The following is a 50947-nucleotide window of genomic DNA, read 5'->3' as shown; positions in this document are numbered from 1 at the left end:
CAATGGGTCATTTTCATACTTTACTTTTAAATTACAAGTAAAAGAAAAGAGTATTCATAAAGAGAGAGCATAAAGATCGGTCAATACACTTCGGCGCCATAACAAATAAAAAGAATGGCGCCTAGAAAACAAAAATTACGGGAATAATTATGCTAGTGCATAATTTTTCCATTTTATTCATTATTCTTTTTTTTAGTGAGACTATTATCGTCCAGAAAGAGACGTTCGCTCGAGATTCCAAGGAAGGCAAACGGCATATTAATTTAATCATTAAACATTATTTTTGATGAGCAAAAGTTCAATAACATTTTCTTTATAGTCAATTCACAGCTCAATTCAATAAGTAAAGTTCCTACAATATCATAAAAGCTTATCGTCACATTTAAAACATTGCTATTTTTAATCCTTTGGTATAATTGTTTATTTTTATCATATTTCCTTATATTTGAAAGACTTTCAATTTTACTCGTAATATTAAGTCATTTTGTAAATATATTTTTATTGTATAATTAACGTTAGTATGTTCTTAAGTCACAAAGAAAAACCTGTCCTGTCCTATCCTGACTATATTTCGTTGGACTACCTCGTTGGTCTATTGGCTAGATAAGTAAGGCCGCAGACCCGGAGGTCTGCTTTAGGTTCAAATCCCAGGTCGGGCCAATAAAAAGTTATTGGGTGTTTCTGTCGAAAATTCTCAATAGCAGCCCCGAGTCTGGAAGTTGGTAATGTGTGTGTCGTGTCGGATTGCCGTCCCATCAGATTATGAGAGTGAGGGAAGAGAGAGTGCACCTGTGATTGCGCACACACTTGTGCACTATAATATCTCCTGCGTAGTTGGCTAATCTCTCTTGAGATTGGCCACCGTGGCGAAATCAGTCTGGAGGACATTATTTATTACACCTTATTGATGTAGTGACAAGCTGTACAAGGCTCTAGATGGTGAGGATACAGATCCTTGGATCAAAACCGAGTCGGGCCTATAAAATAAATTAATGAAATTTACTTTCCAGAAAAACCGTTGGTCCTGCGCCTGAACTCTTTCCGGTCGTATCAGATTGCCGTCCCATTGGATTATGAGAGTTAAGGAATAGAAAGTGGACCTGTATTTGCACACACACTTGCTTACTATAATATCTGCTGCGCAGTTGGCTATTCTATCTTCAGATTCGAGGTCGGTCTGGAGGACCTTATATTTCGTTGGGCAGCATACACTCGAGATTATATTTAATGAAAATCTATAAATTTTTAAATCCATATTTGCTTATTTTAATAAAAGACATATAACGCCTATTTTTAATGTTTGCAATATTTTTAATACTGAATTTTAAAATGTCATAATTTCGAAATGATAAAAATATAAGTTGTAATCGTATATTTCTTTTAATCTTAATATTTCGTTTGGTGCATGTTTATTGTATATAATAAAAAATTGATATTATGTAAAATAAGAAAAAAAAAATATTTTTTTGAAATAGATTATTAGGGTAACAACGAATAAATTTTAGGAACACATTTATTTTATTAAAGGTATAAAAGAATAAAGTGCACCTGTGTTTGCACATACACTTGTGTGCTATAATATCTGTTGCGCAGTATTTTATTTGCTTATTTTAATAAAAGATATATAACGCCTATTTTTAATGTTTGCAATATTTTCAATACTGAATTATAAAATGTCATAATTTCGAAATGATAAAAATATAAGTTGTAATCATATATTTCTTTTAATCTTAATATTTCGTTTGGTGCATGTACATATATTGTATATAATAAAAAATACATATTATGTAAAATAAAAATAAAAATATAATAATTTTTTGAAATAGATTAATAAGGTAACAACGAATAAATTTTAGGAACACATTTATTTTATTAAAGATATAAAAGAATAAAGAAATAACATAAAAAATCATAATGGGATACTTGCATTAAACTTAATTATATTTAAAAATATAATTGCAGTATTAATTTAACATAAAATAATTGAATTAAAAGATTAAGCCCTTTTTGTCATCTATATTTAAGTGCCTCATGTTTTTATTTACTAAAATGAATTTTATATAATATTATATTTGCTAATCTTTACACTTCATTATCGCTAAACGCTGCAATGTTCTCTGCAACATTGCCGTTCAAATTTGTTATTATTGTAGAACCTCCAGCGTTAGTTTTAACACCGTTGACGTTTTTGACCTGGGAGTACGTAACGGATGATGTTCCGATGAAGTGTTCGTTCTTTTCTGGTTTGTAGACCTTTAAAACTTCAGGGTCTAGTGGTAAAATCGGTATAATAGGTTGCCATATTGGTTCCTGAAAATATTTCCTTGTTATGTAATATGTACATACATACAATGTAGCTTGTCATAAATATTGTTAATTTATTTTTAGTTATCAGGATTCAGAGCCGAACTAAAGTCTAAAGTATATCTTTATTCAATATGGAAGTAACTCAATGTCAAAAAATGTACCATCGGCTTAGAATGAAACACCTGTGAAAAACCGGCGGAAAAAACTCAGTGGGATTTTTCGTTTTATATTTAACTATTGTATTTACAATGCAATTATTCATATTTATATTTGAAACGGCCTGGAGGCGATGCTTCGTTCCTAAGATGTGCTATCAACTAAGATAGATCATACAAGAAGGCCTAGTGGTATATTACGTGGATCTTAAACAAAGATCCTCACGCACCATTCTTACGTGCATAATTGTATGTTTGCAAGTGTGTAATATTAGCTGTTTGAACTTTTAATTACCTTTGAAATTAATGTTTGTGGTTGCTGTAATAAAGGTTAACAATTGTTAAAAACGTGCTCATAAAAACATACTCATTTGATAACTTAACATGTGTATATAATATGAGATTACATTCAGATGATAAGAATTCACTTAAATTTGACTTCCTATGTTATAAACACAGAATTGAACAAAATATATGAATAAGGAATGACAAATAATTTATATGATGCTTTTAATTGTTTCTAATTGAAGATCAAGCTATTTATTTTTATTTGGCTAATTGACATAATATGAATAAAACAGCCCTATGTTTCCCAAATAGGCTTTTGATTAAAATTTATTGCTCATTTCTTTCTATTTAAAATTATGTAAAAAAAAGAATGTTCGGCAAATATATATTGTACACGATAAGTATAAATGTTAAGCTAGCTCTAACAAGAGAAAAATTGCAATTTTTTGTTATCCTACATAGTTAACGAAATTTAAGTTCTAATAAAATTCGTATTACACATACACGCTTTATTTTATTAAACTTAATAAGTATATATTAGAAGAGGCACAAATCGTGGAGTATTTTTACTTAATAGAAAATGTTATGAAGTTAGATAATATTATGTTATGAATGAGTTATGATATGATTATAAATCGTACACATATATCGTATACATATGCTGAACGTTCCTTAATTAGGTAATAAAACAGCGTTTTTTTGTAAATTTGTGATCACGAGTATACTTTGTTGTGTAATTTAAAAAAATAGTCTTGAAACTAATTATTTGTGCATATTGTTAGCCACAGATAGTATTATAAAAATAAATTACCTACCTAAATATATTAATGGTCAACGGTGTATTCTCTTATAATTAATTTTAATTAATATGATGTTAAAATAACTATAACGCCGCTATTATTACTTATTATCCTTTAGGAATCGCTTACCGAACTGAAAAAAAAAAAAACATAATAAAATCGTTAAAAACAAATAAATTGTAATTCATTTTTATGCCATAAATGTAAAATGTTCTATAAAGCGAAAGGTTAAATATTTAAAAGTAATATATTTACTTACACTTCGTTTACCTTTGAAGGATTGTCTCCAACTGCAAAAAAATTTTTAATAAAAAAAAAATTACGTAAAGCCAATGTATGACTAACACCAATATTGTTTGCGTATGACACGTATACGACATAAATTTTAATATTACCATATAAAAAAAATATTGCAAACCAGTGTAATATTATTATCATACCACTGTGTGATATTAAACCTCCTTAGTTTGTATTATTTTATAAATAATTTATTAATGTCATGTATCACTTATGTACTTTTAATTATGTAGAATAAAACCATATATTCGAGGTTTTGTCTTATAACAACCACAAAAACGCTGTTTCAGACAGATTATGTACCTAACTTTTCAAATTCCTTATTGATATTTTTCATACAACTTAAAATATAAAAGTAGAAGAATAATATTATATAATAATATCGTATCAAGAATCTTACATGAATATTTTTTAACCACTCCACCTTCATTGGTTATTATGGTTGCATCATTATTGCGGATCACTTTTCCATCTTTATCCAGGGAAGTGGAGATGAACGAGCTAACTGATACCCCATTGTAATTGGGCCCCTTGTTCTTAGCAATGTCTTCGGGAGTTAGTACAACAATTGGGGGAATTGTCGGGAAGGTAGGGAAAGTGAAGGTGGGAAATGTTGGAAATGTTGGAAATTTCGGAAAATTATTGTTAAAGAACTGTAAAATAATATAATTTAATGTTAATCATTTGAACATAAAAAAGAAAATAATTACAATATCTTTGTTCGGGGTAAGCTTTTAAAGAAAGCTCTAAAATGTAATAATTAATGTTTCTTTGTTTAATTATTAGAATGGGCCATATCATAAAAATAATGTTTGCACAAAACTCACCTTCATATTGGGTTTTCTGAAATAATCAAATGTGATTAATAGTTTCTTGTGAATGCAGAAAATATTATTTTTAATAATGTCTTACATTAATTCGTCTGCCACAGTAATACAACGAAAACATTTATAAAATATATAATATCCTCGACTTCGCCTCTACTGAAGAACCGAACCGAGTACTCATTTTCGCACAAAGAAATGAAATAGCGATTCAACGTGGAAATGCTTTAGCATTATTGCCACTATACCACGTGATCACAATTTATATGGAAACTATTTTTAATTTTGGTTCATATATATTTATTGATTTAAGTATATAATGAAAATATTTTTGACTTAAAATGTTTTTATTTATTACATAATAAAGCTATTATATTTATAACACGTTAGCACTTACCCCGGAAAATTGTCATCATTCTGCCATACAAAACCAGCTGTAAAAATAAAAAGGTACTTAAATTTTATGGTAGAAATCAATTATTGAATCGTAACACTGCCGTTATACCGAAACGAATTAAATATAAATTTTCTGATGCAATAAATAAAATTTTTTCAGATCGTTTTGAATTGTAAATTATTATTTAGTTACAAAATAAATTAATTTATATTAATTATAATAAAATCACGTAGCAATATTTACATGTAACACTTATTAAATTTAAAAGTCATATTAAATAAAAAAAAATAAGGCACATTATTCCTGAAAAAGATAAGGCACCTTATTCTTCAATTTTCATACATTAAATAAATATAAATTTTAATCTATAATATATATGAAAACAAAGTTTCTCGATGGTGGAATCTCGGCAAAATCTACCCTCCAAACCGGAATAACAGATCTATTTTAAAATACCGATTCAAAAATGCTAGTTAAAGCCTAGGTTAATTATGTATTTTTACGATTTTGAATAGAAGGTAAATAAGCAATATCATTTCTTGATATTGCTTATTTACCAAACATTTGTATTGAAATCTTCAAGTTTTGTAGGATAAGTGGATCAATTAATTTACAGGCAAAAGGAAAATAGCATTTTAACCCTATGATTAATGGCGCATTTATAGTAGAGATAACTCTTCTAATTCCGTTATAGCTATGATGACCACATACAATCAAATGACCTACTTACCCGATTGCATTTTTATTACAAAAAAAAAGAAAAGCGATAATAATTCTATGATGGATATGCCACTATACATTAGCAAATGTACACGCTCATTTCATACCGTACCGTATATTGCTTAACCTGCCATAGTATTAATTAAGTAGTAATTCAATCGAATAACGAAATTAAAATAATAAAATGTTTTATGTCTATATATATGTAATTATTTATATAATTTGATAATTTTATATTACATTTGGCTCCAAAAAATATTCCGACAATATGCTGTTGAATTAAGGTTAAATTAATTTTGTCAAACAACGATTAATTTCGATCCGCTTACTATATAATTTTCTAAAAAGTAAATAAGCCACACTCACCGTTAGTTGAAGCAGCTATAAAAGTCGTAATTAATATTATCGTGAATGCCATTATCTTAGACCGATATAATTTCGTTACACCAACAGTTGGAAGAACACTGAAAACATGTGCAATTAATATTCATTTAAATATGACTTGTATGCTTAAAACAACTGTACAAATAGCGAGACGAATGAATTTTATTCTATGAAAATATGAGTTGAAAGACAAGTCTCAAATTATTAGTGTTCCAAACGTGCTTTTCTTAACAATGAAAATATGTTATGACCAATCCGAATACGTCGACGAACAGTGTAAGTCTATTGTTGCAACTGTTTCGTGATTTTCAAACAGTCATATCACTTACACGTTAATATATCATTCTAGAATGTTCAGGTGAAATGAAAGTTACTCGATGTTTACTAAAATGTAATAATTACTGTTCATTTTAATGTTTTTATTCCATCCGGTTTAGATAGCTTATTTTATCCATAGTTAAATATAGTAAATAAAAACGATACATTTTATTTTACGTTATCGTGTTATAAAATGTCTCGTATTATATACGTTTTCGTATACAAAAATGTTCAGTTTTGAAACACTTTTACAATTATTTTTTAAATGTCAAATGTCACCGTTCAGTACGTTGTTTTTACCCTAGAAAATCAACAAGATTAATTCCTTTAAAAAAAACATACAATTCATAAGTATAAAAAAATACTTTACTAGTTATAAGTAAACTAGCTCATTTATTTATACGCGACGCTCAGACCAGTAATTATTAACATTTGGATTTTTGTTTGATATATATTTGATACGATTTATTTCGGAATTAGTCAATATGTAGTCAAGCAAAAACGCCTTAAATTGTTTAAATCCTTTTTAGTAAAATAATAATATAGATTATCTATACACTTAAGCTCCCGATCCTCCCCTCTACCCTCCATTCGGGAAACCTCCGGAATTTTACAATACAGTAAATTGCTTAGGACTAATAAATTTAACTAATTATTATACAATGGACTAATTATGTAAGCGGACGTGCAGCAACCTCACCGGATAGATGGAAGACTACCACCGCACGTGGACACTTCCATTACCTAAGGGCTTAAAGATGCGTTGCCGCCCTTTGAAGAATCAAGATGACAATGCAAAAAAAAATGACTATTTCATTAAATTATTACACTTACGACATAGGCAACTTTAAAAAAAAAATATATATTTGAAATTTGTAGAAAACTTATATTTATCAATTGGTATTTTGTTACACATCGAGTTCAATGGGTTATGATAGGACATTGCCATTTTGATATTTCCTAATTGACTAATGTGTAAATTGTAAATAACGGTGATTTTATGACTAAATATAAAACTAACGGATGAAGACGTTTATGATTGATGATGATTGTATATGGTAAAATAGATAATTAATCAGAATATAAGCAAAGCAGAAAAAACACCTTTAAATTTATCCATTTAAGCGTTCGTGTATTTCGAAAAGTATATGACTAGATTTAATGAAGTATTCAACTTTTTAAATATTTGTATTTTTTTTTCGATGCGTTCATTTTAATTCTGTTAACATTTATAAATGAATTATAAATACATGTAGTACATGTTTGAAATAAAACCTATACGATTCATTCTTATATCAATTTTTAATAATATCTCAAAAAATATTAGTGAAATTTCATACATGTTTATTTTTATTAACTATACGTAAGTGTCTTTGTTACATTTCATCGCACCTGTTCAATTATAAGAAATCCATTAATCACGTATTATTTTATTTAATTGATGTATAAGAAATACAGTCAACCTTAGACTGTAAATCTTCCATAGCTGGGCTAAGGTCTTCTGTTCTTTGGATGAGAAGGTTCTGGCTGATACTCATGTAAAGTAAAGTAACAGCCTGTAAATGTCCCACTGCTGGGCTAAGGCCTCCTCTCCCTATTTGAGGAGAAGGTTTGGAGCTTATTCCACCACGCTGCTCCAATGCGGGTTGGTGGAATACACATGTGGCAGAATTTCGATGAAATTAGACACATGCAGGTTTCCTCACGATGTTTTCCTTCACCGAAAAGCACGAGATGAATTATAAACAGAAATTAAGCACATGAAAATTCAGAGGTGCTTGCCCGGATTTGAACCCACGTTCATCGGTTAAGATTCACGCGTTCTTACCACTGGGCCATCTCGAATTTGACGCAGGCAGGTTTCATTATTGAAAGGTGAAATTAATTATAAACATTAATTAAGCACATGAAATGTGGTGCAAATCATCGGTAAGATTCACGTGTTTCTAACCACTGGGCCATGAAGCAAGTTGTGTTACGTATGTACGTAATGTGAAATATGCATGCATTTGAAATAGTAGAAAAGTTCTATTTTTTTCATATACTAATCGCTCCTTAACTTGTCTTGTCCTCTTTAATTTATTACACAGAGTTAGTAATTAAACGGCACTTTTGACCAAAATATTTTTATATTAGTAAATGTAAAAAAATTACATTGCAATTTCGCATTGCGGAAAATGTTAACATATTAGCAATACTGACTGTACCAACTACGTAGATGAAATATTTTACATATTCAATAAATTATAAAAACTAGTATAATTACAATCATATCTTGTGTTACAATTTAAATGAGGAAACACTGCATAATATCACTTCATAATCGCTCCACATTGACATCAACTTTCTGATTAATGCTAATAAAATGCATAAACAATGGACTATAGTATTTTTATAAAGAAATAGGGAAGGCGATAATATAAGAAATAAAAATACAGCTGTGCTCTCGCTATTGATGGAGTTGCAAACGAGTTTGTAGAGGATTCCGAAGATGTCGGATCCCACATACGTCCACCCAAGGATTTGGTTACCTTGTGAAGGTTTATCTTGTGTTGTGTTCTGTGTATTGAAGATCCTTTGGTCCTGGGCCAAATCTCGCCTTATATAAGTAACCCAGTTACTGCCAAGAAGAGTGCTTGTCGTAAGGCCTATAAGTGAATCTCATAAAAGTAAATAATTATCAAATAGGTATAATATCAGCTGTTAAAAACCTAGAGGATAGGAATGAAAATAATCAGAAAATGGTGTTAAACATTTGTTAAACGAAAAAACATTATAGGAACAATAAAGTTTCGGAAAGCAACGCAAAATTTTTAATCAAATTCTGCTGTTAAGAAATCCTTATTAATAGCCCAGAATTAAAACGTCACGTACTTACGTTTTACAAACCCATCTCTTGCAGAGCATTATTTTGAACCGCTTTTCCTACAACTAATCTCTCTCCGGTCGTGTCGGATTGCCATTCCGTCGATCTATAACAGTAAGTCCATAAATAATACACCTTTTTATGCAAATAAACACACGTACTTGTGCATATCCACTGCGCTAATGATTAGTTACCATTGAGAATGGCCAACGTGATCGAAATCGGTAATTATTTCTCGGAGTTTGATCAGTTTTTTTTACTATGCTACTAAATTAAGTAGGGTAGATATCATTAGAATAAGCTCCAAACCTTCTCCTCAAAAAGGGAGAGGAGGCCTTAGCCCAGCAGTGGGACATTTACAGGCTGTTACTGTAGATATCATTATGATATTTATTTAAATATATCACTTATTACTTAATTTGTTTCGAGTATATGTCAATTATTTATGTGAGATCATTTACACGCGTAATTAAAACCGCATATCTTTTTAATTAATGTATTTATAAGTCAATCAATGCAAGATATACAATTATAGATAATATAATATACATAACCATGTCTATCCCGTAAGAGAGGTATTATGTGTATTTTAATACTATCCTAGTATAGATTTATTCATTAATTTTTATTTAACATCATCATCATCACCAGTATAAAGATAAAAACTTCACGAGTAGCTTCATTTAACGAGACACCCAACTTTTTTCGATAGTGGTAGTTAATACTGAGGGTTGATAAAGAACATGTCGATAAAGTAACTACCTAAATTGTATTATATCAATTTTACTTCTCAGTAACAGCCCGGAGTCTGGAATTTAGGCAGGCCTTTCTCTCCTATGCCTTGAAAAGCGTATAAAGATATTGGTCCTGAGCCTGAACTCTTTCTGATCGTGTGTGATTTCCCTTCCCATCCATATGAGACTGAGGGAAAAGGAAGTGCGTCTGTGCTTGTGCACACAAGTGTGCACTATAATGTCTCCCGCGCAGTTGGCTAGTTTCTCTTGAGAATGGCTGTAATCGGTCATCATCGTTACCTCAATATTATTTATCACAAAAGTATCGTTTTTTTAATTCTATGGTATCATTTAATTGAATTATTAATGACAACCGGTTAAAATGAAGATTCTCACAGTTTTTATCACATTTATCAAAGGATGAGAATTATTATGAGGTTAATTAATAATGACCGATGATACATATTTATCCCAATTAGTTACATTTACCGTAACATATATAAATGTAATTTTATTTAAATCTCAATCTACATATGTAATTTAATTGAGAAACTACTGATTTTCTTGCCTAGTAGAACATTCGTTCTACTTAAAGAACCGACAATGCATCCTGAACCGGTGATAGCTTTTCATTTAACAAAACCTGTAAAATTATCATAAGTGCTTGAAAATCCTGCACCAAGAATTCTTTAAAATTTCGTATATGGAAATGAAGTTATTAATATTGTGTTTGTCCTGCATGCATTCCAATACGAAATATTGAAACTTCGTATACTTATTGTTGAAACTATACGTCATAAACGTGAAGGTTTCTGGCATAGAACCAACTAAGGAAAATAGGTGGTTCGTGAGCTATCTTAGGTAATGGTCTTCAAAATTTAAAATAAGCATTGTAGCGCGTGCTGGGTGATAAGCTAATATTAACTAAGTCAGCTAATAGTATACAATTAAAAAAAGAAAACAAATTGATATGGATTTGTTGTCATTGTATTGTGGACAATAAAGGATAAAAAATATGTAACGATAAAAAATATAATTATATAAAATAAACAAAATACGATAACATAATACGACACTAACATTAAAATAGAGAAATAAAACATATTTCGAAGAATACATGTAAAAGTCATGAATATTTTTAATTTTAGATACATAAAAATAAAATAAAAGTTAGCAATTTATAAATACTAATGGGTTTTCGAACAATAAAATTATGGCGTTAACACTGTCAAAGAATGTCACGCGACTCTATACGACTTATTTGTTGACATTCCTATTCATTTCAGGTTTTAACACCTCACAATGGAATTCTGAAATATCTAACCAAAAAAAAATGTGTAAAGTACATTTCGACTTACGTTGCTAACCCATCAATATAATTAACACTAAGGATGCAATGGACACAGTGATAAAATATGTACCATAATCGATCGTATTGATACGTGTGTTTGAACATGACTAGTGTCACACTAGTGTAGTGCGACCGTGACATGAGACGTGTGACCCCGGACTCGGTTTTTTTTATACATGAGGGTTGTCAAATTTTTCTTTTACAATTAATTAACTACGAAATATTATACTAAAACGTATTGATATTTTTACAAACATTTTTAAACAATATTCATTATTTTAGATTGAGTTAAACTTAATGGATTAGCATTTATTTGAAGTAATTGAGCTATAAATCCGTCTTCGTATTCTAAAAATGTGAATATCAGCGAATGTAATCAATTATATATTTTTCTTGAAAGGCGATAATAATGATCCGTTATGATGTGCTCAATCCTACATCCTGTTTTAGTGTTTTGGAGTGTTACACCACCAAAAATGACTACTACGTATATTTATATTAATATTTTAGTGTTGCAACGGCCTTAGTTAAAACTAACTTTTTTTTCAATCGGGAGTAAAACGTAGTAATGTGTTTGTTGTTATACATACATGGAGCAAAATCACACAGATATGTATGGACGCGAAGATTTCAAAATGCGTTTACATTTTATTTATAACGGCTTATTTCTTTTTTTCTCTATATGAACGAAAATAAACACGTAACTTATTAGTTTATTACAACAATATTTTATTTTTATATTAAGAACGAATATTTATATTTTAATATTTATATTATAATATTTATATTATAATATTTATATTTATAGAACGGCATTCCGACACGATCGGAGAAAGATCAGACGCCAGAACATTCTGTACATTCCGAGTGACGGGATTGTTTTGAGCTGACAGAGATTTTATTTCACTAAACCAACGAGGTGGATTGAGTTTAAATACGTACTATAGCAACCCTAGCTCTAGTTAAGTAATCTGTCCACTTGACATTGAGGTTTGTGACCACGTTTTTAGAAGATTTATATCGGTCGCGATGATACTTTCATTCGAAGTACTATAATTACTTAACAATGCTCTAATTATTTAATTACCTACCTTTCATTTACATTTCAATGAATTTTCTCAATAAGCCTAAGCATTATGGAAAAACAGACACTGGTGCTACTAGAATTACTGGTCTTTATAACATTACATTACAACTTAGGAAAAGTTAGCACCAAATGTTTTCATTTAAGTTATTTTGAGGAGAAGGTATGGAGCTTATTCCACCACGCTGCTATGGATACACATGTGACATAATTTTCCTCACAATTTTTTGTCCTAACCTTCCAAGCACTATATGAATTAAAAACACAAATTGTATAACAGAAAACTAAACCGATATTAGTAATCATTTTTTCTTACTTTTGATTGTTTCATGTTTTCCTACACGAGTCAAATCATGAGTTTTCCTACGCCGCCAAGTACGAGATGAATTATGAACATAAATTAAGTACATGAAAATTGAGTGCTTTTCTGGGCTTGAACTTGCACAATTCACGTGTTCTAACCAGTAGACCATATCGGCTTTTTGAGAAAATACCTTGTTCTTGTTGAATTTATGAATGAACCTATACAAGTTTATTTGTTATTCAATATTTGTTACGCAAAACGTCCTCGAACCCACGCATCAAGGAATGTAACGATTTCAAAAAACGTTAATTTTTTATTAACATATTTAATAAGAAGTTAAAAGTTCTCACTATTAAAAACCATATATCATTACGTTATCATAAATAAATTTGTGGATATTTTTTTTATAATAAGCGGTATTTTACAATTTTGGCAAAGAAAAATGAGTAAGTGGATCACGTGATATAAAGCTGTACAGTTGCTTCGCTATGCAGACAAAGATTTTCTGTAAGAAACAAAAACACTCGATGCAAGCCCATTTTATTCGGTAGCATTCGGCTTCGTGCTAGTAATCGGCTTTCTATAAGCCATTCTGGGTGGGTACCGAATCGGTCACTTATTGGTACAGAAGCTTAAGCACCTAACAGCAATATTTTGTATCGTGTTCCGATTTGCAGAGAGACTAAGCCATTGAAATTACAAGCTTAAGGTTCCTTGTATAATATAATTTGATTTTTTTCCTCTAACAATCTATTTCGCAAACGAACAAACAAATAAACAGTAATAATAATAATAAATTTATTTATTCTCTCCCACGGACATTTATGTTTACATTTTTTTTTTTTGTTATTTATTATTAAGAAAAATAGATATGTGTGTGGGAGGCAGGAGCCCAAACTGGGTTGCCCTGTACTAAGGGTCTCCTGTCACTTGGATTAGGAACTATTTATTTAATTAATTTTATATTAAATATTGTATTATTGAGACTGAGTATTTTGTCATTGTATCACATGATGAAAATCGTGACTCAAGAGTTTCTTACTTGGTAACATTCTAATGCTAAATTCAGTACGCGGATACGAGACCCAAAAATGTTTTATTAAATGACGCATTGACGAGCTATTTACAAATGTCAATACGAAATTACATTTGCATATTATTATGATATTTTCACATTATTCATTATTTCCGTATATTTTACACACATTATTTACATTTTTTATTAAATTCAATTTAATTCAATTCTTATTTTAATGGTTTTTAATTGTGCCAACAGGACTCAGAATTTTTCACCAATGTCACGTAGGATGGTGAAAACAATTGGGATTGTTGGGTGCGACCGAGAGAATAAAATCAATTAAATTTTAAAGCTAATAATAATAGTAACAATTTTCTTGTGAATCTTGAACAGCAAAAAGATAAAGAATGAATAATTTTAGTTTGAAGAATTTTAGTATTTTCATTATACTTGTTTATCATGATGTAAAACTGAAGTATATTTTACTATTATTTACATTAAATGTTTACTGTTAAAATATTTAAAAAAATAGTAATGAGTTTTGTAATATCTGATTATTCATATCCCACGCCTTCGTTAATGTTCCGTTATTAATATACATATATAAACATAAAATGTTACAATGATTCAAGTTTTACAAATCAAAAATCATTTACATATTTCATCTTATTTCATCTTGAGCAGCTTTTTCGCAAATTCGTTAATTTGAATTTTGAATATTAATACACAATTTTAATTAAATTTAAGATTTAACTGGATAGTGTTGTCGCAATTTTTTATTTTATTACGTCATTGAACATTTAAAGTCTTTAATCAGATCACTTTCATGTCTCACGTTTAAAAACATTAAGAGCTATAATAGTAATGAATGATTGATTTACGCACGTACGCACGTATAATTATAACGTTCGCGAATAAGAAATAAACTCAGTAGTACAGTAACAGCCTGTGAATGTCCCACTGCTGGGCTAAGGCCTCCTCTCCCTTTTTGAGGAGAAGGTTTGGAGTTTATTCCACCACGCTGCTCCAATGCGGGTAGGTGGAATACACATGTGAAATTGACACATACAGGTTTCCTCACGATGTTTTCCTTCGCTGTCAAGCACGAGATGAATTATAACCACAAATTAAGCACATGAAAATTCAGCGTTGCTTGCCCGGGCTTGAACCCACGATCATCGGTTAAGATTCACGAGTTCTTACCGCTGGGCCATCTCGGTTTTTTTAAATAAACTCAAAAATATAAAATTGACAACTTAAAATCATCTTTCTGTTTCATGACAGTTCCACTTATATCTTCAATTACGTTCTCTGTCATATTGTTTTATAATAGGATTATCATTCCATGTAACTTCAAACATCTTGGAACTTTAAATAAAATAATTAATGTTAATAAAAAATAATCATTAGCAAAGACAATCTTCTCATACACATCACTATATACATATGTATATATATGTTTAATTCACATACAAATTATGTGATAATTTATAATATTAGTATATTCTGGTATGTTGCTTAAACTGGTCGTATTAAATATTAAATCTAAAATCATAAATAATATTATATATGTAAAAGTCAGTTTTTCATTTGTTTGTTAGTCTTTTAAGTCTTAACTACTCAGCTGATTATCATGAAATTTTAGGCTAGAATAGGACAGATGATTACATACCAAATCGTGTGATTTAGAAATGCCGAAACCGAGGGCGGAAACTAGTTAACATAAAGCTGATGAGTAGGTTTTTTTGAGGGAGCTAATATCACAATCTACCAGTCTGATTTGAAAACATATTTTTGCGATAGACAAGTCATTTTTTGGGAAAGGTTAAAGATTATATACGACCCGCGGGGCGGAGCAGTAACGCGTAATGACGGTGAAACCGCGTGGAGCAGCTAGTCATCATGTTATATATTTATTAAGCTTAATTGCTAATGGATTTTTCATATATACATTCGTCCAAAAAAATAAATATTTAATGTAAACATAAAAACGATTATGAATAATTGACTAATCATTAGATGATTCGATATTTAAATGACAAACAACTAGTTGATTCCGCTAAAAAAATTTAACACGTAGTGTGTAAGACAAACAGAAATGTAACTATATACGTATACGTGGTCGTAATACAAAAGAGGAACAAATAGGTCCATTTGGATTTTCCAGCATTGTATCTGGGTTTCATCTTTTTCCGACTATCTAAACTTGTCCTAACAATAAAACCGTTATCTTCATAAGGATATCGTTTATGACGAAACAAATCTGAGATGTACGTAGAGGGGATACTTGTATTGGACAGGACGACGGCACGGGCGTAGCGCAGTGGGTTTTCTGAAGGCTGTGGCGCGAGCCGCATGCCAACATCTCGGGTGACCTCGTACGACCCTATTAATACAACAAACATCGTCAATCTGCCATAGTACGGGCTCAAACATGAAGTTCATCCACACGTGTCTCTGTCTATGTATGGCTGCGGGTTTCGCAAGCCCTGCGCCGGCCAATGGCTTCATATTTCCAGACCAGCGGAGGCAAGAGAAAAAATTGGAACCGATCATCACTCCACCGGTTCTTCCGATACTGGAACATTTGGAACGTGACCCCAGTACTCTGCTTCCGGGTGAAGGTGGAAAGAGTGTGTCGAGTCAACCTAGGCCACGATTTGGTTGGGGAAATGGTTTTAATGTGAAGCCAACCGGAAATGGGGGGTTGTCAGCAAGTGTCAGCAGTAGTGCGAGTGGAGCCGGTATAAGTCATTCAGCCTCACAGTCCTTTTCGTTTGGTTTTAACGAGGGATTTAGTGCATCACATTCAGCGAGCCAGGCATCGTCTTTTAATGGCTTTGGAAGGTAATATTATACATATATAAAAATAATCTAATAATACGATACGAGCCAAATGCTTAAAAAATTCGTCGGTTATTCTTTGATATTTAACATATATATAACAGCTTACGTTTTCGAATTTATACATAAAACGTCTGTAATAAAGAAATTATAATCTACAATGTTTAATTTTAAAATCGTGTCTAAACTTATTCAATAGTCATGTTCTAAAAAGATCTAATAACAATAATATTTCCAAATAATAAAAATCGGAAGTACCTAATATATACATACATACCTTAAATTTTTTCAGTAACTTCGGTGGTAGCCAGGCCAGCAGTCAAGCGGCTTCCTTTAGCGGCGCAGGCGCGTCTCTTTCCGGAGCAGCGTCTTCCGCATCAGCCCACGGCGGTGGGTTCAACAACTTGGCAGGAAGTCAGAGTGCCTCTTCAGCTTTCGGTTTTAACTCATTAAATGGATTCCAACCTGATGTAAGTAAAATGCAAAGATTGATTGATTAATTATTTTTTGATAGTCTATTACTGTTTTTTTCTTCCCTTCCACGAACTATCCGTTTTTGTCGTCTACGTGCATGAATATTACATTGCTTTAAAATGTCTTAATGAATTATTATTTTTAAAGATAATGTTATGTTTTACCATTAACTAAGTAAAATAACTAGTAACATTTTTTAATTAAATTGTCAAATGACAGGTAATAAATAAAATAATAGAATAGAAAAAAATCACGATTTTATACGTTTTAGCTTAAGCCACTTAAATGTTAACGGACTTTTTTAAAGAACGCGTAAGAAAATTGTGATTAATACACATCTTCTCTATATAATCAAGTAAGGCTACATTTTACGTAACTTAGACTTACTTACTATATGTAATCGTATACGGCCTTACTTATAAACGTTGTTTAGGGGCTGATTAATTAAACAATGCTGTGTCTTCTTCATTCGAAAGTCAAATCATTAAAGACAGAAAGAGAGAAATCAGTGTTTAGCTGAACAGCCTTTTAAGCTACGTTTATAACCTATGATGATTATTATTTTTGAGCATTTTATTATTTCGTCGAATACATATTCGAGCGAACACTGCAATTTTGTAATTTTATTTACATATATGTACATAATTGAGAGATTAATATTTGTTTAAAACGCTAATCAAGATCAGTGTGAACAAAACCTTCGTAGGCGGCATATATTTAAAATTAATTATTTACCTCTTTTTTAATATAATAAGCGAATTTAAGCCTTATTGCCTTAAGATAGTACCTAAAATTCATAAGCATTATGATTTAAAATTTAAGTTACCTAAAATGTGTCATACAGTCCGGATCTTCTTATATTGCATCACTTAAAGTTAAGATCGTACTTTTTTGTTATTCTGATTTGAATAGGATTCTTGGTCAATCTTTAAATTTTCACTGTTTGAACGACTGCAATATGTCTATTAATCGATTTTTGCCAAGGGTAGCCATTCTCATCGGATATTAGCCGTTTACACGAGATATAGTATAAAACACAAATGTATGCACAAAGACAGGTTCTCGTGAGTACTCATCAGTTCCATATCTCGATGGGACGGAATTCCAATACAACCAGAAAGAGTTCAGGCGTAAAATCAAAAGAAGTGTAAACAGTACCTACCAACTTTTAAAATCCGGGTTGCTCATGGGAATTTCCAAAAAAAAAACGATTACATTTTAATGACCTCCTTTTAAGATTTGAATCATGGATCTCAGCAGTTGCCACGTGAGTCAGTAGAACAATGGCAGTAAATACTTTATCTGACTGTAGACGCCTATAGACATCACAGCAATAACTTACCTATTGTATCTAGTGTACTGTCCCGGAAGTTTTTAAGAAAGATCAATTTAATTCGTTCAGTCATAATCCTTAATGTTAAGGTCAGACTTTCATATCCTGGCTTAAATCGAACAGGTAATTCGGTACCCTCATTAAAACTTCACCTTTCAATTTATAATCCTGTTCAGTTCAGATGACTTTTAACAATGCACTTTATTTTTATTTTTGTTTAACCGTCGAAAGGACTTCTTTTTTTACTATAATAATACTACATGTATTAATAACATATTGAAATATACATGAATTAAAATAATGATGTTATAAAAAGTTATTATATAATTATTTAAACAAAAAATGTAATGCTATACCGCCGAGCAGTGATATTCTGTAAGACCTCACTTCGTATCTCACCGTGAAATGTTGAAAACGTACTTATTGTGATAAGCCATTTGAATGCGTGTTATCCTTTAAATGTTATAATTACTAATATCGTATATTTCTATTATTTTACGATCGTGTCCTGTGGTGAGTTTCGAGTTTTGATCTGACAGAATAGCTGTTCTGTAATCTCACTATAAATTGTTCCTAGTAGTACAAACGAATTATTATCATTGTTAACAATATAAAAGCTGATGGCCCAGAGGTAAGAGCGCGTGAATCTTAACCGATGATTGTGGGTTCAAACCCGAGCGAGCACCACTGAATTTTCATGTGCATAATTTGTGATTATAATTCATCTCGTGCTTGACGGTGAAGGAAAACATCGTGAGGAAACCTACATGTGTCTAATTTCACTGAAATTCAGCCAAATGTGTATTCCTCCAACCCGAATTGGAGCAGCGTGGTTAAATAAGCTCCAAAACCTTCTCCTCAAAAAAAGGAGAGGAGGCCTTAGCCCAGCAGTGGGACATTCACAGGCCATTACTGGTACTGTTTAACAATATAATATAAATAAAGATTAGTTATTGGAAAATAGATAATAAAGGAGCTGAGTGTTTGGGTGTTGGAATTACATTCTCCTCGAGGGGAATGTTTCAAAGATATATAATTTTTTTTTAACATATACAAGCTGTTACTTTTCAAAGTCGAGCATATAACGAAATTATAAAAAAATATAACTTCAAATTTTACCTAACTATGAACTTACCTGCACTCAGTAGATATTTAGGTATTAAGATGATGATGATTTGAGTATTGTTTTTTAATTCCAGGTCTCATTTGGTGACGGTCTCCTCGACGTAAGACATAGAGGGATACCGAACTTTCCTTTCCCCGATCTCATTGGGAGAAATAAAGGATTTGGTGCTGCTGCCTTCAAAACTGGACCCCTTGCAAGAAACAGCGATGACTTTCTAACTGTTCTTGTCTCTAATTGAACAAGTTTTTATAATTACGCATTATAGACACTCCAAAGACTGGCGCTGGGCGCTGTTCACCAAATACCTCGTCATATTTCCTATAATGAAGTTCAGCAATACTCCATGCCAGTGACACAGCATTTTTTTAATTACTATGTGTCTTTTTTTTACGTAGAGATTTTCTTATTCCTATATATACCATAAAAATTGGGGAAACCTGTTCTCGCACATTGGTAGATCACATTGATAGATAGGTTTTTGAATCATTATTGCCATAATAATTTAGGGCACAGGCTTTTTATAAATAATGATCCAACATACAAATTCCGATAATGATGATAATGAAGAAATGTAAATTGACTTGTCGAGTTATTTTGAGCATCGAGCCTGACAAAATGGCATGAAAAAACGGATTATCGAAAACTTACTTCGAAAAATTACGAATATACGACACATAAAGAAAATTCTTACTTGTAGAGATTATGCCTTAATTGTCGGATATTGTAACGACATTAATATGGCAAAATTGAGTTGACGTAATTATATAACAGAACAAAAACATATGACATTTATACTCTATTATTGGAACGAATAAGGAAGTATTTTTAAGATAATATTTTACATTCGTATAATAATTAATGTAAATTGTAATCTTCCTATTGAATCCGTTGTATGGTTGCTCGCGTCTGACATTAAATATACATGGATATTTGTGAATACCTAATGTACGACTAGTATTTGCCGAATACATTACCATTTTAAAAAGTATAATTTGCTTATCACGTTCTACTGATTTTTTATGACTGACTTTATTTATGAAAAGTAGCGTTAATAAATTAAATAAAAAAATTATTAATTTTACATATTTTTTTATTTTTAAAACAAATGACCGAGTGTCTAAAATATATTCCTCTATACTAAAAACGGCCACTACTACTGACGTCATAATATTATAATTATTTCTTATATTATGCCATTTTGCAAGTTTTAGAGTTAGGGGCCTCATTTCTTAAAAATAAAGCGGTTGTAACTCGTTATAATATTATATTATAAAGGATGAATATTAATTCCTTAGAGACTCCTTAGAGTTAAAGCTAGAAATGAAGATACCGTTCAAACTCTATGTAATTTTAAATTGCCTTGCACCTGTTGTATTTTATTTAACAAGTTCTTACGACATAAACGCTCTGCTATCAAACTTGTATTAGGATAATATTATTATTTTAACTTTGTTAATAAATTTGCTATATTTTAACTATAGCATAGATTAGTCATTGTAAATAAATTGTTCTTATTACCAACTGAAAATATTTTTTTTATAAACCTAACAACAAATTAAATTGAAAATCTTATCTAATGAATGTATTAAGGAATTGATTGAAATAAATCAAAAGATTTATAAAAAATCTAAAACTATATGAATATAATAAAAATCTTAATATATGTTTTGTAAATAGTTACTTCGAAAATTGAAAATCAAATCTATCAGAGAAAAATGTTGTTTATGTCGAATGGATGTTATTGATGTCAAAAATATATGTGTCTTAAATGAACTAATTTGCCTATTTTCTGAAAAAGCATTGGCAAAAGCAAAAGTAAAATTTTAAAAATCCTTAAAACTGTCTTCATCAAGATAGCTGAATAAGGATTTTTGTCACTAGCCGTATTCTAGCGGGTTCAGCAAGTTTTTATAAAATGGGTATTCGCGATACAATAAGATCTAACGATGTAAATTTTAAGGCATTTATTTATAATGTTCATATTAAATTATAATAAGTAAAATAATTTAAATTAAGTATTAAAATTATTATATAATAAAATATAAATGTTTTTAACTCTTTTGTATTCTCACACTGAAAACTGTAATATGTTTAGCCTGATTTATTTTAAAGCAGTCGAATACGATCTTCAAAAATAAACCAAAATCTTTTTTGGGTATTATTTCGATACATCTCTATATTTTTTAATTATCCTATAATTTTATGATAATTGTTTTTTAAATAGAATAACATAAATGGTTTAATCGTAAATCATAACAATTAGTTTTAAATAATGACCAAAGATATTGTATTCTTGCTTTGTCTATGAATATTATCGGGGACCAAAATATGAAATTGTGGTAGAGGCACTTGTTTTGTGAAACAGTATATTAGGTTTCAATGATTTAATATAAGGTGAAATTCAAATTTAGAATGCAATGTCATGAATCGAGTTTCAAAAATATGCAAATGAGTTGCTTAAAGAGAAACCAACAATAATAATATTAAAATAACAATATCATCTTGAGAGACTTTGCTTATTTATAAAACCAGGCGTTAAAATATATTTAAAAGAAAATGTTTGTTGATAGTGGATAAAACACGACTATCTTAGCAGAAGACCGTGTCCAAGCCATATGCTACGTGCTGGATGTCTCATCCAGACACCTGTCGCATTTTAGTCCACCATATACTTATGATACCAGGAACCCATAAATCACATATACAATCACACACATGATCTGAGCATCTTGAGACAGACCACCGAAGTCAACATTGGTCAGAAGGCTTTTTTATCGAACATCATCAAAAGTAGATTTTTTTATATTAATTATGTCATCATAAATTAATTGTAGTCACTAAATGACTTTATATAATATATTGTAACAGCTTTGCAAGCACGTCTGGATTAGGTACCACTCATCATATATTCTACCGCCAAACAGCAATATTTAGTATCGTTGTTTTTCGGCTGAAGAGTGATTGAGTTATTATAACAACAAACATAAGGGACATAACATCTTAGTTCCCAAGATGGGATATAAAAAAATGTATATATATGTAAATGCTTCAAATAACTTAATAGACATCTGCTTTTAAATAATCGTTAACTTAATTGGTGTAATAGACGGAACAATTCAATGTTTCATACATCGATAGCCTCGTTCAAGATTCTGGATAACCCGATGAGTCACGTAACACGTCCGTAGGTAAGGTCCAGATTACAAATGACCCTTAAGTTGAACCCAGCGCAAGGACATTATCAGTCATCACTTTAGGTTTGAGTGAACGAAATTAGAATGTTAAGCGTTGAAATCATAAATACCACTAGTTTTTTTATACCTTAATGTGTAATGTGATCTCGTCTCGTCTGACAGAATATATTATGCATAAAATTCCACATGATAATAATTTAATGATCGGCCGTAATATACTGTAACTAAATCGGAATTATTATCGTTGAACTTGATAAATTATTAAAAAAAAATAACCAAATCACAGGCTCATTGTTGTTTCTTATATCCTCGGTGTAATTAGATATTAATTTTAACATATATAATAGTCACATATAGTATAGTATGTAAAGTATATGTAGTAGTAGTATATATAATATATATAATAGTCATATATAGTAATAACATATATAGTAGTCACCGTTTTAGTCTGATGATGATTTATTTATTTATAATAGCACATTTACAACATACATATAAAGCATCGAAAAGATTAATTTATAAAACAATAATAGTATATCTAATATGCATGTCAATTACAAGTGTTCATAGCACTTACTGATTCATCTAATCAAATTTAAATTAAAAGTAACAAGAAATCATCAGTAATTTTAAAAAAATGTCAAAATTAAATGATGTCCCACTAATCGGTATCAGCCAGCAGTCCTCGACTGTTCTCAACAGAGACTTGACAACTGGAGTAAGGCAATGCGCGCAATGTGCGCAAACACAGGTGCAATCTCTATTCTTTTACTCTCATAGTTCGGACGGCTATCTGAAAGGACCGGAGAAGCTCACGTTTTACGTACCGAGTGGTGTGCAACACCGCGAAGAAGATTCTAACTAAGAACTTCATGTTCTGCATTAAAAGATAAACAACACTTTTTTAATTGAATCTACTAGTCTAGTCCAAGAATCGACAGTACCCGGCCATCGAGCATTCACTTAATTGCAATTCAAGACTTTAATAATAGCATAGTTAACCAGCCTGCGCTCATACCACAAAATTACTTGCTGTTAGACTGCGATTGCACGCTCGTATCGCTAAATAAAATTATAATATCGTAAAATTCATCATTCATCCCTTTGAATATTTGAAATAAACATCAAGACGGTCCTAAACAAGCCCGTGGTCTCTGCTAAAAAATATGGCCAACCACAATCGCAATGCTAACAAAGTCCTAAATATTTTTATACCCTATTTTTAACATATAACAATGGATGAAATACCTGTTTTGTTTTGAAAACAAATTAGTTATACTTAATTTTCTGATACAACACTAGTATCAATAAAATCAATGTATTTATGAAGATTTAAAATCTTACCAACCCCTGGTCTATATCATATTTATATGTCACAAGTAGTTATTTCTATCGCTGTCTGCAAAATAATATTGCATACGCGATACATGTACATAATGAATAAACACGCAATTCTTATAATCGTATTATTTCTTATCATCTCTATTATTATTCGTAAGTATTTTTTTTTATATTATAATTATTTTATAATAAAATTTGCTTTTAATTTGAAATAAATAAAATTTAAATTTTATTTTATATAAAATTTTAAAGCAATAGATAATTAAAGTATATTATAATCGATAGACAAAATGTATAGAGAATAAAAACATACATTTGAAATTTGTTAAAGTTTTACTTTTTCGTTTTGTCAAATAAAGACTAATAATGGCGAACTGGATATGCTATAACGGAAATATATTCTTACATAACATAACCAAGCTAAGATTGCATATAAAGTCGTGACAGTCAAGTTTTATCATTCGCAGAGTGCTTTCGTGCTTACTTTAAAATAAATTAGTGTATTTAAAATGTCGAAAAGTGACGTAATTATTATTTTTGCAACAGTTATAATGTGTTCCGTATCGAATGTGGTAGTAAATCCTATGGAAGGCACTATGATTTTCCTAACAAAGGATATTAACGTGAAACCATCGCCTGTTCTTACATTCGCATCAACTATGGAGAACATAAACGCAGCTGCCGTTCAAGTACCTAATACAGAGATACGAGCAACTCAACCGGTACAGATACTACCAACAGACTTGGTACCTCCAGTAAACGTAGCCTCGAACAATCACGCCTTAGGTTCGCATACCATTGAACCGACGCCAAAGCTAGCGCCCATGATATTAACCGATGAAAAAGTATTGACATTACAACCAGTTCATGCTATAGCACCAACTCAAGTAGTCAAAACAGTCACTACAAAATCATATGAAGAACTATTAAGAGATTTAATTGCAAACAAGGTATTTTTTTTTAAGTATATTTTATGTATATAAATTAAAAAAAAATTAATATTTGTTAGTTTTTTGTTACAGCAATAGGAATATAAATAAAAGGCGTGTGATTGAAGTTGAAGAACAATGAAAAAAAACCCCAAATTTTCGACTGATCATCTTATAATCAAGTTTAGAGTACTTAAATTACATATAATTATAGACACAAGGTTGTTATGTATGTTTATATTTCGCTTTGTAAGTGAGCACAATGCATAGGATTCCCCAAGTGACTGGATAAACCAGTCTTAAAGGCCATTTACATTATAATTTATGTGATGTTTTCGAACTCATATATGGCGTGAAACCCATCACAGAATAAAATTACATTGCATTGTAAAAGTTTTAAGATGGCATCGGACAAAGTTTGTGAAGTTAAAATATCGTTTATTATTAAAGTCTTTTAAATAACTTTTAAGTGATGAATTCGTTTTATTTTCACGTTTACCTTTAATATATAATTTTACTATATTTATAATCCTAAAATCATAGTTTAATTAAATGTATGATCTATGTAAAGGTATCTTCATAGTAAAAACTCGAATCATGCCTTTTTAATAGAAGGTTTCGTATATATATAATTCGTTTGTTTTTTTTTTGGATTTTGCATCAATAAAAACATGAATAAAAAATATTACAAACTCAAAAAGCTTAACTTTTTTATGGTCATCTGCGTCGAGTCTTTGGAGACTATATTAATACGTGAATGGAAATCTATACCCCTTTTTAAGCATATTGCGCACAAGGAATATGAGATTTTGCATTATAAATGGCTAAAATGTATATAAATTATGCGCTTAAAATACATTATCGTTAGTAAGATTATAAATGCGAAAGTGAGTTTGTTTATTTGTTTGTTTATTACGCTTTCATGTCTTAACCACTCAACCGATTGTCATAAAATTTTACACAAAAAAAGCGCATACAGCTAGTTGATTACTACATCATTAATAATATCACGTAATCTTGTCTAATTTTCAACTTAATATTCTGATATAGATTAACTTAAATATTTTAACTAAACATTTGAAAACATTTATTTTCAGAACAGAATTACATTGAACGTGTGTTTACTTTTGCAAACTTACTAACTAATTACCATTACGTTTATGAAACACGTGAGCCCTGTCTATTTTAATAATACCTTTATTTTTCATTGAGTACAGAAATAATGATGTACAAATGACTCATTGAAAGGTCAGTTATAGTCGTATTGAGCTTAGATAATGATGTGATGACCTTCTTACTGACTGTTTATATACCTTATTGATGTAGTGACTGTACAAGACTGTAGATGGTGGGGATACAGATCCTGGGATCAAAACCCGAGTCGGACCTATAAAATAAATTAATGAAATTTTCTTTCCAGAAAAACCAGCAGCTATATTCTATGAGCTGTTAATGTTCATACTCTTGTTCCTCGGAACGAACGACTAAATTCCTTTCGGCCATTTAGGATTTGCCGCCTCTGCAGAGAATTTAAAGTACACCTGTGCGCTCATACTTGTGCACTGCCTGCTGCGCCTGGCTAGTCTCCGTTAAACATGCCATCGGTCAGGGGAACGACAATTTATCACTTACATAGACAAATGGTCGTGCAGGGAAAATAAGAGAAAATTTGACAATTCCTATTACTTTATACATACATATTTATTGCATATAATAATTTAATATAAATCTACATTCTACCTATATTTTTTATGATCTCATAGTAAGTAATACTCGGAAGAGATCACGCATGGTGAATCGTGATCATAATATACTTCAAAAATATATAAATAAAGCTTACGTTATATTATTTCCTTCACTCAGGCACGATGATACTGGCAAGGGAGCTGTTAGTCTACATTTATTTCTTTATCTATTTTGTAAATGGAGATTCGAATCACTACCAAGACGAAAAAGTTGTACTAGTGGCTCCCGTTTTAGCTCCTATTAAAAATCCACGCGCAAGAGTCGTGGAAACCGCAAAGGATTTCCCTATAATAAGATTATTATCTACAGACAACACGACAAAAACAAGTGAAACTGACCGCAAAGAAGATCCGCAACCTATATACGTTGAAGTAAGTTCCACAATTATATAAGAATAAAAATATCATTTCCTTATTTACCAACAGATTGTAACAACCGTTGGTGTTCAAATGTTAAAGGTCCACGGTTATTATAATGAGAAGTGTTTTGATCTTTTATCAATTTTATATGACGAATAGTATTAAGCAAAGAAAAAAAAACGTTTTTAAAGAATACCGGTTACCTAAAAATATAATAACTACAGCTAAAATTTAAGATAATTTAAAAATTCCTTTTGCTTACGTCAATACGTAAAGCAAAAGGAATTATAACATCTGATTCATCATTATGAATCAGATGTTATAATTGAAGATTCAGTAAATTAAATTTATTCCGTATAAGCTGTCCTTTACAATGTTTTATGTAGATAATTAAATAATGATGTATTTTTAATTACAGAAACTCGAAGACCAAGTCCACAGACGTAAAAGATTATCTGGTTAAATTATTTAATCTGGTCATAAAACGTGATGTTGTAATCGGATATAAAACATATTGTTATTATTATGATCGCAGCAGCGAAAGGAAGCAAATATTTTGTCTCAAAAATATATGCATGCATGAAGACGGACTTATAATCATTGATATTATAAACAAACCTATTAAATGTTATAGATGTCTATAAATAATTTTATAAAATATGTTTATCATTGTGAATTTGTTTTCTCATAATTTATAATATTTAATTTAATAATATTATAATTAAAATAATGTAAACAAACTGTGTTATACTTTTTTCTAAATATTGCAAACGATTTCTATATGATTTTTGAACAATCGATGAATATTATAGTCGCAATGCCCTCACTATTCCCTCAAATATATAATCTGATGGGACGAAAAATCTTACATTACTGGAAGGAGTTCAAAACTAACGACTTTACGTGCTTTCCTAAACGGTTCCTAAATACGGTCAACTTCCAGACTCCTCGAGAAAAACCCGATAACTTTTTATTCGACCCAGGGCTTGAACCCATGACCTCGGGATCAGCGCATTATATGCTGGCCACAATAATATATAGGTAACATTAAAAACTTATATATGATATAAACCCCACTATCTTGTTACGAGTAATTATAACCGTCATTATTTGATTGAAGATAGGTATACTGAAGATTTTATCTCATAAATAAAATATAAAAAGAGTATGACTTGTGAAATTAAATTGCAGTTTCAAAGCAACCGTTGCTGTGTATTTTTTATCTTCAAAATGTTGTTTCAAATAATTTCCGTAATGTTCCTATTGCAATGCAGTATTGCAAAGAGGTTATATATTATTGAAGTAAGAGGTGAACGGCCAGTCAAGGTTTTTAAATCTTATTTCTTACCAAATTCAAGTAACTACTCTATATTTGGAATATATTACTAATATATTTAATGCTTAACATTTACGCATCTACGTCTGATAGTAAACGCGAAGTACCGCTTCTGCGAAAACACTAAATCGCTATAACGTCATTCTGTTTCACTCTTTCAATCGATTACAGATACGAACTAAACGAGTTTTCTAAAACCTGTCGATATGTGGTTGTACTGACAAAAGTAGTAATTTGAAAAACGTTATTTAGCGGATGGTTAGTTAAAAATGCTGTCTCTTTCTTTCGAATGTCAAATCAAATAGAAGAGAAAGAGTGAAATCAGTATTTAACAAAACAATCGCTAAACAACGCTTATAAGTAAGTCCGAATGTTATTATTTTGAGGGATGAATACTACTTTGTAATATTATTAAATTTATAGGTGATGTAATATTCCATATAATAAAAAATACTTAATACTTTAACTGACAGCAAAATTATATTTTACAAGAGAGATCCTTCTCCGCATTCTACACTAGAATTATACTAACTGTATAAAAAATTATATAAAAACTTGATTGTAATTCAATTACTTTTAAAACACAATATGAAACTCATCGTTTGGAATAAATACAGAATATTTATTTTAATATTTTTAATAATCTGTACACATGAAAAATACAAACGTCATTATTTTATTTTAACTTTTTTTCTTTTTTTTTCGTACAGGTTAAATTATTAAAGTGTATTTTTTATTTTTAGGACAGTGAAGGTTACTTTATTAAAGGATTACATCATATTGAAAAAAGGCATGTTTTTGGTGTAGGTAAGTAATTAATAAACTTAGGTAATTAAATACATTTAAGAACGATAATCATATACTACTGAGGGATTATATCAGGAAATGACGAAGCTCATAAGTCCTAGGCTTTGAACGACAAATTAATTTTAGAGGCGCAATAATTGTTATGGCATCTAAAATTTAGAATCTATCGGTAAAGTAAATTTACGCCATTTTGTGATAGTAAAAGTGATGGGTCTCGGCCACGACCGAATTCCCCAGTAAGCATGTTGTCAATACAGCTTTTGAAATATATTTTGACACTACATATTAATATGCTAATTTATTAAAATTTATCGCTTTTAATTAAAACAATTTCAATGAAATAATACGAAATCTTATACCTTAGTATAATTCACCGTTTTTAAATCTCTTCTAGCATTATTAATTTTTACTTAAGTAATCTTACTTATATTTAAATAAATAGCTGTAATGGCTCAGTGCAAAAACCTATTAATCTAAATTAAAGTGAGTTCGAACCTGAGCAGATAGCATTGAATATTTCTTTTGTCAGCGTTAATTATCACGAAGAAACCTTTATGCTTTGGGTTATAAAGTTTTCTTCGTGATACTCAAATCGGAGTAATTTACCCACAACAAAATTATCAACAAATTATCGAGTATTTATTTATTATAATATACTTTATTTAAAAATATTTTTACATTAATTATTTATTATATTTATATATATTAATTTTCTATATTAATTTTATTTCAGAAACTTTTTCAAAACCCTCTGGATCTCAATCTAAGGGACAAACAGTTATAATTGTACCCAGCGGAGGTATTTATTTAAAACACAAATTATTTTAATTACTTTTAGTTTAGTTACATACATAATAAAATAATATATTACTTTTTAAGGGCAAAACTATCCTTCGAATTCATATCCATCTAACCCGCATTATGGGGATAATGGGGCAAATAAAGAAACAACCGTCGTCGTTACGAGCTCAGGTAATACATTTTATTTTATTAATGCTATAATTCTATAATTACTTTATATTCTATATTCACTGGTGGTAGGGCTTTGTGCAAGCTCGTCTGGGTAGGTACCACCCACTCATCAGATATTCTACCGCAAAACAGCAATACTTGATATTGTTGTGTTCTGGTTTGAAGGGTGAGTGAGCCAGTGTAATTACAGGCACAAGGGACATAAAATCTTAGTTCCCAAGGTTGGTGGCGCATTGGATATGTAAGCGATGGTTGACATTTCTTACAATGCCAATGTCTAAGGGCGTTTGGTGACCACTTACCATCAGGTGGCTCATATGCGCGTCCATCTTCCTATTCTTAAAAAAAAAAAATTAATAGAAACTTATGTGCAAGTATTACTTATTTTTTTATTCGTTTAAAATAATGCCGACTGACTCTTTCGTAACATGCTTAGAAAAAAATAATTAAATACGTTATTTAGTAGTAAAATTTTTCTTTGACGTCACTATATAATCATTTCAAAAAATCTTTAAGGATTTAAGTCACAATTTTATATTACCAGTTCGTACGGGATATTGAATTTGTTTCACTATGGTCTTTAGTAGAGATTGTCCAAAGATATTGACGATGTACTAAACATTAGATACATCTAAAAAGCCAATCATATCCCGTTTGGAGTTTTACGTACCCATAACTGGACGTGTCTAGTGAACTTTTATTATTTAAACATAATAACATTTCAACGCAGATTACTTACATTTTATTTTTTTATATACATATTCCTTATGTCCTTATAATCGTAAAAGCCTATTTAGTTAAATATCCGTAAGCATTATTCTTTAATTATAGTAATACTTAAAAACGGTTACGATTACAAAACAAATATGTATATTTTTATTGCATCACATTTCAATTCAATTTCATTAATTGAAAATTCTAACCCCGAGGTTATCTTCGGCCCGTCTTATTGTACAAACGTATGAGTTAATAATAACTTATATATTTATTATTATACTAGCTGACCCGTGCCGAATTCGTTGGACGGTAAACATTTTTACTTGTAATGAAATTATGATTGTGGTTCGATTAGTACTGAGTGCTATGATTTATATCCTGACTGCCAAAAGTCACGTTGTAACAGTAAACAGTAACAGCCTGTAAATGTCCCACTGCTGGGCTAAGGCCTCCTCTCCCTTTTTTTTTTTTTGAGGAGAAGGTTTGGAGCTTATTCCACCACGCTGCTCCAGTGCGGGTTGGTAGAATACACATGTGGCTGAATTTCGATGAAATTAGACATATGCAGGTTTCCTCACGATGTTTTCTTTCACCGAAAAGCACGAGATGAACCCACCCGGGTTTGAACCCACGTTCATCGGTTAAGATTCACGCGTTCTTACCACTGGGCCATCTCGACTTTTCAGTCACGTTGGCCGAACATTAATAAAATTCTTTTAATTTTTCGGGTTAATATATATAGCCTATGACACTTACAAATAATGTGGGTTTCTATTGGTGAAAGAATTTTCAAAATCGGTTCGATAGATCCAGAGATTACCCCTTAAAACCTCACAAACTTTTCCTCTTTATTATATTAGTATATAGATTCATATGTTATTATTTTTTGTGTGGTGTACAATAAAAGAGTATTTATCTATTTATACAATCTATCTTATCGTCTATATGTACATCAAGATATATTTTTAAGCATTTAAGACTTTAAATGCTTGTAAATGTATTTTCCTTAACAGCATAATCAGATGTAAGATACAAAAACAATGTTTATATCATTATATGTAAAAAAAATTACCTGTTATGTTATTAATCTTTTTATAAATATATAATAGTTTTGTATATTTATAAAACGATTGATAAAGATTAAAATAAAATGCTCTTATTTAATGGTAAGTGGTCACCACAGCACATTGGCGCTATAAGAAATAGTAACCGTTCTTTACGTCGCCAATGAAGCGCCAACTGAATAAAATAATATTTTATATTGTAGAGATTCGATAGATTTTATCCAAAGAAATATTCATAACACGTCAATATCGAACCATTACTAATAGTCATGAGCGTAAAACCCCGTGCCTTACTTAGAAAATACGTTTTAAAATTATAAAATTTACGAAAAAAACATAAATTTATACAGTATTATATTCTTTGTTAACAAACAATGTATTATTTTAATTATATTCTTACTATATTAACTTAAAACATTTAGTAATAATAGAACTCTGTTTATAAAAAAAAATACAAATACATTAGAGAAATGATAAGCTAAGCTCGTATAAAATAATTTAAACGAAAACAAAATTATAGTTAAATATATTAAATTAATACAAACATTAACAAATCATAAACATATTACAAAAAAGGCCTCCGCAGCGTCTATCTGTCAGTCTGTTTGTCTGAATACGTTAACCTCAAAAACTATCAAATGGATTTTCATTTGGTTTTTCACCAATAAACGGAGTGATTTATTAGGTGGTTGTAATGCATTCGGACTAAGAGCTTTACTGGCAAGCGCAGCCTACGCTATTGCAGTTTTATATATTACGATATAATCTTTTTATGTAAAAACCCATTGTAACCGTTCGAAACGGGGACGGGAAGCTAATTGTACATAAATATAATAATTATTAACTGATAAAGCTAAAGTTGTGTTTTAATGTTGTTCATCATTTTATCATTAATTAAATGAAATTTAAATTAAGAACCCCCGTTCGTTTTTCAGATAACAACAACGGCAACAACAAATACAGGGGCTGATTTTGACTACAAAATTACATATAATTGCAATACATTAAATTCATTTAAGTGATATCGTAATGTGATACTCCATATACGATATATTTTTATAACCTCCATTAATATTATATACTTACGTCAATAAATAAATAACAAATTCATGATTTATTAAAATGTTTTTTTCACTTGTTTTTAAGTAATTTTAAGGTATGTAACGATACTGATAATTATATTATAGAAATGTATCAAAAGTAAAGCAGTTTTTTCTCTTTTCCTAATATGATAAATGTAATTTGTATGTTTGTGAGTCTATTATTTCAGCTCGAAGGACAGCACGGATTCCATTCAGATGTAGTTAATGCTGTGCAATAATTTTATTTTAATTTATACTACATTTTTAGGTTTACTTTCATGGTATATGGGAAATGTGTATTACATATATTGTACAGTTTTTTTAGTAAGCCACTACCCTAACAAAATATATTACAAACAAATTCAGACAGAGGTTTCATCGGAGGAGAGTCATCCGCGTTATGGTGAGACCAACTAACTCTGTATGATCAGGTACATGAGACACTTACTCCAAACCAAGATTGGAGTCATCCGCGTTCGGTGAGACCTTCTCATTGTTTATGACCTCCTGGTACATGAGAGACTCGCTCCTAATGCATTAATGAAAACCGCACTCAAATCCGTTAAGCCGTTTCTAAGATTAGCATACACAAACGCACAGAAAAACAGACAAAAATTTTTTTAACAATCATTGTTTTGGGTTCTATTGCGTTGATAGTTACAGTATAGTTTTACTTATTTATCTTCTATGTACAGACAGCGATCAGTTACATTTTTATTATATGTATAGATTTCGAGTAATGACGCTCACCTTCTAAATAATGATAATTTTATAATGCCGATAGATGCTATACTTCTGAAGTAATAGCAGTAATACGCTATCCTGTGGTAACAATTTTGTTTAGATATGGCTTTTGCAAGTTACGGACTGAAAATCAATTCACGTCAAAACATCTGCTTATATATTACGTATACAATCATAAACATATACTTTTTATATCAACCGGTATAATATTTCACAATGAAAATTCAATACGCAAACCACCTGTACTAACTGACCGCAAAATGTATAAAAGTAGAAACCTTTGAAACATTGATAATAAAATCTATAATTAAAAGAAACTACAGTTTGTCTGAATGTCCGCTTTATTAAAACTTAACAATGTTCAATACCACCTTGGGTCTTTACAGAACCCAAAGCAAATAAATCATCAAACACAATTCATAAATTGATAGGTATAATGTTGGTGTCTCCATCCATTCATTCCACATCCAGAGTAAACAGGTTTCTTATAGGTAAGCGTGCTACATTTTAGACCGTGTCGATGCTTAACATCAGGCAAGTCAACGGTCAAACGCTAGCCTATTAATAGTAAAAAAAAACATAAAAAATAAACATAATAACTGTATAAAAAATATACAGACGAATTGAGAACCTCCTCCTTTTTTTGAAGTCGATTAAAAATATATATACCTCAGTCCACGCAACCTTCCATTTTACGCTGTATTATAAATTAATATCACTATAGATCCTGATTTTCAGTTCCAATTTTGGAATCATTAAATTATTGAATTTTCTCTCAATTCTCAGTAGTAGCCCGGTTGAATGTACACATTCGTATCAATCAACAGCCAATCGTTGTCCACTGCTGAACATAGGCCTCTCCCAAGGTGCGCCAAAGCTCCCTGTCCTCCGCCTTCCGCATCCAGTTGGTGCCCGCCACCTTCTTAAGGTCGTCGGTCCACCTGGCTGGAGGGCGTTAAATAAAATATATACATTCGTATATATTTTATAAATTTGTAATTCAAGGCTGAAGGCGCAATGTGTAAAAAATACTATTGTTATGCCGTTTATCAAAATTGAAATGATATAAATGAAAAATATGTCGCAATAATATATAAAATGAAACCAATTCACAAAGCCGCAAAACACCTTTTCTCCATGGATATTATTTTTCCCAGCATCTAATTGTCAATAACAATTATGCTTATCTAATACTAGATAATCATACCAACGTATCTATGTTATTAAGCATCAATACGACTGTTCACGGTGTTTGTGTCTAGCTACTGTATGACTAGGTATTTTAAGTATAAGGTATTCACGATACTTTGTAATATAGATCCTTATATCTGGAGCTAGTTTATAGAACAGTAAGATTGTTCGAAAAGCGGCATACATACCTGTATATGAATGTTTTATTTTAATAATAAATAAATTTAAATAACTATTATATACTGACTTAAATAAATAACAAATATGTCAATGTAACTTTTTAGATTCGATCTTAATAACAGAAATTTTACTGGTGGTATTGCTTTGTGCAAGCTCGTCTGTGTAGGTACCACCCACTCATCAGATATTCTACCGCAAAACAGCAATACTTGATATTGTTGTGTTCCGGTTTGAAGGGTGAGTGAGCCAGTGTAATTACAGGCACAAGGGACATAAAATCTTAGTTCCCAAGGATGGTGGCGCATTGGCTATAAGCGATGGTTGACATTTCTTACAATGCCAATGTCTAAGGGCGTTTGGTGACCACTTACCATCAGGTGGCCCATATGCTCGTCCACCTTCCTATTCTATAAAAAAAATATATATATATATAAGCGCTACTATTACTACAAGTAAAAATTAGATGAAAAAGAGAAATGGCTGAGTTACTTGGCGGTTTTCTCAGGAGAATCTATATTCCGAATAGGTAAGTGTTAAATTGAACGCATCTTGTAAAAATAATTGAAAAGTCCTTGTAAGGATGAAAAGTGAATAAGAGATCAAAGTGATTTTTTAATTTTGAATTATATTGTATTTTGTGTACAATCTTTACTAAAGGAATGTCTTAAAAGCTTAATAAAAAAAACCGTCGAACATCGTTACAGCGCCTCACACACATGCCGAACAGCGTCCGGTTTTAAGGAATAACCAGATACGTGCTCGGAGTGCGCAAAATTACTATGCAATAGGTCGCTACACGTTTGAAGTAGGTACGACTCGCTCTGTTATTATGAACTGTTACAATACAAACATCAATAGAAGCATCACTCGTAATTAGGTATTTCTCTGATAACGTCATCGTGAGAAGCGTGGTGTCCTGTTCATAGACATTTATAAGCGGTCCGTGACGTCCGATCGCGTCTGATAGAATACTGGCTTATATATAGGTCGACTGCGTGAGTCCTGCGCCAGTAATCACGATGGGATTCCATAGTGTAGTGAGCGTGTTGGCGCTGGCGGCGGTCGCCTTCGCCTCCGTGAATGATAACGCCCTAGGAGGCGGAGAGCGAGTTTACGTGGCTCCAGTTTTAGCTCCCCCGAGGGAAACAAGGGCTCACGTTACTGATCGCTCGCGCCAGTTTCCAATATTAGTACTTCTCACCCAGGGAAATCAACAGCCTAAAGTTTTGGAGCCTCAAGCCAAATCGTTAGGTGTGAATACACAACCTATTTATGTTCAGGTAAATATTTAAATTAATATTTTTATCTATTCAGCGGAGTCCTATTACGAACAAAAAAAATAGATTTTTTTATTATTATTTTATATAAAAAAAAACATATTTCTTATGTATATATTTTGTTGGTTTCCAAATATGTAAACCGATAATTTGAAAAATAATAATAATGCTGTTTTATTCATTAATTTTACCGTATACGTAATATTTCCTTACACGGAGCGTTATAAGGAAATCATATCAAACATTGCTTGTTCAGTATATTTTAGTATATATTTTTATAGAAACTGGAAGATCAAGAAAGACCAGTCCGTTCGAACAGACAAAAGCGACATCTTACGAAGTTATTAGGTCTTGGAGGCATATCATTTGGTGGTGGATTTGGATATGGCGGAGGCGGTGGATATGGAGGCCATGGTGGCGGTTACGATGGTGGCTACGGTGGTCAAGGAGGATACGGCGGTCATGGTGGATACCAGGAACCGACAAAAACCATTGTTGTTAAAGTCGTGAAAGAACATGGAGGTAATTTTATACGTTTTACATAAATTTAACTCATATATAAATAGATACAAATCTTAATCAAAGGTATATAATCAGCCAGCACTTCAATACTGTAATGTTGACAAACGACTTATGATGATATACTATTTTAATCTGTGTATCCTTGAAATGTTATAACCATTATGGTCAATATCGCATATCGTTTTCTGATATTCACGACCGATTTCTGCTGTGAGTTTCGAGTTTGTTATTACAGAATAGCCCTTATCACTGTTGAGTGGTACTCAAATTGAGAACTTTGTTATTAAATGAAAGAAATTAGAGAGATGTATGTTAGTAGAAACAATTCTATATTCTAATTATTTCTTATCATTTATGAAAATATATCAGACTTGAAGCATATCTCTGATAGATATGATTGGTCATATTATATTAAAAGGGATCGTTATATAATGAAGCTTAAGCCAATTTAGCAAAAATTTATAACCATACAGAAAGAAAAGTATATTATAAATTTAATATCGAACTGGTAGGTATATCTTGAGATTAGTGCCCTTCAACAAACAAACGGAATCCTAAGCTTTATGATATTAGTATAAATTATAATAAAAGCAACAAATTCAAAGGCCACACATTAAAATTGTATATGATATTAAAAACGATATTGTTTTCTCAAGGATTCTCTTTGTAATATATTTTTTACATTGCCAATATAAAACTGGTTACGAACCGTGAAACGAAAAACAACTTTTTGTCTTAAATTATACGATCAAAGCATGAAACGTCCGAATTATGATTTCGCAATAAATATTATTTAAATAATAGTGTAAACCTTGTTAATTGCACCCATATTGTTTTCTGGTCAATATTCACGACATTGACCAGAACTTTATTCAACTTGCGTATTACAAATCATTAAGTTCTATTTCTCAAATATTACATTTTTATTTTTACGTAGTATTGAAATGTGTTTCAAAATTTGTCGATTGTAGATTAAATAATAAAAAAAATGTAATGGTGGTTAAATAATTATTATTTTTAATTTCAGGGCATCATGGAGGCGGAAATTATGGTGGCAATTACGGCGGTGGTTACGGCGGCAATGGTGGTGGATACGGGGGCGGCGGCGGCGGCGGATACGGCGGTGGTTACGGCGGTGGCTACGGCGGTGGTTACGGTGGTGGAGGCGGCGGTGGTTACGGCGGTGGCGGCGGCGGCGGCGGTGGCGGTGGAGGAGGCGGAGGTGGTGGCGGGTACGGCGGCGGATATGGCGGTAACAATGGATACAGCGGCGGCAACTACGGAGGGAATGGGTATATTCAACCTGGACATGGGGGCGGTTGCGGCGGCGGCTGCGGTGGTAGCCACGGCGGTGGTGCAACTGCAACTGCGACGGCTACTGCGACAGCTCATGTGAATTCTCACGCGTAAGTGTTCTAAAAACTACACGATATTAAGTATACAAATACATAGAGGAGTACACAAAAGAATACAATTATAGTTAATAATTTATCACACGCTTCAAATTAATTAACATCTTAATTTTAACAATCATGATTTAAATGTTAATTACATTACTGGTTTTATTAAAAATCCTAACAAGTTTTTCTTTTATTTCCAGGTACAAAAAACGCTAAATGAAATTAAACCGTCTAGATAATAGTGTTACCAACAAGAAAATTTGTTATATTATAAAATATATACAAATTTTCATGATATGTATCCACTATTAGTATGATATATTTTTATATCAATAACAAGAAAGACATTTTAAGTTCTTGGAATCAAACATTGAAACAATAAAAAGAGAATGTAATCTACATTCACAACATTACATTACATTTCTTATAAGTGCAATTATTGACAGAATTTTGCAAATAAAGAAAAGAATGCAGTATTAAGTTCGTCTTAGCGCCATGTTTAAAGGATGATTTTAATTTAATTTTGTTTAAGCATTAATCTACTTTTACAAATGTAATATAAATATTAATAAATAAAAATGATCACAGAGAAAAAATTTTATATATATGTATATTATTTTATATGATTTATTTACTTGTTGAAATTGATAATTATGTGGTAAATACAAAATGAATTAGCGTGTGAAATTCTGTATGAATAGGCATACAGAATTTGAATGTCAACTAATATGTATTGTATACACTTCTTTATTTAAATTTCAATTTAATCTGTTATTTTGATATGAGAATAAATAAATACTAATTTTCTACTATCAAGACTATTTTAAACAAGGAGTAGCTCTACAACACTATAATAAACTGCCATTTAATCCTCGTTTGTAACAGCATGTATAAATAAAGTATGATGTTTATACACTATTAAGTTAAATGCATAATTATAGTATGATAATTAACAGCTATGACAACGAATACGCCTTATACTTGTTAATCATGTAGATGTCTTTAGAATGCATAGAATATACAAATTAATTTGTTAGTCTTCATTGTCACTTCTATTCTATTTTTAAATAAAAGAACTTTTTTTTTAATTGATTGTGTGTGATTCATTTTTTTATATATATAGTGTTGTAACATTCCTCGAATATATAATATGTTTGAATTGAGTTTTGCTACTGAAATTAAATAAAAATATTTTTTGTAAGTATGTATTTTATTCAAATTAGTGATAATTTCTTGAAATAAATCAATCCATACACAAAACTAGTCAATTTTCAGTCATATTCTTCAAATCAATTAACATCTTAATAAGTATATAAAAAGTAACGATTTCCTTATTTACCTAGGTAGTAGGTGGATTTGATATAAATAAATTTATATTATTATCTACGGCAATAAATATTAATTATTGCGAGGCTTGGCGGCTAACCACATGCTAATAATGATAATCTTCGCAAGAGAGCATACAAATCTGAATAAATACATAAATTGTATACCAAGAACTAGATATAAGAAGGTTTTATAACTAATGAAAACGATTAACACAAGAAAACTGTGATGTGTATTGTTATTTAATTCTAATTTGAATGAATAGACAAATTACATCTATAGTAAATATCGAGGTTTTTGTTTGTTCGTCGATTTTATCTTGATGTTTTTTGACTATTGGAAATATGTATGTATTAGGTCCTTACATATGAAATTGGCGTTTTGTACGGGAGGAATACAAAGTCATTTTTTTTTTGTAAAATATATTTAATTAATCAAAGTATGCACCGTTGTTATCTATGCACTTTTGCCACCTCATAGGTAGTTCATTGATCCCTTTACTAAAAAAACCATGGGGGCGAGAATCAATAAACTCTTTGAACGCGGCGGTTTAGACTGCCGCATCGGAGGTGAATTTTTTTCGTTGTAAGAAGTTGTCCGAATTCCGGAAAAATATCCGGATGGTAATCTGTTGGAGCAAGGTCCGGGGAGTACGGTGGATGTCGCAGACGTTCCAATTGTAGCTCATCTAACTTAGTGGTTGTTTGTTGTGCAGTGGTCTTGCCTTGTCGTGAAGCAGCAGTGGCCTAGAGCGATTGACAAATCTCGGTTGATTAGCAGCTAGTTCTGCCTTCATGGTTTGCAGTTGTTGACAATAGATATCTGCCGTAATCTTTTGGCCAGATTTTAGAAAGCTGTAGTGAACGACATCGGCGCTAGTCCACCAAACACTCACAAGTAACTTTTTCTGAGTCAAATTTCGTTTAGGGCAGGATTTGGCTGGGTCTCCAGGGTTCAACCATTGCAACGAACACTTCCGATTATCGTACAGTGACCACTTTTTATCACAAATTTCGATTAAAAATCCCTTCATTATTGTGTTGGTTGAGCAAAGTAACACAGCAGTACCATGCTTTCTTTTGCGACACCAGCGCCGTACACATCATTAATCCTTCCAGCTGTATCTGCAGCACTGGTGCCACGGTAGAACTCGTACTCGTAAATATACCGATATTTCATGTTTTCCATTGTGCGGTAATAAGCGACGCCAAAGAAAAAAATAATGAGGAAAAAACAAATGAATGACTGTTTTCAACACTCAAATGTACCAGCTAAATGAATTTATAAATTTGAATTTCGAATTCTTAACCAAAGAGAACATATTTCAGATCAAAGTGGTCAGTACGATAAAACGCTAATTTCATATGTAAGGACCTAATATATATAATAAAGACTATAGAATGTACTTTTTTATTGTAAGAAGTTATCAAAAGCCGCAAAAATGTACTCGATGTTGAATTCCATTGAAGTCTCTTCTGCAATTTTCGCTTTATATATAATTTTTTCATATTTCTTTCTTTTTATACAGACTATGATTTATCTTTTTTTTGCTAATCTTTGATCTTGGTTCCGTTACTTAGGTATGCTTATATAACTATATTACTAAATTACTATTAATTAAAGTTAATTACCTTAATAGCAAACGTATTGCGTGAATACTTTACATATTCATATTATAATAATACTACTACAATTATTAATTTCTTAAAACTCATTCTGTGTCCAATTACCATATTGTTAAGTGTAGTAAATTATAATATGTATACACGCCATAACAGCTCAGTTGGTAATATTTTCTATTCGATTGTACATGCAAATGCAATGACACTGAGCTAATCGTAAGATTACTTAGGCCGATCACACACTTCGCGGTCAACATGACGAACAATCGAATCAACCATCCCATCACGGAAGAGGTCCAGAGCATTCCATTTGTTCACGCGGAGAATTTATAAATTCATTATGGAATGGTTCGTGATGTCATACTTATTTATTTGTTTTAACTTTAAAACTATAATAAGATTTTATTTACTTACTTATAAAATAGGTAGGCAAATGTCACCTGACGGTAAATGGTATCCACCGCTCAAAGACATCAGTACAGTAAGAAATATTAGGTAACCATTCCTTACATCGCCAAAGCACCAGCCTTGAGTACTAAGACGTTATGTCCCTTGCGCCTGTAATTCCATTGACTCACTCACCCTTCATGATGAAGCAAAACAATGCTAAGTATTGCTGTTTGACAGAATATCTGATGAGTGAAGCCCAGACGGGCCTGCACAGAGCCCTACCATCGACTGGTAATTTTATTATATCATAGTCATAACATTTATACATTTTTATTTATTACATCTATCTTAATTTTAATACTAACACTTTTTAAGCGATGAGATGCTATTTTTTCACAACATTTATATTAAATATATACATTCTATTGGTTATTTTTACATTACCATACGTTGTAAAAACACCCTTATTATTTTAATTGCTGTAGTTAAACACTTCTTATTAATAGAGGCGGATATCAAACTATAGATACTGATGGCTGTAAAAAACATAATATTATTGTCGGAAAAATATACATGGTATCTGTCAAGCTATGAGAACTTCGTATCAATCATCATTATTATTGAAATATAGTTAAACAATTAATTTTTATGTCTTAAAAAATCAATAGAAAATTATAATTAAACAAAAAATGTTTCATAATTGTTTAATTGTTTTTAGCATTTCGGCGAATATATTCTTTGCCTCAATAAAATAATATCACTTTTAAGACCGTTGCTTTCGGTGGCTTAGTAAATTAAAATAGTTATCATCATTATTATTGAAATAGTACTAAAAATACTTTGCATAAAAATAACCAATATAAGATTATGATTAAACAAAAGAATAATATAACTTTTTCTTTTAAGATATAATAGAGATTTGGAAGATTCAAATACTAGAATTACATTTTTTTAAACAAATCTATTTTTTTAATGTAAATTATTAAATTATATACAAAATGGTGGAAGAAGCCATACATCATTGAAATAACGTTCCAAAGGCGTTATGAAATACGTACAATTCCGTGGAAAATCCTATTGTTTATTAATGTTAAAAATTTGCTTTTGATGTTTTAATTATTTGCCGGTAAGATGAAAACAAATTATCGTTTTCATATAAAACAAAGTTCAACGGTCGTCTATTAAACAGTATTATACAACAGGTAATTAATAAAAATACTTTATTGTTCCTTTTTATACTTTTTCTTAAGGCAAGGTTAAATTTGAAATGCAGTGGAATCGCATTTATCCTATCTTCGCTTATTCGACGGTCTATATGACCCGACATCTCATTGTGAAAAGTATCGAGTGAAAGTATTAAAATTGCAAGTTTCAAGCACAAAAATAATTTATTTTTTTGTTTTCTCAACTACCTTCATTTACCCCCTTTTAAAAAGTTGCCTTAAAATTATCTTTTAAAATACTATAAAAAAAATCCCTTCATTAAAGCACTGAAATGTATGTAATGATGCCGATTGAATTTTCTTACATAAAATTTTGTAAATATCGGAAATTTGCTAAACCTTTATGACGGACAAAATATTTTAAAACTAAAGGTACTTTACCTTTCGAGCAATAAATCGATTAAGTGGTCGATTGCTTTCTTAAACGAAGCAGGCGTTAAAAATCTTTTTACATCCTCTTTTAACACAATACACGATTTTAATTGATAATTTTAATAAATGATGAAAAACTTTTTATTTATAATAAGTAAAGATTCTTGAAAACATATCACTTATTTTAATTATCTATTAAATATTAATTAATTATTCTAGAAAATTTTAAAAGTTATATTTTGTCACTTCAATTATATACAAGTAAAAAAACTCCAAAATACCTTAACCTACAACAAATTTCGTATTTCGAACTTATATTTTCGAACATAATATATTTTTCACATTAAAAGCAAACTGATTTGACTTTTCAAAAAGAAAAAAATAAAAGATGTTTAAATATGATCGTGACTACCTGCCAGCGACGCTATAAGTAACTATAAATAGAATATATGATATTTTGAACACGTCACTATGGAACGACAAAAACTAACACAAAGACAAAGACCATCTTTCAGCTTCAACGACATTGTAATGTCGTAATGTCTGATGCCTTGTAGCTGGAATGTTAGCAGCAGGACAGCAGGATTACGATGGGTCTTGTACTTCGGTTATAAAAGATGACGGAGATGACGAGATTGTCTACACTATCCGAAATACACAGTGTACACTTCAGAACACACAGACAACTGTGCCTCTATGAGGTAAGCTCAGATTTAATTTCAATCAATCAATCAATTCGTTGCATATGAACTATTCAACTCTTCGTTTAATCAAGAGTATCAATATGATATTTGGCAAAGCCAACAAATAAGTGCCTGTCATTTACAATACTTCATACATGACTGGACTTGAAGTCAAAAGCATCCGCGTATAAAAGCTCGTAGGATTTTGAGCCTTTCCGTCGAAGACGGTATCGAAGTTAAGGTTAATTAGTCTTGAAGGTTTTGTACTATCTATTTTTTTGCATATCGCCGATAGATGGCGCAGCAGCACATTCACTTCTACACAATTTAACCGGTCGCCTTGAAAATTCGTAAATATATCATGAAACGAATTTTGCTAGTACCTATTAAAGTAATAAATTATTAACTATAAAAAATAATAATAGTACCGATGATTTGTTTAATGGTAATTAATTGTTTCGTAATACTCATGACGTCGCCTTTGTGAGCATCCCAAAGATAAGAAAGCATATATTATCACATTTACAATGTGTATAAGGAAAATTCATTTACAAATATTCTTTTAAAAATTTGTAAGGTTTATTATAGCTGACATTAGTATCGATAAGAGGTTAAAAAAAAAATTTGTTTTGTCTATGCTTTCGATTATGAAAAACCACTGACTTTTAATAAAACGTATGATACTATAGATATGGCTGAGTCGATAAAACGCGTAGAAAGTATCCTAAGGTTCAGGGATCAAATTCGGACAAGCACCAATGACTTCACGTGATACTTATGAACAATTATATTTCGACTTGTGCTCGGTTTTAATATCATGTGAAATTCTACAAGTCTGTCATACGTATATCCAAAACTGAAGGATACTTGGTGGAATAAGCTGCTTAGTCTCTCCTCGCGTCTAATAATCTACGCGAGGTTTTTGACCAGTAATGGGCCATTTAAGGGTTGTTACTAAACTAAATCACTATTATATAAATTATAGGCTAAGTCCCACACATTACTTTGTCTCCTGCTTCGAATTTCAAGTTATTGATGACAGAGAGAGAACTTGACTATAAAATCATCCGCTATATAAAGTAGAATAGTAAGCAAAATAATGAGGCCAGAAGGAAAAATAAAAGCAGATAATAGAAATACAGATAATTATATTACGTCCTTATTATATTAACAATGAGGATTTAATATAGCATAGCTATTGAAAACAGCGGCTTCACCCGCGTGAAAATCGGTTAGTAACTAAATTCCTTATTCTGCTATCGGTTCAGTAGTTCAGCCATAAAAACGTAACGGACAGAAAGAATTATTGCACCGCGTTTATAGAGTAACGAAAAAAAAATTAAAAACCAATTCGCATTACAAGATATGATAATATAATAAAAACCCGCATACAATAATAGAAAGATCATCTTTTTATTTATTTTTATAGAATAGAAAGGCGGACGAGCATATGGGCCATCTGATGATAAGTGGTCAACAACGCCCATAGACATTGGCATTGTAAGAAATGTTAACCGTCGCTTACATCACCAATGCGCCACCAACCTTGGGAACTAAGATATTATGCCCCTTGTGCCTGTAATTACACTGGCTCACTCACCCTTCAAACCGGAACACAACAATACCAAGTACTGCTATTTTGCGGTAGAATATCTGATGAGTGGGTGGTACCTACCCAGATGACCTTGCACAAAGCTCTTCCACCAGTAATCATCTTCATATTGCGCATAATTTTGTTCTAAATATACGAATAAGAATATACACATTTAAAATATATAAGCATTGGGAAAATATTACCGATAACTTAAGTTGATAAATAAATACAATTTTACTGAGAAAAAGCTTTATCATAATCGCAACAACCAACAAGGTCATTATTTGCACTTTACAGCAACACTAACACATGATTTATAAATGATATGATATTTTGAAGCATTTCAATTTGCGTTATATATTTATATACATAACAGGAAGGCATACATATAATGCCCTTGAAACACATGATATTGTAAAAAACAAGCAAATAGCCCATCTGGTAATTCCACTGCTATATAACACTATATTTCACCCGCGACTTCGCTCGTGAGTAGCCTATGTCAAATCAAATTTTACCCAAATCCATCTAGCAGTTTTTGCGTGATCGAGTTACAAACATACAAACTTTCCAAATAACAGTATTAGTATGATAGTAGCATTGATTCTGGAACGGTTAGAAATATAAACCAATTCTTACATTGTCTATTCGCCGCCAACTCGTTGTTTTAGTAGATATGAGGCCGCAAATTTATCTATCTATCTAGAGGTCTGGAAGTTGAAAACGTGCCTCGGAAAGCACGTTAAGTCTTTTAAGCTTTTTTCCGGTTTTGTCGAATTACCGTCCCATCGGATTATGAGAGAATAATAATAATAATAATAATAACTTTATTATTCAGGCATCGAGGCCCATAACTGTCTACAGATTACATATTTATAATTACAGAACATTCATTAATAATTAAAATTAAAATTAGAATCATAAAAATTACAATTAAAATATATAAGAATTATAGATTAATTAAACACATAACAAATACAATTTTATATATATATATACGACTAGAAATTAAGTAAAAATAATTGTTTAAATAATTGAAATTGAATAGAGAGTGCCCACACGTTTGTGCACCATTTTATATCATGCGCAGTTGGATAGTCTCTCTTGAGATTGGCCTTCTTAATTATCATCATCGGTAAAAAAAAACTATCGTGAACAAAGTTATGCCACCAGAAACTGAATGTCTGTATTTTTAATTAATGTTTTTAGGCTTGCCTCTCTAATTTATGGTCTATTTTTAATTTCACGTCATTCCTTCTAAATTCAAAATATATTTTTTATATTTTAATTTTGTTATTATAAAGCCTTAATGATAGTTCAATAAGTCCAAATATGTTTTATTAAATATAAGATATTAAAACGTAGGTTTCATTTAAATTCTACCTATGGGAAGAGCAGACAAGAGACTCGCATTGCCTACGGATGTCTACATGGCTTAGTCTTTGATTGATAATTCTGAACTAACATGTTATCATACATAGATACAATATAGTATATAGCAACATATTCATATAATCTTATAAATTATACGATAATTCTTAATTGTAAATTGGCAGTCGTGACTTCTCAACATAATATTTAACATTATATATTCGCCATACATAAATACTAACGACAATTGTATTAAAATGAGATAATGGATATATTTGTACATTATAAACTATCTATCCCAATAGTTTTGTCTTCTATAAAATAGCTTTGCCGTGGAGTACCGGCTTAGAATAGTACTCCCCCAATCTCATCCCGTGGGTGTCGTAAGAGGCGACTGAGGGACGGGGAAAAGGGGGGATGGGCAGCAGCGTCCCCCCTCCCATAAACACGCCTGCCCAGCGCGGCGAGTATGGGCAAACCCCTCCCTTAATGGCAGATGCGCCCAAAAAAAGGCCCCCAGTTACCGGCAAGCCCGCTAGGCCCGACCAAGGTAGCGGTCGCGGTATCGGCAGGGCAGGGGGTGCTAAGAATCACCGGTTCACGGCAGGCTACCGTATAAAACGACTGAACATGGCAACGTATAATGGACGCTCGATGAGGCTGGACCATCACCTCGCCGAATTAGAAGTAGAGTTAAGTCATATAAACTGGCATATACTGGGGTTATCTGAAGTCCGAAGACAGGGGGAGGACACGATAACTCTAGAGTCCGGTAACTTACTCTACTTCCGCGAAGGTGATAACCTCTCCCAGGGTGGTGTCGGTTTTCTAGTCAAAAAGGATCTCATTAGCAGCATTGTGGAAATCAGTAGTGTGTCGAACCGGGTAGCGTACCTTGTCCTAAAACTTTCCGACAGGTACTCCCTGAAGGTCGTACAGGTGCGCCAACTTCGACATACTCTGATGATGTGGTCGAAGCGATGTACGAGGACATCGCAAAGGTCCTCAACGACACCTCGAAGGCCCACTACAATGTTGTTATGGGAGACTTTAATGCTAAAGTGGGAGTACAAGATAGCGGTGAATCGAAAGTCGGACCTTACGGCTTGGGCTGCAGAAATCACAGGGGGCAAATGCTGGTAAACTTTCTCGAAGCGCAGGGGCTTTTTTTTATGAATTCTTTCTTTCAAAAGAAGCCTCAGAGGAGGTGGACCTGGCGAAGCCCCGATAACGTGACAAGGAACGAGATAGACTTTATCATTTCGAATAAAAGGCACATATTTAGAGATGTTTCAGTGATCAACAGCTTTAATACCGGAAGTGATCACCGCTTGGTTCGAGGCACTCTAAATATCAACTTAAAAGCCGAAAGATCGAGAATGATGAGGTCTACTCTCCGACCTACCATGCTCCAAGCTGCTCAAGGCTCCGAAAAGTTCCAAATGGAACTTCAAAATCAATTCAACGCGTTGGAAACCATAAGCAGCATTGATGAGAGAACCGACACGCTGGTCAAAATACTGCAAAACACATCCCGCAAGTGTTTTCCGCCACAGAGAAGAGACAACGCACCAAAACTCTCTGCTGAGATACTCGAGCTCATGAGAAAACGACGAAAACTACCATCGTTTTTGTCAGATAAGGCCTTAAACCGAACAATAAAAACGCTGACGCGACGCGATCTCCAACGCTCCAATACCCGTGCCATCAAGGCTGCGATTGAGCAAAATCGGGGATCGAAAGTGTTCGCTCGCAAGTTTGGGAGGCCGCGTCTGACAAAACTTAAAACTGAAAATGGTGGGATCGTTACCTCTAGGCCTGAGATTGTCGGAGAAGTAGAGAGGTTTTATGGGCAGTTGTTCTCTTCAAGATTGGATAAACCCGTGGGAATCAGTATTGATGACCAGCGCGCCCCTCTTATGCGCCATTACTCCGAGGAGCTCCCGGTCGTTGACCAAGGAGAGATTAGGGCGGCTCTAGAACAGCTTAAAAACAACAAAGCAGGCGGGACTTCGGTCCTGAAAGAGCTAGCAAGCCTCTTTAATTCCGTCATCCAACATGGCAAGACCCCGGAAACGTGGAGCGGGAGTGAGGTGGTACTGTTTTTCAAGAAAGGTGATAAAACCCTCTTGAAAAACTACAGACCAATCTCCCTCCTGAGTCACGTGTATAAGCTGTTCTCAAAAGTCGTCACGAACCGTCTCGCCAGACGACTTGACGAGTTCTAGCCCCCAGAGCAAGCTGGCTTTCGATCAGGCTACAGCACCGTGGACCACATCCATACTGTTCGGCAGATTGTGCAGAAGACCGAAGAGTACAATCAGCCGCTGTGTATGGCATTTGTGGACTACGAGAAAGCCTTCGACTCCATCGAAACCTGGGCAGTGCTCGACTCATTGCAGAGATGTCATATCGATTGGAGATATATCGAGGTACTGAGATGTCTGTACAACGCCGCTGTAAGACGAAGGCGATCCAACTGCGCAGAGGGGTGAGACAGGGGGATGTAATATCCCCGAAACTGTTCACCAACGCGTTGGAAGACGTTTTCAAAACGCTGGATTGGACTAGGTATGGAGTCAATGTAAACGGCGAGTACATCTCACAACTCACCGAAATGCTGCGTAGCCTAGGCGAGTCTTCCCGGTGTGTCGGTCTCGGTATGTACTTGGACAAGACCAAGGTCATGTTCAATAGGCATGTCGTGCCGGGACCGATATACGTCGAGGGGAAACCTCTCGAAGTTGTTAGTGAATATACCTACCTAGGACAGATAATACAAGTCGGTAGGAACAACTTCGAGAAGGAAGCCGATCGAAGAATTCGCTTGGGATGGGCAGCATTTGGCAACCTTCGTCAAGTCCTCAAGTCGTCTATACCGCAATGTTTGAAGACGAAAGTCTTCAACCAATGCGTCTTACCTGCCATGACATACGGTGCCGAAACGTGGACACTAACTGCGGGACTAGTCCACAAATTCAAAGTCGCTCAGCGTGCTATGGAGCGAGCTATGCTCGGAGTATCTTTGAAGGATAAGATCAGAAATGAGATTATCCGAAAAAGAACCGGAGTCACCGACATAGCTTGCAAAATTAACAGGCTGAAGTGGCAGTGGGCTGGTCACGTATGTCGTAGGACCGATGGCCGTTGGAGCAGACGAGTCCTAGAGTGGAGACCGCGAATCGGCAAGCGCAGCGTAGGGCGCCCTCCAGCCAGGTGGACCGACGACCTTAAGAAGGTGGCGGGCACCAACTGGATGCGGAAGGCGGAGGACAGGGAGCTTTGGCGCACCTTGGGAGAGGCCTATGTTCAGTAGTGGACAACGATTGGCTGTTGATTGAAAATAGCTTTGCGCGATTCTTGTTAACTTGATTGTGATTCATTTGGCTCTGAGTAATTCTTCTGTTGTTGCTTTCGTGTCACCTTTTAAAAAAAAACAATATAATATTATTAATCTATAATATTTCATTATAATATAATTGTCGAATTATCAAAACAGTACTTTTGCCTTGTCTCTGATTCATCTCGTATTGGTTTATGCAGTAGATAATGATGATCCTTCACCTTTTGCGTCATTGTATTTAAACACATATATATGTATACATTTATACATATTCAATTAAGTACATGCCGCTCATACGTCAAGCAATATCGTCAAAATATTATCATTTATTTAAACAGACATATTTTCACATTAACATCAATTAAAGATATTTCTAGAAAATGAATGGGTTCAATGGTTAAAATACATTTTTAGACAATAGAACTAAACCATTTTCTTTTGTCCCATTCGGATATTGCACACAGAAAAAATTGTTGAACTATTAAACCGACATGCAAAAACTCGTTGTTTCCCGGAAAATAAAATTGACAGATAAAAA

The 50947-nt window shown here is 32.0% G+C and overlaps 4 protein-coding genes across 10 annotated transcripts; 3 read left to right on the top strand and 1 right to left on the bottom strand.

The window, feature by feature from the left end:
* Positions 1 to 1846: 1846 nt before the first annotated feature.
* LOC126769479 (seroin-like) lies at positions 1847 to 6471 on the bottom strand. 3 transcript variants are annotated; one of them, XM_050488327.1, is made up of 7 exons: positions 6155 to 6470; positions 5069 to 5105; positions 4675 to 4690; positions 4248 to 4500; positions 3821 to 3840; positions 2758 to 2781; positions 1847 to 2310 (listed from the first exon to the last, which is right to left on the bottom strand). In XM_050488327.1, the coding sequence occupies exons 1-7, from the start codon at positions 6204 to 6206 to the stop codon at positions 2083 to 2085; spliced, it is 630 nt and encodes a 209-aa protein (XP_050344284.1). In that variant the 5' UTR covers positions 6207 to 6470; the 3' UTR covers positions 1847 to 2082. The 3 variants fall into 3 exon arrangements, with proteins under 3 accessions (XP_050344284.1, XP_050344292.1, XP_050344295.1); XM_050488335.1 differs by lacking the exon at positions 2758 to 2781 and having other exon boundaries at positions 6155 to 6471; XM_050488338.1 differs by lacking the exons at positions 4675 to 4690; positions 5069 to 5105; positions 6155 to 6470 and adding an exon at positions 4760 to 5011.
* A 9661-nt stretch (positions 6472 to 16132) lies between these two features.
* Positions 16133 to 21040, top strand: LOC126769421 (uncharacterized). Its single transcript, XM_050488190.1, has 3 exons — positions 16133 to 16694; positions 16984 to 17161; positions 19698 to 21040. Exons 1-3 carry the CDS (start codon positions 16282 to 16284, stop codon positions 19860 to 19862), a joined length of 756 nt encoding a protein of 251 aa, XP_050344147.1. The 5' UTR covers positions 16133 to 16281; the 3' UTR covers positions 19863 to 21040.
* A 3188-nt stretch (positions 21041 to 24228) lies between these two features.
* LOC126769533 (uncharacterized) lies at positions 24229 to 33212 on the top strand. 5 transcript variants are annotated; one of them, XR_007669385.1, is made up of 5 exons: positions 24229 to 24312; positions 29273 to 29336; positions 30070 to 30135; positions 30216 to 30308; positions 33025 to 33212. XR_007669385.1 is itself a non-coding variant. In XM_050488423.1 (5 exons), exons 1-5 carry the CDS (start codon positions 28424 to 28426, stop codon positions 33057 to 33059), a joined length of 354 nt encoding a protein of 117 aa, XP_050344380.1. In that variant the 5' UTR covers positions 28364 to 28423; the 3' UTR covers positions 33060 to 33212. The 5 variants fall into 5 exon arrangements, 4 of the variants coding, with proteins under 4 accessions (XP_050344363.1, XP_050344354.1, XP_050344371.1 ...); XM_050488423.1 differs by lacking the exon at positions 24229 to 24312 and adding an exon at positions 28364 to 28519; XM_050488406.1 differs by lacking the exons at positions 29273 to 29336; positions 30070 to 30135; positions 30216 to 30308; positions 33025 to 33212 and adding exons at positions 24706 to 25109; positions 25182 to 25561.
* A 3042-nt stretch (positions 33213 to 36254) lies between these two features.
* Positions 36255 to 39577, top strand: LOC126769340 (uncharacterized). The gene is made up of 4 exons (XM_050488031.1): positions 36255 to 36566; positions 36845 to 37085; positions 38113 to 38491; positions 38686 to 39577. The coding sequence occupies exons 1-4, from the start codon at positions 36306 to 36308 to the stop codon at positions 38699 to 38701; spliced, it is 897 nt and encodes a 298-aa protein (XP_050343988.1). The 5' UTR covers positions 36255 to 36305; the 3' UTR covers positions 38702 to 39577.
* Positions 39578 to 50947: the final 11370 nt, after the last annotated feature.

The sequence above is a fragment of the Nymphalis io genome, chromosome 1 (genome assembly GCF_905147045.1).
Source record: "Nymphalis io chromosome 1, ilAglIoxx1.1, whole genome shotgun sequence".
NCBI classification, from domain to species: domain Eukaryota; kingdom Metazoa; phylum Arthropoda; class Insecta; order Lepidoptera; family Nymphalidae; genus Nymphalis; species Nymphalis io.
Note: the sequence above shows the minus strand (reverse complement) of the source record. Positions and strands in the feature narration are given on the sequence as shown.

Excerpts from the sequence above, each read along its gene's own strand:
- LOC126769533 (XM_050488397.1), top strand. The coding sequence starts at position 24,246 with ATGTACATAATGAATAAACACGCAATTCTTATAATCGTATTATTTCTT. Across the intron at positions 24,313-24,705 it reads TATCATCTCTATTATTATTC|TTATAATGTGTTCCGTATCG; the intron begins GTAAGTATTTTT and ends TTTTTGCAACAG. Across the intron at positions 25,110-25,168 it reads GAGATTTAATTGCAAACAAG|TTTTTTGTTACAGCAATAGG; the intron begins GTATTTTTTTTT and ends AATATTTGTTAG.
- LOC126769421 (XM_050488190.1), top strand. The coding sequence starts at position 16,282 with ATGAAGTTCATCCACACGTGTCTCTGTCTATGTATGGCTGCGGGTTTC. Across the intron at positions 16,695-16,983 it reads TCTTTTAATGGCTTTGGAAG|TAACTTCGGTGGTAGCCAGG; the intron begins GTAATATTATAC and ends AAATTTTTTCAG. Across the intron at positions 17,162-19,697 it reads TAAATGGATTCCAACCTGAT|GTCTCATTTGGTGACGGTCT; the intron begins GTAAGTAAAATG and ends TTTTAATTCCAG.
- LOC126769479 (XM_050488327.1), bottom strand. The coding sequence starts at position 6,206 with ATGGCATTCACGATAATATTAATTACGACTTTTATAGCTGCTTCAACT. Across the intron at positions 3,841-4,247 it reads AGTGGTTAAAAAATATTCAT|TTGGAGACAATCCTTCAAAG; the intron begins GTAAGATTCTTG and ends ATTTTTTTGCAG. Across the intron at positions 2,311-2,757 it reads CACAAACATTAATTTCAAAG|GAACCAATATGGCAACCTAT; the intron begins GTAATTAAAAGT and ends AAATATTTTCAG.
- LOC126769340 (XM_050488031.1), top strand. The coding sequence starts at position 36,306 with ATGGGATTCCATAGTGTAGTGAGCGTGTTGGCGCTGGCGGCGGTCGCC. Across the intron at positions 36,567-36,844 it reads CACAACCTATTTATGTTCAG|AAACTGGAAGATCAAGAAAG; the intron begins GTAAATATTTAA and ends ATATTTTTATAG. Across the intron at positions 37,086-38,112 it reads AGTCGTGAAAGAACATGGAG|GGCATCATGGAGGCGGAAAT; the intron begins GTAATTTTATAC and ends TTTTAATTTCAG.